The sequence below is a fragment of the Martes martes genome (genome assembly GCF_963455335.1).
Source record: "Martes martes genome assembly, chromosome: 6".
Classification (NCBI taxonomy): Eukaryota; Metazoa; Chordata; class Mammalia; order Carnivora; family Mustelidae; genus Martes; species Martes martes.
This window is the reverse complement of record NC_137893.1, coordinates 90,584,366-90,656,454: the sequence shown is the minus strand read 5'-3', so window position 1 is coordinate 90,656,454 and position 72,089 is coordinate 90,584,366.

Here is a 72,089-nt window from a genome sequence, read left to right as displayed (position 1 = left end):
ATCATTGCCAGCTCTTGTCCAATGTAAAATTTGACCTCAAGGCGCCTGGTTGGCTCAGTCAGTTGAGTGTCTGACTTCTGATTTTGGCTCAGGTCATGATCTCAAGGTCGTAAGATCAAGCCCTATGTTGGACTCACCCTCAATGGGGAGTCTGCTTGGGATTCTCTCTCTCCCCTCACACCCCGTCACTTGTGTGTGTGTGCATACTCTTTTTCTCTCTCAAATAAATCTCTTAATTAAAATAAAATAAAATTCTTCCTCAGTGGGGTTCCATCATCTTTCTGTGAGTCTACGGCTGGATATCTCCAACCAGAACTTTCTTTCTTTCACAAGTATTCCCTGGGAGGGGAGCTCCAGCCTGCAGTCTGGCTTCATTGGCTGGAGTGTGATGCTCTAGCTGCCAGAATCAGGTGTTTGGCCTACTGTGTGCACTTAAACCCTCAGCCCCCTTCCTGCTCACTTGGCCCAAGTCAGCCTCATCAGAGGACAAGGTGAAGTTGGAAGGGCCCATCTGGTACCCATGGCAGGAAAGTGTTTCGTGGGCTTCGGCACCAGACCCAACTGGTACAATCCTGGCTCTAGCACTTTCTAAGTGTGTGACTGTGGTCAATTCACTTACTTTCCCTGAGACTCAGTCTCTTCTGTAAAATGAAGAAAACCAAAGAATGCTAAAAGAATCGGAAATGAGTATACAAAATGTGTATTGCAGTGACTGGTAGCTGTTGATTGGAGGAAAATCTTTTAAGGATGTGCTTCTCTCACCATGGGTGAGTCACACCGTCTTTACCCAGGTCAGCATTCTGCGTTTCAGAGTCTGAGGCCAAGGAGACACTGAAGAATTTGAGGTCAAGTCTAGTTTGTGGCAAGAAGGTCCTGCCCCAAGGAGGAGTCAGAAAATAATAGCAGTAGCAGTAAATACGAAGTGTGCACTCACTTTGAACCCAGCACTATGCAGAGCGTTTTACATGGAACATTGGATTTAGCCCTCACAGCTCTCTTTTTGGTCAGGTTTATTGAGGTTTAACTGACAAATAATATTGTAAGCTATTTATGATGTACATCACGGTAACTTAATATATGCGTACGTTGTGAAAGGGTTCCTCCCGTCTAGTTAATTAGTACACCCATCACCTTATATATATATGTGTGTGTGTGTGTATATCTACATATATTTTGTGAGAACATTTAGGTTCTACTCCCTCAGCAAATTTCAAGTCTACAACGCAGCAGCATCAACTATCGTCACCACGTTATTCATTAGCTCCTCAGAGCTTACTTGTCTTACAGCTGGGAGTTTGTCCCTGTTTACCAACCTCTCTCTATCTCCCCCAGCCCTTGCTCCTAGTGACCACTTTTTTATTCTCCATTTCTGGAAGTTTGACCTCTTCTTTTGTTACTATTCCACGTGTAAGGGGTACCATGCAGTATTTGTCTTTGTCTAGCTTATCTACCTAGCACAACGTCTACCACAAGCTCAGTAACAAGTCCAAGTTCATCCGGCTAGCTGAAGCCAGGCCAGCTCCAGAGAAGTGGATTTCTGCAACTTTCAGCCTCATAGCCTCAGCAGGAAGCTTGGTCTTTTGAGGTCCCCCCTTGCCTGGGCCCCATAGCTGCAGACCAGCCCAAGGGATGGATACACAGGTAAAGGGAAGCACAGGCTGACAGAGGTGGTGGTGACACCTCCAGTGAGGAGACAGAGGCCTAGAGAGGTGAAAGACAATTTTATCCCTTCATGTGACTGGTTAGGGCAGAGCTGGGGCCAATCCAGCCCTTCCAAGTGGGGATCCACTAAACCAGAGGGAACCAGCCACTTCCCTAGATCCTCGGCATCCTCTTCCTGACTCATGCCTAACAAGCCTGCCGGGTGGGGAAAGGAGGAGGAAAACTGACAAAACCAGTGATAGAAAAAACCCAGATTGGAACATTTAGCTTCATTCAGGACCAACTCTAAACCGCACCTCTGCCTGCCAAGCCCTAATCGTCATCCCATGGTGGAGTCCCTTCTTAGTCACTGTCTGCCCCTCCAGAGGGGCTTGTAAGACAATTACAAGAATTCAGCGATAATCTCTCCCTATTTACATCTTTCAGTTTTTATTTCCCGGGTTTTCCAGAATTTGCTCTCATTAAACATCCAAGCCCAAAGCCAGCCGAAAAGGCTTTGCAGCATATGCTGCTGTCTCTCCCTCTGCCTGATTCCATTACTCGGATCAAAGTCCTATTGCAGTCCTGGGGTTTTGTGTCAGCTTCCGTATGATCAAAAGAGACAAAGACGAGGCCCTTGGAAATGAACAGCTATGAGCAACTGTGCGTGAGACAAGCTACTAGCTCCTTGCACTTTCTGTAGTCAGAGATGGAAGGCTTGGGCTGAGGCGGGGCTGTTCCCTGGGCTGGGGGACCCACACCCCACAGGGTGTAAGCCACCGATGGTTGTACCTTAAGGTCTAGAGAAAAGGCTAAGCCTGGCATGAGAGTCACAATCCATCCCAGTTGGACAGCTGGCACAACACACAGGACAGAAGTTAGAGCGTGCTTTCTAGATGGGGACCTTATTTAAATTCTCAGCTCCAACACTCTCTAGCCCTCACGATACACACGCATGTGTACATGCGTGTGCACACACACAGACTCCACATAAAAAGGGAAAAGTGGGTCAGATAGGAGCCCTGAGATGATAAGGACTTAAAGATTGCTTCTTTGAAAGGCTGTTCTTACTCTTCTGAGGTCAAAACTTGGTTGGGACTGAAGAGGAGTGGTCAGAGCTAGAGAGTATGGAAGACTGCCTTGGTGTCTTGCCTCAACATCTCTAAGAACCTCTCCCTCTTTTGCTGCTGTCTCGCCACATTGGTCCCTTTACACATGTCCCTGAAGAGGCGAGTGCTGGGGGAGAGGATTCTCATACATACAACATGCTGACCTTGGACCTTTTATAGTTTCAGCCAAATACACTCTCTGCAAAAAGTGATTATAATTGAGGATTAAATCCCAGACTGGTGTAGTGGTTAGGATGTAGACTGTATAAGCAGCTGGAATGGAGACCCCAATCAGGCTGAAGGATATTTCTCTATCACGTGATAGCCTGGAGGTAAGTGCCCCAGTCTGCAGGGAAGTTCTGCTTCACTTGGTCACTTGGCACCTGGGATCCTTCCATTTTGTTTCTCTGTTGGCCTCTAGAGAATTGTGCTCTCTAGAGAGCTGGGTCACTACCATATCAGCATCCCTACTTATAGGTAGCAAGGTAGAGGAGAAATGGAGGCAGTCTATTTTCATGTATTTTCTGTAAGTGATGCAGAAATCACAGACTTTGGCTCTGCTTACATTCCACCAGTGAGAACTTAATTATGTAGCCATCCCCACCTGCTATGGGAGGCTGAGCAGTGTGGTTATTAGCAAGGTGAATGTCTGCCATCACAGGAATTAAGGTTTTTGTATGAAAATATATATGTGGGGAGTGCCTGAGTGGCTCAGTTGGTTAAGTATCCCACTCTTGATCTCAGTTCAGGTCTTGATATCAGGGTTGTAAGTTCAAGCCCATGTTGGGCTCCATGCTGGACATGGAGCCTACTTTTTAAAAAAGATAGATACAGATATAGGTATAAGTATATAGTCTGTCCATCCAGAGAACTGTACAATGAGAATTCATTCTTCTTATGATGACTATGAGACACTCCTAGATCCCCATCTATCTACCTATCCATCCATCCATCCATCCATCCATCTTCATTGAGAATATGGTAGAAGGTTGGCAGGAAGACAGACTCAAGATTAAAATATCAAGTAAACTGACCATTTGTTCATTTATTCAACAAACACTTTTCAAGTTCTTATTATGAGCCAAAGGTTGTGCCGGGCACTGAGATACACAGATGCGGAAGCCATGTTCCGTGACACTGACTAACCGTGTCTGTGGTTTCTAAACTTACTAATGCACCCTAACTCCCAGAGAAAGGGGCAGGTGAGCTTGTTTTTAAACAGACCTCAAATGATGTTTCTTAGCCATCTCTATTTAATTAAAGCATTTCCCAAGATTGCAAGCTAGTTAAAAAGGATTACCATTTGCAGCTATTCATTTTCTTAATGACCCACAACAGCAACAAAAGCAGAAATAAATTGCCGATGTTAATGTGATTATAACTGTCACTCCTAATTCTGAATTTTCCAGTTTTGAGGTCCATCTAAACTAGCATCTCTGTGCTCATTTATTGGCTCTATCATAAGACAATGTTTTAAAACTGAAAACTTTAGGGACACCTGGGTGGCTCAGTGGGTTAAGCCTCTGTCTTCGGCTCCAGTCATGATCTCAGGGTCCTGGGATGGAGCCCCGCATCAGGCTTTCTGCTCAACAGGGAGCCTGCTTCCCCCCCACCCACTCTCTCTCTGCCTGCCTCTCTGCCTACTTGTGATCTGTGTCTGATAAATAAATAAATAAAACCTTAAAAAAAAAAACTGACCTTTAAAAAGCACCACTTGGGGTGATTTCATTTTCTCTTGACAAAACTACTGAAAAGATTTGAGGACCATCAAGTGGTGTCAAGTTTTCTTGAAATTCTTCCAATACAGAGGTTCTGTGGCTCCCCGTTTCTTCCCCACGGGGTTGGAATATTATGTGGGACTACTGAGAGGAGAGACAAAACAGCACAAAACAGTGGGAAGAGGTCTGAAAGATGCGCTCAGCTTGGCTGTGTGTCAAGGGCCCTGTTAGAGAAATGCTGGGCCTGGGAGTAGATCAATCCAGAGGTTTCCCTCCCTGCATCTTTCAGGTGAAAGCCCACTTGGTGGGAGTCAGAAGTCTGACAGGGCTTGGAAAACCCCAGCGCTGGGGAGCCACACCTCCTGCAGCTGCCCAATTTATTGTTGAGGGAAAATTATTTTCCTCTCAAATATGTGCTTGCAACCTCACAGCTGCCTTACACGTGGGCTGTGGCGATGGTCTGGGCTGCCCTGTACTGCTTCCCAGGATGACCGCCAAGAGAGTCTGGCCTCAAGCAGCCAACTAGTGCATTGTCAACAGATCGTCACTTTCCAAAGCACGGAGAGCTGGAGGGGGCTCGCTACTTTTCAAAGTCATTAGTGCCTGTTCATGGTATTCAACCTTCAAATCCTGGAGGGATGTAACAGATGACCTCACACAGACTCGGGATGTGCCAAGTGGGCAACGAGATGCTCAAGGTCACACAACAAGTTAGCAGCTAAGTCCAAATTTAAAACCTAAATTCCAACAATCCCATCACCTGTTCTTTCCAGCATGACAGTAATTTCACTTAGCACAAAAGTATATGTGGTTTAATGAGCAGCAACAGTGAGAGCTCCGATTGCCCAATTTCTGTTCATCCTCCATATCCTTTTAATCATGCCTATGTGAGGCCCTACTCCCTGCCAGCAACCTTACAGAGTAGATGGGGCAGGGATGAGCCACATGACTTCGGAGGAGGCAGAGTTGAACATTACGAACGTAAAAGCCTTAACAGCAGCATACATGTGGTTCATGACATAGCTCTGATTTGAACCAGATCTCTTGGCCCCATCCAGCATGCTCCCCCACTCCACTGCTCAGCTTCCCTATTGGCAAGGTGCCACCTCTCACGTCTTCGTTCACTCATTTCCTAACAAAAGAGAGAAAAAAAATAAATGAAACCGTCGGGATAGGAATAGTGTCTCTAAGACAACTACAGCCATAAGGCTTGTAAACCAGAGCTGAAGGGCACAGCAGGATCGTCCAGCGTGAGGCACATGGACGATTCTCCTGTCCCGGCTTACCCCCAGACAACACGTGGAGTCTCCCAACCAATCTTTCTGGAGTGCTCACTGTGTGCTAGGTGCTACTGGGCATTTGGGGAAGTACCAAGCAAGACCTCTACCTTCAAGGAAGGGAAGCAGAGCTAAGAAGAAGAGTTAGGATACTTGCTACTGTGCTCAGCACCTTACAGGTATCATCTCATTTAATTCTGGTCAATTGCATTCTAAGGCATGTGAAATTGTCCCCCTTTTACAAGATCTGAGGCTCAGGAAGTTTAAGTGACACCTGAGGTCATGCAACTAGTAAGCGGCCAAACTGGAATTCGGACCTACATCTTTCTGAATTCATGAGCTGTCCAGGTTTAGCACTGGGGGTGGTATATAGTGGAAGCTCGTAAAGGTATTGAGTAAATAGAATGAGCAGAGTGAGAGCAGACCGGGCAGAGGAGAAAAACACAAACTGGTGGTTCACGGTGTGGTTGGTGGAAATTGTGATCATCACTAAGATGGTGCATTATACTGTGGGAAAGGATGTGACGGTCCTGGGGAGAACATACAGATGACTTATCACAGCCACCAGGAGGAAGGCCAGCCTTCCTGGCTGGTGAGGACACCGCCAGAGAAGGTATTTCTATTGCTCCAGGCTTGTCCTCTACATGCACTAGACAAGGCAGCTGTGTTCATTTTCCTCGTTGTCCCCCAGAAGCGGAGGTGGCTGTCTGCCTCGCCCACCACCCAGCTCCCTGCCCTGAGGAGGTGGAGTCCCCGGGCGGCCAGGGGAGTCACACCCAGGAAGCTGGAGCTTGCACCTCGGGCTGCCCCCACCTAACTCTCTTTCCAGAGATTAGCAACCTGAGAAGAGCATCCCAAGCGGCCCCGGTCCCACATTCGAGGCGGTTTGAGGCTCAGGGCCGGGTGCCGACAGCTGGCTTCGCTGAGACACATCTCCAAACCTCGGGCTTCAGCCGCCATGGTGTGAACTGTCTCAGAGCCTCCTCTTGGGGCAGCCACAGCCTGACACTCTGCTTCCTAAATGGCTGACAGATTCTTCTGTGCACTCTGGAGAGTCACAGGAGGATTATAACCGTCTGCCCCGTCCTATTACCCCCTCCCGCTGCCTCTGCCCCTGGAGAATCCCTTCCCAGTGTGTAAGGATGTCATCATCGCAGCCACATTAAAAAAATTGTGACATTTTCAAAACTGGAGCGTGACTGATGCATGTGTGTGTGCATGTGTGTGTGTGACTCTAAGCCAAGAATATACAAAATATATCCCTCCTGCCTCCCAGAGTGGGTTTTCGGGGAGTGGGAGAAAGGATTGAGGCAATGAGTGCAATCTCCTTAGGCTCCTGCCCACTTCTTGGGCCTGGCCGGGGTGTACTTTTTCTCTCCCTCGAAATATCCTGTCCGTGATCCCCTAGCATGAAGGAATCCATAGTCCAATAGAGACCATTAGCAAAGGCACATCTGGAGACAAGCCTCGCAGGCCCACCACGGCCTGAAGGCCTGCACAGCTGGGAAAAGCTGGCAGGGGTGTGCCCACCTCCCCTCTTAGCCCGCTGGCCCAGAATCCCCCTTTCCTGCCCTCGTCCTCCCACCCCTCACCTCCACCCCCGGTGCGCTCCTACCACGCTGGACACGTGTCAGGAGCTTCCAGGTGTCAGAACCCCTCTCTTGCTCAGGAACTTTCTTGGCTCCAGCAGGTGTAGCCAAGCCTCATGAGATCACTGCAGACAAGCCTCTAGCATGCCCTGTCTCCAGGGAGTGGGGTGCAGACCCACGTTCCTGCTGGCCTCACTCCAGGCTGACAAGGCCCCCTGGTAAGTCTGATGGGGCTGCGGACAAGAGCTCAGGAGCTGGAGACAAACAGCTGCCTCCAGAGAGCCGGCCACCTCCCCACAGCTGGAGGACGGCCTGCCTCTGACAGAGCACAGCCTCCGTCCCCAGAGACAGGACCCCTCAGGAAAAGCCTGCACTCCCAGCCCTGCAGCCTGAGTTTCTTGGGGGAAGTGAGGTGGGGAGGCAGATTCATACTGATTGTGGAGCAGTTTCCTCTCCCAGAGGCCCAGGGAACAGGACGTAAGTGCTCTCCCCGGGGTCGTCTCTCTGCCACCCAGGGACACCTGCTGTCGTTACAGCAGTGCACAGCACCCTACACCGGAAGTCAGGGTCTGCCTCCGCTCCCGGCTGAGGTGTGTAGCCCAGTTCGGTCTCCCCTGGCCTCTGCCCAGGAAAGTTGGCAAAAAATCAGGGGTCCTGTTCCTTCGACTCTTTTCTAAGTTTTATGAAAAACTGTGGTTATGATTCAATCTCAAACAATGACCAAAAGAAATCTGAGTGTTGCTTTGTTAAAAAAAAATTATAATAAAGTCTGGATTGTGTTATTTTAATTTAAGTTCTCCTTAGTTTAATGGGTTTCTACCATCTATTGTTCATTATTCACATTAGGAGCACCCTCTGTTATGCTAGAGGTCATGGCCACCATTAAAAATACGCACCCGTTTGTTATATATTACAAATTAAAATACTGCCTTTTATATATCCCACATCTCCATCATTGAAGAAGTCATACAAAATCATTTGTTTGGAATGTCATATTTAATTAATTGGCCCAACTTTATTAATTTTGTTTACCTTTAATCCAAATGTTTGTCCTACTAAAGGATTCAATAAATTAAAAGAACATAAACATTTATTATATTTTTCATTTTACCATTGTCAATAAACACTTTTTGTTTAATGCTAGTAGGGTTTGTTTTTTTTTTTTTTTTAGTAGATCCTATTTTTTGTTCTTTCAAATGGTATATGAATCAGTCAAGGTCTCAGCAGGAGATAGATGGCACACTCAAATTGGGTAATTTGACTAGAGGAAGGTTGGCCAGCGACAGCGCAGCACCCAAGGGCTAGGAATAGTAGGGAGTCCGCACTCAGCCCAGGCCAAGAAGTAGCAGGTTCTACCAAGTCTGGAGAGAGAGCTGTGGGCAGGCAGCCTCGCAGGCCCTGGGTCACGAGGCAGGTGGGCAGTAACTCCCAGCAGAGAGTTATAGCGTGGCTGTAATCACTTTGACCTCAGAGTCCTTCCTTTCTGGGACATTTTGCTGATCCTCCAAGTTGCTAAAACCCCTTGGCAGGCCAAGTACACAGAGGCCTTTGATGAGCCCACACAAGCCAACCTCGACAGGACAGAAAGCAGAACAGAGAAGAGGACAGAGGGTCCACAGGGGCCAACAGAAGATACATTCCATTTCTTTGTCTCTATAACATCTCCTGCTTCTCTTCCGTAGTTTCCCAGACTTAGTCTTGTACGTCGTCCCCCAAATTAACTCTCATGAAATGTTTTTTCTTACAAGAAAAAATTGACATTTTTGTTAGGATATCATTTATTAAAGCCGAATCTCTAAAAAAAAAAGTTATTTTTCAAAATGTTCCACTATTACTATTCATTATTTCTTTTAAAACAAATATCCAAACCTTGACACAATTTCCAGCCTGCTTTTGTAGCTGTTACACTGAAGGGGGCTTCATGAAGTCTCAATATTCTTCGAGGTGTTATTTAAATTCTGATCTCTTCAAATGTATTATTTAATCCCCAAGAGTATTTTATTTGAAGAATGGTGGTAAATACAAAATTTTTGGAAGAAAGATTTAAAGTGATTTTCTTTGTTTACATTTTCCATTGCATCTTTCAAAGACAACTGAGCACAATGGCTTAGACTACGTCAAATTAAAACAGCTGGAGGGTTTTCTAAAATTTTGGTTGAAATCTCAGATATTGTCCATAGCATTATCCTCTGTATCCATTGTACTCTGTACAATGAGGTTTTCATGTAAACATTTCTCAGTGAAAAATTATTTTTCTTAAGCATTGATGATAAACTAAAATAGATTACATCAAATGTTACTACTTCATTCCACAAGGTAAACAAAAATCTATTAAATTATCTTCAAAGTCTTAAATTTTACATACAGGTAAATTATTAACAATACTTCAATATGAAATAGCTGAAGCTTTGTTATTAATGGTTCATATTTTATAGCCCAGATGTATGTTTTCCAAAAAGCAATTTTCACATTGTAGTAGATAAACACTTTATAACAAAATCTAGACTATAATAATACGCCCATATTGAAATTATTGTTTTTTGAAGTTTACTAAATATTTCATATCTGAAAATACTGTTATTTTTTAAACTAACCACTTGATATTGTTACAAGTCTAATAGTACTTTGATTGTTTTTTAATTTCTTTATTGACATTAATAAACTATATTTTCAGAAATTCTGATGATTTCATCTTTTTAAAAAGATTTTATTTATTTATTTGACAAAGAGAGACACAGTGAGAGCTGGAACACAAGCAGGAGGAGTGGGAGAGGGAGAAGCAGGCTTCCCGCTGAGCAAGGGCCCTGATACGGGGCTCGATCCCAGAACCCTGGGATCATGACCTGAGCTGAAGGCAGACGCTTCACGACTGAGCCACCCAGGTGCCCCATAAATTCCAATGATTTCAAATGCTGGTTTATATATAAACTTAACTCCTGATAATCTTTTAGTCACTGACGATAGCAAACTTTCTTTATCTGGACCACGAACGTCACCAAAACAGGCTTGCCTTTTGGATAACGTACTTAAGTATTTGGCACTTCAAATTTCAATGACAGAGTTTTTGAACACTGTTGGCATCCCACACGTCCATGTTTTTGTTAAAATTATCAATCTGTAAATTGTTTTCCATTCCAGAAATAGACATTTGGGGCTTTGTTTTGTACCATTACTTCCCCCGAGTCATAAGACATTCTGTCTGGGTTTGTTGCATATGGTGTTGGAAGATGTTGCATGCTACGGTTGATGATTAATATCATATCTCTTCTTTGTTTTCCTGCAAAGTCAGAAGATTAACATTCATGATATTTTAAAAGGAACATTAAGAAACTGATCTCAACGATGATGTTCTTTTCATTCTGAGTGTTCAGGGCTTTGTTTGTTTTTAAGTGAGCACGAATCAGTGGTGGAAGGAGCATAATGATAAGACTGATTCAAAGGAACTTGCAATGAGCCAACTATACTGATTAAATAAATGGTGAACTATTTATAGGATTGCTAATTTAGATATAGAACCAGTTAATATCCCAGAGAGCGATAACACTGTAACCTTTGGAGTTATCTTTTCTATTAGACAAATATAGTTAACCCTTGAACAACATGGGTTAGAATGGCACCGATCCACTTAGACGCAGACTTTTTTCAATAAATCCAGGAGAATACTGTAAAAGTATTTTCTTAGGGTGCCTGGGTGGCTCAGTGGTTTAAAGCCTCTGCCTTTGGCTCAGGTCATGATCCCAGGGTCCTGGGATCAAGCCCCGCATCGGGCTCTCTGCTCAGCAGGGAGCCTGCTTCCTCCTCTCTCTCTCTCTCTGCCTGCCTCTCTGCCTACTTGTGATCTCTGTCTGTCAAATAAATAAATAAAATCTTTTTTTAAAAAAGTATTTTCTTTACGATTTTCTTAATATTTTCTCCTCGCAGTCCTACTTTATTGTCAGAATACAGTATATAACACACATAACATTCAAAAGTGTATATCCATGTACACTGTTTATATTATCAGTGAGGATTCCCATTAACAGTAGGCTATGAGTAGTTAAGTTTGGGGGGAGTCACAAGTTATATGCAGATTTTCAACTATATAGTGTGGGGATAGGGAGGTCAGCACCCCAAAACCCCTTGTTCAAGGGTCAACGGTAATTTTATCGCCTCTGAACAAAATGTATTTACATTGTTACTGGACAAAAGTCATTACCATGTTTTCTACATGTTATGCATATCTTTATGTATCCATAAAATATCTTAAATTTATAATAATAATCCTTTTCCTGCTGTCTTGCTCTATACTCTTTTTCTGGTATAAATCTTGGCTGCAATTACAACCCACTTTCGGTTTTGTTACAAATTCAAAGATGGTCTCGAGACCGTGGAAAAAACTCTCTTACAGAATCTCAGCCTTTTTAAAAGTAAGAAAGTTTTGTAGTTTTCTATGTTAAAAATAATTTTTTGAAAAATGACACAAAGCACAGAACGACATTCTGAAATACAGAATCTCTGTGATCTAATAAAGAAAAATCTTTTACTACCACTTGTTAAGAGCAGACTGAATAATTTGTTCCTTCAGTAGAAAGAAAACAAAATTCTGACTTTTGCATTAACATAATATTTGGCAGTAAATGTTAAATAGGTTTCTTTTTTTTAAAATCTTATTAATAAACCCATAAAACCTTAGCCAGCTTTGGGAAAATTTTACATCTGACATTTCACTGCCTTTTTTGAGACTCATTATTTGTGAGTGTTATAATTCAAGGCAAATAAAAGTCTTTCCACAAAGCTTCTACTGCTTCCTATCTTCATGGAGATTGTAGCCTTCACTGTCTTCTTTCAAGATCCTAAACAATCAAACTCTTTATTTTAGGACAGAATTCGCTTTTTTTTTCTCCTTAAAAAGCAAAAACACCACCCACTAACTTCACCTAAGCAGACGCCCTTCTCTGTCACTGTTACTCCTGGCATGGCCTCAGTCGTTTACAACTTTTTCCAAAGTAGCCCAGTTGTGAGACCTGAGAGGTTTTTTTGTTTTTTTGTTTTTTGTTTTTTGAGGGAACGGGGCCTATTTGTGTGAATTTGTGACCCTCATTACATATAACGTTGTGATTGCTAGGGAGGCTTTATAGAGATGAGAGAGGTAATTTATGTTTTAGAACAGAGTTTGTTTGATTAAGAGATTCTAAATAAATTCCATACATGCTTTAATGCTGGAAAGTTTGCCTAAGATGTTTAAATCTTATTGGAATCTTATGGATGCAGACATGCCTGGACATGTTTGGGAGCTATTGAAGCAGCTGGAGTGGACTGTATTCTCATGAGAGGCCAAGGAGCCTCGGGAGGGAATCCTTAATGCAGAAGTCTGCAACCAGTTTTCTATCTTAACACACCTGAAGTAATGTGGCTCAGTACGACAAGTGATTCCCCAAAGAGGTGAGGCATATGGGCACCTATACTGAATTAGTTAGAACTGTTCCTGGCTGAAAGTAACATAAATCATGACTAACATAAATTAAGAATTTTTTCCCTTATAAAGGAAAAAGTCCAGGAGAGGAAGTTCCTATTATTTCTTCAGGTGTTTAAGAATTCCAAGTTTCTGCAATTTCCTTGGCCTTTCCCTCATGGTCACAATATGACTGCTGCATTTCCAGCCACTACGTCCAAATTCCAGCCAGAAAGTAGAAAAGAGGAATTAAGAGCAAGAAAGAAGGGGCCATGCTGCTATCAGAAAAGCAAAATGTTTCCTCCAAGTCCCTGGTAGACTTCTACTGTGGTTTGTCAGTCCCTGTGACAACATCTGGACATTTTAGCTGGGCCAATGGCTGGCCTTCTGAAACCAAGATTCTATTCATAAGGAAGAAAGAATGAAGGGTAGCCCGTGTGTATCTGTCAAAAAACAGAACCCAATTCATGTAGTTTCAGTAGGAAGGGTCTCGGAGGAGGGACTTGAGTCTTGCTAGACTGTAGAAAGCGCTAAAGGAGGCAACAGAAGGGAAGGCTGGTGCTAGCTCTGAGATTCACTGCGAGATTTCAGGGCATCGGGAACTCACTACTGCAGGAAACCACCACTGATTCCAGAACTGCTAGTCCTAGAACCACTGATAGTCCTGAGGCAGGTTAGTCACAGAGGGAAAAACCAGAGGTGCTGCAAAATCCCACATCGGCCAAAAGCAACGTGTCTGCCCACATGGCTGGAGGAAAGATATGGCCTGTGGTTCCCTTCTCCCTCCCAGTTCTCACTGGGGAGTCTAAACCAGAGCCTGCTGGCAGTGGATTCTGGGAAATGTAGTTCCCAGGCTTTCATCCCCTGTATTACAGAAGAGATGTGGGCCTGACTTGGGGCCAGAAGCTACTGTCAGTACGGCACAGGAGGCAACCAGCAGTGTTTACTCCACCCATGCAGAGTGGAGGCGTCAGAATCTCTGTGTGTGTAGAAGGGTTGGAAATCCCCCCAGGTGCTCCTACTACCTGACCACCTTTGAGAGCCACCTCTTGAAAGCAAGAGAGGTTAAAGATGCTTCTGCTTGATGAAGGACAACGAGTTATTTCCAGATGGGCAGGTATTGTCTCCAAATAACTTGAATGTGTACAACACAGATCACCCTCTCCTTCTGCACAGTCCTTTAGCCAAAGCGCTCTGACCCAGGTTACCTGGGCCTGGGCTAGAGTTCCAAAGAAGGGAGACTGGGAGAGAAAGATGACTGTGTCATGGGATCAAGGCTGGTCACCTTGGGGTGGTCAAAGGGGGATGGTGAGGGTGTTTCACTGGCTCTGGGCCATGTGCACTCAGAGACAGGGCTGGCAGTGTGCTGGAAACTGAGGCAATCTGGGAGTGACTGGCCAATGTCAGGAGGAGAAGCCTTAGGGAAAGTACCACTGAGTCACCACCAGTCTCCCTCTGGAGCAGCAGTCTCGGAGCCAGAGACCCACGTGGCCAAGACACAAGAAGATGTCACAGAGTGTCCAGGATGACTGTGATGCAGAAGCTGGGAGAGGGGCCTGGGGCAGCGTTGTCCCAGTTCTGAGCTGCAGGAATGCTGTTTCGTTCCTATTCCAGTGGCCTTACTGGCCCTTTCCCTGAAGACAAGTATCAAACTTCAGCATCCAAGAATCCGATGGCATGAACCTTCTTACTTAAAGAATGATGAGCTTCTCCTGGCAGAAAACCAGGTCCCATTGACAGGAGGGATGTAAGTTGCACGGCGTGAGTTCTGCCTCTTTCCTCCCAATGTGGCCCAAGAGCAGCCGAAGGTCACTGTTGCTTTCTATGTTTTGAAAATACGAACATGTTTAGAAGGGATTTGAGAAACACTCGGTCAGGGGCTGCAGGGATTTCCGCAGAGGGGTGCTAAGGAGCCAAAAGCATCACGAGCCCCTGTTCTTTCCCCCAAAACAGTGGGATGGTCGTGGTACCCAAACCCCCATCAACCTCAGCAGCTGGGGAGCACTGGGGAGCATGAACGGGTCTTCTTCGGTAATACGGAGTAAGGGAGACTGGTGGCTTTGGAGCCAAACATTGAAGTGGATGTGAACTTGTCAGAGGAGCCAAGGAGAGGTTTTTAGAACAAGGGTGGTGTCACAACTGCCCGGAGTTGACCTCAGTTATGTGATCATTGGGTCCCCACGCAGACATATGGCTGCAGGACAGCCTCGAAGCCAGAGAGCAGGAAGGAGTGAGGGAGGCAGGAGAGAGAAAGGGAAGGAACAACAAAAAAGCAAAGGAGGTGTCAGCAGTGACACACGGGAACCTCGGTGGAGCCTGGGATCGGTGCCCTGCCTTCTCTCCCTGGAGCCAGCTGTTTAGGGCCAGAGAAGGGTAACTGCTGTCCCGTGGACAGGGAAGCCGACGAGATCCACAGTGAATCCTGAGGCTGGGGATGGGAGGTCATTGGCTTCTGGCCAAGGAGCTCCTGGCAGGCACATCCTCGGGGTGGACAGAGCTGTGATCACCACCGAGGACGTTGTCACAGAGTTTGTGAGGAAGGGATCCACCTCTGCTAACAGCTCCCCTTTCCCTTCTGGGGAAACGAGGGGTGCAAATGGATCCAGGTCTGCTGGCCCAAACTGGCCTTCCCCAATCTAGATACCGGCTGATACACACCTGAGCTGAAGCAAAAAATAAAAGGAGAGGGGGCTCCCTCAACCCTACGTGCCTACGAGTACGTCTGTGGGGTGGGGGTGAGCCCCAGCTGGAGCAAGGATCCAGAGCTCTGAGTGCCATCCACCGGCCACTGTCTTCATGAGTCCCCTCAGCTGATGACTTTTGGGTTCCACTTGAGAAAATCTAGAGTCATTAGGGTTGACCCTCAGCAAACCATAGGGTGACTCTGCAGGCACAGGGCTGGGTTAGAGAGCAGGGTCGAGAATCTGCATAGCCTTAGAAGAATGGCCTGTCACTGTGGGGTTGCGCAAGGAGTCAGCGGGGCTGGGGTGTAATTGCACTCTTGGCTAGCAGGAAGACAGAGCGAACGGGGAGGATGGATGATGGGACCCAGCTGGATAGGCTACCGCAGGCAGAGGGAGGGCATGGGGACAGCTACCAGAAAACCTCCCTGGACGTGTGAAAATAGATAACAGATCCCCGACAGCTACTGGGGATACGCCACGACTGGCCTCTCTATTTAACAGATATTGTGAGCAAACGTGTGGAGCCTGGTCTAGAGGTTGGGAAAATAACAATGAGCAAAACAGATGGAAGGCTAAGAATAAACAACCAGGCATTCTATGGGTTCAAAGAAACAGAGTCCTTCTGACCCATCTATCAGGGACAAAGTCACAGCCAGTCGGCCACGCTGTGTGCCTGGCCATGTGCGGCTCCCGTGTGCTTCCTGATTGAACTGTCACACCCCGCCCAGAGGTGGGCACGCTGTCCTCGGTTTGGGGATGAAGAAAGCAAGGCTCAGAGGGAGATCGAAATATGCCCAAGGTCACACAGCTGTCATTGGAGGTGCTGGAAAGCCTGTGCTTGACCTTAGTTTAACAGCCCTGCCCCCGGTGTCCTGTCTCACTCTGGACAGGGTAAAAAGCAAGCTCTCACCACTCGCCCTCCTACGTCCTTTCTAGAACTCACTGTTACCTCTTTACAGTAATTGATCTGCCAGTTGGGTCATTTCTCCAAGGTCCCAGCCTCTTTTTAGTCTTTTTTAGGAGTTACAAATAAAATAATAATAATAATAATAATAATAATAATAACAGCAACACTGAGACCTACTCTCTGACCTTGATGAGTTTATTCTCTATTGGCAAGTCTGATGGCACACCTACGAATCAGCTAGAGGCTGGTTACAGAGCAAACAACTCCACAGATGGAAAATGAAAGCCCAGCTGCTAAGGTACGCCAAACAATAGGGCATCCAGATGGAGCTGGGGCAATCAGGGAAGGCTTCCCAGAGGAGGTAGGTTTTCAAGGAAGTATTAGAGGATGCAATATACCCAGTTGTTGGAGACGTGAGAAGTCTATATTCTGGGAAGATGTGAACCAGTCTCAAAAGGAGGAAGGATCTGGGCAGCAGGGGAACAGGAATGGGGGTGAGGGTCGAGTAGGGAAGGAATTGGGTTTGCTTTACTTTGAGCAGATGGTCTAAAGAAAAGAGGGCCTGAGATGTGCTTGGAGAGACTATGTGATGGAATTTGGAGGAGAGTTGTGGGGAGACCAGCAAGGTGCCTTGTGGGTCCAAGACCCTCCTGCGAGGGTTGTTACCATCATCATGCCGATCAGTATTAAAGGCTGGCTCACTCCTTCTCAGCCCCACAGCCCTAACTGTGGAGGCACCTAGAATGGTTCAGTGGTGCATCCACTAGGAGAGAATGTGTACCTTGCTGGCACGAGCATGCGGGAGTGTGTGAAAAATGGCTCTAGATAATGACTGTGGGCACCTGATCTTTGCGGATTCTCAGAAGTCACCCTTCTTCCCAGTGGCATGCTGGCAAATGTCCCTGGCTCTCCAGGGAAGGAAGCCCTAATTTGTAGTGCTTGCCAATTTCGACAGTGTAAATATACCCACTATGGCTTGTTTAAAGCCACCGATATGCAACCACTGAGCAGAGTTGGAACAAGATGAGCACAAGAGGCTCTAGTGAGTCAGATGTAGCACGCCGCTGCCTGTGATCTTCCCATATGCCTGGCTCACCCCTATCTCTGTTCCAACCCTGGCCTGTTTCCACCACTCCACCGCCCCATCCCAGACCAGGTTAGAGGCTCTCAGAGCCCCCGCAACACTGGGACTGTCCTGCAGAGCATCTATCGCGAAGCGGGATGATACACTGGTGGTGTTTTGTTACCGTCGGCCTCCCTGCCAGATGATAAGCTTCGGGAAGACAGGATTGTGTCTGTTCCAAAGGCAGTGCCACTGTGTAACTACTGAATAAAGGCACAAGTGAATGAAGAAACAGAGGAACCACAAATATCCTTTTTATATTTAACAGGGTCACTTTGACTCCCACCTCTACCCTGTGTGGCTCTGGGACTGCTGACCCATTGCCTGACATTAGTAGAATTTCAGGAGTGCCAAATAGAGATGTGGGCAGAGAGGAATCATGGGAATAGGCATGTGAGAAGCAAAGGGACAGGAGTGGCTGATGAGAACAGATAGGAAAGAGAACACTGATGCTCCTTGGCAGTTAAGTTGGGCTTATCCAAACTTGGCTCTGAACTTCTTTACATAGGAACAGAGAGCCCAAGGAATCATAGGCTGTGTACTGTAGCAAACAGTTTTGGTTGTTTGGGCTTGATAAGAGATCTTAGACTGAAGTATACTCAGAACTGAAACAGAATCCATGTGAAAAGAAGGTCCATATATCACACCCTCCTATCTGGCTTGAATGCTTTGTGTGAGGATGTGATGTCTGGAGCTATGGCTGCCATCCTGTGACAAGGTGGAGGAAACCCAGTGCAGTCAGGGTCAGAAGGGCAGAATGGGATGCTGGGAAAAGCAGGAGTCTCAAGGACATCACTGGGCCACTACGCCCTGGGACTGCCTATCTGGGCTTCTTGTTCTGTAAGATAATTGTCTTTATGAGTTGAGCTTTTTAAAATTCAGATGAACTATAATGTATAGCCATGACCATTCAGCACATCCCATTAAGTGGAATCAAATGACTTCATCACTTAGAAGAGCCTTCATCTTGATGCCTGGTTTGCATGAAGGGCCACTCTGGATAGGCAGGGGCTGGAACAGGATGGAGCCTTCACCTCTGCTTAGGGGAATGGAGGCAAGAGGAGAAGCCAGGAGGAGGCTGGGCCAGGGGAACTCTGCCAGCTCACAGGAGACTAAGGGCATCTGTCTTACCCCATCTCTCCGAAACAGTGAGTCATGTGTAGTACAGACCAGGGGTGGCTGGCCCAATGAAAAAATGGACAAGAAAGAAGAGAGGGGAGTAGGGTCGGCTCTGGTTTGTTACAGCAGCAATGGGAACTGATGCATTCTCCCTCTTGGCTTTGCAGGGCCCTGCGTGGCATCCTGCGTCCCGGCTCATTCCTTATCCTCTCCCGCTTAGGAAGAAAATCCTATCTGATCTCTGTTCTATTCCTCTTGGTCCTTGGCTTGGAAACCAAGGAACTAATCCCCACTCCTGTATGAGTGGCAATGATGGGGATGTCTTCTAGCTGAGGTCCTGGAGAGGATTGAATAGGAGACCCCAGACACTCACAGTATCCTGGGGTGACAGTGCAGGCCAGGCCAAGAGACCTGACTCCTGTCCCTTCCTCTGCCTCTGCTTGCACCTCTCACACATGATGTCACTTCTGAGGGTTCCAGTCCCAGGAAATTGCCAGCAGCCTGAGTGAGGGACCCCTTTGGGCTGACTCAGCCAGGGGCTTATGGGATTTGAACCCAAGGCTCCAGGGTGTGTAGAACTGGGACAGAAGACCACAAACCAACATCTCCACCCGATCCAGCCTGGGCTGTCCTGCCAGCAAGCTCCTCCTTCTGCTAAGTGGTGATTGCTTTTGTTTCCTAGAAGTCATCCCATCAGAGCCTCTAACTACCTCCTCTCCTCCTTCTCCAGGGAGACCACCGCCTTAAAAGACAGAGCTCTGCACGCTCCCGCTGGCCTGCCAACCCACCTCTGCCAGCAAGCTGCTCACCATCCATCCAAGTGACCCACAAAAACGCTCAACAGGACAAGCTCGAGGGCAGCTTTGCCAGAATGTTTGATTCCAACATTCTGAAAATGTGGTTCTCCTCTAGAAAGTTCCCTCCAGGATGACACCCACCCAGCCAGTCACAGCACCCCTCGGATACAGTTGTTCGTTCAGTCTCCTGCCCGATTGTGTCGGCCCGTGGGCAGAGAGAGTCCTCAGTCTTGGCCAAACAGTTTCCCTGTCTTTCCTTCGTGTGCCCATCCTGGAACCCCTTCAGGGAAGGTAACATGGACAGACTGACATACTTGCTCCGAGTGAACCAGGCTCCTCTCCAGGAGGCACTCCCTGGAGAGGACTTGTGGTGTGGGGGGTTAGGGCACGGACTCTGAAGCTGGGCCCTCAGGAACCACTGGCTGTGTGGCTCTCAGGAGGCAAGCCACCCGTTTTCTGTCTCAACACCCTCATCTGTAGAGGAGTTGTAGAGTAGGACTCATCATGGCGCCCATTTCGTGCAATGGTTATGAGACTGAAGGAAGCAGTGAAGCTTGGCTGCTGGCTATTTTCATTATGACTTGCTTTCCCAGGCATTGGCAAAGCCCTCACCTTAAGAATCCTTCTAGAATCCTGGCCATGGGAGCTTGAGATCATAGTTGTTCTCTTCTTTACCTGGTATGATGAGAATATCCCATGTTCCTGCTGGGTGGTTGTCATTATTATCCCATGTTCCTGCTGGGTGGCTGGTTATTTAAAACAGAAAAATACACTTTTTCTCATGGGTGGGAACAGCATCAGGGACATAGCCAGACAGCGGGCACATGTTCTCAGACCTCGGTCAGAGACGGACTGCTTGGTTCCAGCGTACTAGACCGTAAACTCCCTGTGGGTGGCGCTGGTGCTCTTAGACCACCCCCCTCCGCCCCCGCACACCTCTCTTCCTCCCCCAGGTCCAATACAGCGCCTGGCACACACAGCTCACACTTTCTGGATGAACATGTTGCGAAGCTGCACACAGTGAAAGACAAGTCCTTTGGAATCTTTAAGTGGAAAGCCTCCATATCACTGTCATTCTTTCTTAGAATGTTTCTTGATCAAACTGGCTTTGACCTATTGGAGCTGTATGGAGTTTGTTTTTCCAGAGGTGTCAGAGGGCAGGCCCTTTTGGAAATATCATTCTTTGGGTTATCTAGCCCTCAGTGTGTCCCCCACCCCTGAGCCCAACTCTTAGGCTTGGGTCTAGGTTTTCTTAATGAAACTTTGGAAAGACAGGGGCTCTGAGGCCCAGAAGTCCTCCAGAAGATGGAGGCCCAGGGCAGTGGCCACCGTCAAATCTTGTGGTAAAGAAGCAAAACAGTTGGAGCTGTGTGGGACCTTTGCTCATGGAGGTGCCAAGCCCGCCCTGGTAATTTCCGTGCAGCAGACTACAACTGGGAGCCAGGAGACACAAGTGACTAAGGGTGGAAAGAAGATTCACATACAGGTAGGGCACACCTCTGTGGGTTGGATTAAGGCAGTTGAGAAGTCTAATAATAGGTGTTCCAACAGGTACACTTTTGAGGCTGGTTCAATCCGTCCAGACTTCTGGTGCCTGAGATTGACTCATCATTCCAGTGTCTCTGGCAGGTTTCCATAAAGGCTCCTTCCTTTGGGGAATTCAAATGCTGGGTTTGCTCTCCCCTGCGGGTGAGGCTCACTGCTCTGTTTTGAGGCTCCCAGCACAGCTCCCGACAAAAACATGGCTCTCATCTCACTGAGATTATAGCATCTTTCCGAGCAGGACTGTTGAGTTGGGGTTCTGCACCCGAACCTCTTTCTCCACCTCGACTTGTCTGCTTGCCCTTTAGAGCTCAGCTCTTGGGGCTGCTGTGGAAACTCTAAGAGTCCAAATGCATGGAAATGGAAGAATCACCACAAAGGCCTTCACAGATTTTGTTACGAAGTCTGAGCAAACAGGAGCTTCCTCCCTCCAAAAACTCACCAGTGGCCATTCAGTCCGTCCTCTCCTCACCTCAGCACTTGTTAACTCTTGAATTTGTTCCTTCTTTGGTTTTTCCTGCCACCCTAGTCTAAGCCATGACCATTCCTTTCCCATAAAAGCCACATGGAGGATGCCCTCCTTCCACACTCCCCCCTATAATCTATTCTCTACAGAGAAGCCAGAGGATATATTTTTAAAATGCAAACCTGACCGTGTTGCTCCCCTTTGAAAGTCCTCCAATGGCTTCTCATTGCTTCAGGAACAAAAATCCAAATCTTCAACCCAGCCAAGAAGGTCCTGCATGGTTTGGCCCTTGCTTCAGCCTCTCCTTTGATAAAAATCTCACCATACTACATTCTACATTACACAAATCCAAGTTTTCAATTACATAACAGTGGGGTGGTTTGAGTAGAGAGCAGATAGAGCACTTTGTGTGGTCATGCAGGAGGTGCACTGTATGATTCCAGGGCATGGGGTTCATTTTCAAAAGTTAGGATGTTACGGGACACCTGGAATTGTGCAGCTCACAACCTGTACAATCACACACCACAGCCCATTTGCAGCTCCTGGCACTTAAGTGCTCAGTAAATATTGGCTGAAGTAGGTTGATGCAACTTTAACTGAGAGGATACATATGAGCATCCTAATCTTAGTGAATTCCTGCACCAATCAAAGGATCCTAGAATATCAGAAATGAAATAAAAAGATTCTTCAAATACAAATATTTTGTTGGCATTTGATCATAATGGCAATAACATTGATTGATAAGCCTCTATTCCCTGACACAGTCTTAGGTTGAGTACAGGGTTTGTTATACTCAATCCTCACAACAAACTCTTGAAGTTAGTCCCATTATCATTTTCTTATTACCAGTGAGGAAATCATTCCTCAGAGGGGCAAACCACAAAGCTCCTAAGTGGGAGCACTCCAAACCAGAGCTGTCTGACTTCTCACCCCCTAAACCGATGACCAGGGTCAGTCAACACTGTCGTACTGTCCCCAGAATCTTGCTTGGTACTCTGGAAGAAAACAAGGTTTTCAAAGCCTGGTGCCTGCCAGTCCTTAGTACGTCATCTGGAATAATCTCTCCCTGGGGCAGTGGATGAGGCGATAAGCAGCATCTCCATGGCCCCTGACTCACCTAGTGCCATGGAGTCCGGGAAGAGGCTCCTCCGGTCACATGAGACCTTTATATTGTCCTCTGGCTCAGATTCAGTGCAAAGGGTTTCCTCCTCCCAGTAGGGGGCACCGGTGGGTGGACAGGGGACAGAGAGCCTGCTCCTGCGCTGGCGGGTTAAAACTTCTCACATCACAGCTCTTGCTACCATCCATCAGTTGTCTGCGGTGTCCAGACATCATGCAGACTCTTCTGCATATATTACTCCTCTGGAAGACCCGTAGAATTATGCTCAGTTTACAGCTGAGAAAACTGAGCCTCATTGAGGTTAAGTAATCTGTTACAGCTTCCGACCTGAGAGTGGCTAACCACAGGTCCAAACTGGGTCTGTCAGGACCTGAAGCCCATCCTCCTGCTAAGATGACCCAGGGCTCAGACTGTATGCAAGACCAAAGACCGGCTCCCTGGGGAAGCGGACTACGCGACAGCCTTCCAGCCTCCCTTCCAGTCCCGTCCCACAGTGGGGCACCAGTGCTGGTTTAGGGAAATTAATCCCTCCCCCAGATCCCATCAACACAGTCTCCTCCTCGTCACAGGGATTTTTTCTGGGACGGGAATGAGCCCAGTCAGCCAATCAGTGAGCAGCCTTCTCCTGGCCGTGGTGATTGGCTCAGGCTAGCCCAATCAGAGTGAAGCAGAGTGTTCTGTAGAACACGGTCCTGGTGGGAGAGAGGCAGGAGAGCTCCCTCTCTCTTGCTCTCGGAGACGCGGTACGGGGATGTGAGGCCTGAAACTGTTGCTGCTGTTCTGCAGCAGATTACTCTCTGGGACTGCAGGCTGCAAGGAAGCCAGGCCACCAACCCAAACTGGCAGAGCTGAGAACATCACAAAGAAATGAAGATATAGCCCTGATCAAACCACTCCTGAAGGTTGAAGCAGTCCCAGATTTCCAATTCCATTTCCTAACGTAGTACTTCCTTAGTGCCCAGGTCATTTTTGAGCTGGATTTTCTATGAATTGCCGTAGAAGCTATCTTCACCCAGAATCTCCTAGGAAGTTGGCCTGGGTTTGTTTTCTCCAAATCCAACTATTTCTAATAGAAGATTGTAGCTGGAATAGAGAAGGAGCTGTATGGGGGCGAGGGGGGGGGGGGCAAAGTGCAGGGTAGCAGAGGGAGCAGGCTGTGAGCAGGTGAAGAGTGAGGGGTGAGGGGGCTGAATAAGTGAATGGTCCCAAGAGTGAGGGGATAGGAGACATAAGGAGAGTAGGGATGTGGAGGCGGGGGAGGAGGATGATGAACAAAGGGTAAAGCAATGAGGAAGGGGATGAGAGAGGGCAGGGTTAGGGAGGTGAGGGGGCAAGGGAGGGAAGGGGCTGAGGAACCAAAGCAGGTTAAGGAAGTGAGGGAGCGGAGGAATGAGGGAGGCACCCTCCCAAGGGCTGTCCGAGGCCAGCTGGCCACCGGAAGCGCCCCTCTGGCTGCTGGCCGACACCTTGCCTGCTCTGGGGCGGGGGTCTCTGGCTGAGAACATTGCTCCTGCTGACGTAAATCTTTGCCTTCCATGTTTTCACTTCCTTGTCGCTTAATTAGAGGAAGCAAGACCTGGGTTTTCTAGATCCTGGTTCCAGAGAACTACACTGCAGAATTCACCTGCTTCAAGGAGAAGGAAAATTGGAGGATTAAAATGCTCCCACTTCTCTTGCCTCAGCCTTTTGTCCAAAGAGTGCTGGGAAGAGCTTGGGTGAGAGTCCAGGGGAGGGAAGTGACCCCACCTTCCCCAAACTCCATCTATAAAAATCTGGAATTCCCAAGAGTGGGGGAATGGTGTAATTGCAAAAGGCTTTTTCTGTGACAAAAAGGAAGTTCCAAACCAGGGGTCAGTTGACAGGACTCTGGTCCCCACGTTACAAAAACCATCACTGCTGGAAAGCAAGGCACAGCCAAAGACAGGAACTCTTCAGAGGATTTCCCCGGGAGAATGAACTGAATCAGCCTGTCTCTGGTGCCTCTCTCAGTGCCTTGGCATCTAATCCTTCTAAAAGTTAGGGAGCCAGGGCCCCCCAAAATACCCCCAGACCAGCATGCCGAGCTTCCTCTCTCTAAAAGACACACATGCCTTTTGTCACTTCTCCAGGTCATCTTCCTTGCAGAAATGTCCTGAAAGTGTTAGGTCAGGGAGTGGTGGGAAAATTAAAAATGTTCCCCAATTCTAAATGTGTGGCCTGAGTTGTTTCTTAACCTCTCACTAAGTGGGTATAATTCTGTCACAAGGCAGTTGTCATAGGACATAAGAAAAATGCACATCACAGCACAAATTCTGACACGTTCTGACGCTGAATACATTGTTTGAAGAAAGTGTCCGTGCAACAGATGGGAGGAGAGTTGACCAGTTGGTCTTAGTTACAGACAACAGAATCCACTTTAACTAATTTACATGAAAAGGGATTATTAGAGACTACTGGGGAATTTGTAAAATTTCTTGGAAGGCCAGGGAACCAAGCCAGGAACAATGCAGCTTGGAGAAACTCCCATCCAAGCCACAAGACAATTTCAGCAGCAACTCCACAGCTGTGATCTTGGGGACCAGTCGGGATGGTTGCAGAGTCAACAAATGCCTCCCACAGGGGATCTGATGTCCCCCATACCTGGCCATCACCTCACATTGTTCACTCATATTCCACACATCACATGGCATCACCACTTGGTCTAGCCAGGCCATCATCAAGTTTCTGGCTGCCAGTGGTCAGCCCTCAGAAAGGGGGGTTGGCGCATGGGTTTAGCAAGCCATCCAGCAGCCGAGGTGCTGGTTCAGGTGACAGAGTGTGGCCAGTAACCCCAGCATCATCTCCTCCGTACTCCTTCATCTGTTCCAAAGGTGTCCCAGAAGCCAGCCCAACCTACTCACTCAGCCTGGTTTTCACCTCTCCTGTATAGGAATCCTCTCCTCCAGGCAGCCCAGTGACTGGCTTCTACCTCCAGAAATACTATGGGACATAGGAGGAGGAGAGTGGGCACTGTGCACACAGGGGTACAATGCCTTGACTTCAAGTCCTCACTCTGTTACCTATTTGCTAGCTGTGTGACAAGGACGTCATGATTTTCTCCTGGGCTTCAAATTCTATTGTGCCTGCCCTGTTGGGAGTCTCCAAAGACAAACTAGGTGGGAGAAGCCCTGGTCAGTGTGTAGGTTGTTCGATATCATGGCTCCAAGCTTTCCTGTCCTTCAAGGCTCCGCTCCACACACCTCACCCAGCAACCCCCCTGGATCTCAGTTCTTTTGGAATTGCTCCCAGAGCCTGCTCAGCATTCTTGGAAATGTTCTTCAGAGGTTTCTAGTTCTCATCATTGGAGGGTTGATCTGATATTTAGAAGCATTTGAAAGCCATTTGAGGCCAATCCCAGGGAATTAGGTGAGTAATCAAACTGGGTAATAGGATTTTTCGGTCAATAACGAGGTGGGGTGGAGTGGTTTATTTTGTTTCCATGTGGCCCACACAAACGGACTCTGAAGGCAATTCAAAAGAGAAGCCACAGGTCCTTGAGCAACAGCAGCTTCCCTGGAAGAGGACGGAGCTTTCCAGTGGAATGTCTTTGGAGTCCTAGTCTGTTTGCTGAAAAAATACAGTCATTATTTTATAATCACATCGTGCATAAACATCAGCTTTTCTCTCCTGGCTCTGAAACTTTCATATATAAACAGTGTTCCCTCAATTTATTTTGAGCAAATGACCATACTCAACAAGCAAAAACCTATAAAAACAGAACATATGTATGTAGAATTTTAGCGTTGTAATTAAATCAAACTTAGAGCGAAGTGAATCTGATACATATTTAATCATTTATATAGTTGTTGCCATGTGGCTTGGTAATAAGGCACGCGTGTTCCTCGCCTAATTTTGGCACGACAACGTCAAACATGTTGGACATCAGCTGGGATAGAGAGAGAGGGAGGAATGGGTGCGGGTTTGGGGCCCCAATCCTCCCCACTCCGACATCCCTCCCCAATAGGTCTGGGCACAGGAGGCTGCCCGGCCTTCAGCCAAGAGGCACTCCTGATGCCAAGCTGGGGATCTGAGGACAGTGGGCCGTGGACGCTGCCAGTTCTGTCCTCTGGCATAAGAAAAATGAGCCCAGGCTTGGGAAGATGCTTCTGGGGCCCCAGGAGGCAGGTGGCCTCTGCCCTGTAGGCTGACAAGTCGAGGTGCTGACCCGGCCTGGGGCCTTGGGCTGGTTATGAACCTCCCCCAATCTCAGCGGCCTCCATGAGGCTGTCACAGGGTCTGTGGGGCAGAGGTGTACCACTCCTGGCGCACGGTAGGTGCTCAGTGAGACAAGTCTGGGGTCCCCTGTCTCCTCTCTCCCCCCGGGAAGCTAGGAAGCCATCCAAGTCCATAAGCAAGGTCAGGGGCACCAGACAGGGTGGCAGGTACAGGCTATCATTTCTCCATCAGGCAGCAGTGACTGCCCAGGGCTTTGGGAAAGCTCCATTGGAGCATCCTCTGTGGAGTTGTTCAAACGTCAGACCCTCCTCCTTCCCCTCCTTCTGCTACCAGAGTAATTCCTCATAGCAGGACTAAGGGAAGAGGTGATTTGTCGGGCTAGAGGAAAGAAAGGGTTCCCTCAAGAAATATTATGGAATGTGGGCCACTTCTGGAATTCCTGGTGGCAAGGTGATGCCTGCGAGCCAGGGGTCAGACTTGGAGAGGAGACTAGACAATGACTCCAGATTGAGGGGGTCCATTGAGTACTGGAGGGAAGACACCAGAAACAAAATGGGGGTTTTCTATGCTTTCTGAAAGCGGAAGGATTATTCTTTTTTTTTTTTTAATTTATTTATTTGACAGATAGAGATCATAAGTAAGGAGAGAGGCAGGCAGAGAGAGAGGAGAAAGCAGGCTCCCTGATGAGAAGTGAGCCTGATGTGGGGCCCGATCCCAGGACCCTGGGATCATGACCTGAGCTGAAGGCAGAGGCTTTAACTCACTGAGCCACCAGGGCGCCCCGCGGAAGGATTATTCTTTAACCCTCTGATGGTTGGGCTCGTTCTCCTCGCACCGAGGGTGTGCCTGTGGGCTGGGAGCTGACCCAAAGCAGACTCTGGGGTCTGCATCTGAAATGAGAAGGCAGAGCCCCGACTTGACCTGCTCCAGGCCCTGCTGGAGAAGGTCTGGGGGAAACCGGCCTGCACATCCCCCTAATTTGGCTGGATTTTATTCAAGGTGGGCCGTCTCTGCCTTGGGGTGGGAGGAGGGAGGAAGGAAAAGGGGACTCAAGCCGCGTCCTTATTGATGCGAAAGAGCCTTTCTCTGGAGACAGAAAGAGGAAGAGAAAAACACCAACAAGTCTGAACAGTCCAAAAAGCCAGAGAAAATGAGATTGTCAGATTCCCCTGCCTTCCCTGCCTCCCCTTCTGGAGCACTTTACAGGCCTAAAGACGACCGTGACTCATTCATTAATTTGAAGAGAAAACAGGGGACGAAAACAACAGAATCGTCCAGACATGAACATTCTTCTAATGCCTTCCATTCCCCAAACACACATTTTCAACCAGATTCCTTTGGCTTCCCAGAATATCTTAATTTTATGCTTTCATGAGTCATTAGAGAGGAGAATTCTGAACCCTATGGAAGGGGCAGAGGTCAACACAGCTGTTGATACTTCGGGGCTGAGACCGGAGACCCACGAGAGAAAACACCAGTGGGGCCCTGAGCTCCACTGGCCAGAGCCGGAATGAGGAGCCCTGCCCCATGCTAGACTTCCCCCTCCTCCTTTGTCTTCCCCTCCCTCCCCTTCCTCCCCATACTTCCCTCACATCTTTTCTTGTCACTTCTGCTCTTCCCCTGGTGTCCCTTAAGGGACAGGTCGCTTTGGGTCACCGAACACAGCCCCTTCCCTCGCCTCACCAAGCTCTGTTCCCCCAAAATCCCACCTGCGCCAAGAACGACCTCTGCCCAGTCTCCTTTGCAATGCAGAACACACTTACCTGGCTTGACGCACGGGTTTTTAACCAATTATTTGAAAAAGAAACAGCCAACTTGGAATACCATGTGAAGGAACTTTTCTTACTGTTTCTGTTTTGCCTTTTTTAACCAGCATCTTCTCGGACCGTCCCTCGCCCCTTCTGGACCTCTCCTCCCCCTCCCCTTCCCCAAATGCTTGCTTTGGCTCCTGGGAGAGGTTTTCGATATCTGACACCTCTTGAAAGTGTAGCTTGGCAGAGGAGAATTGAAATCCACTCCAGCAGGCCAGGCCCTGCACTAGGGGCTACAGAAAAACACCTGGGTATCTCCTCACGTCTGACAAAAACCAGGCCTCCTGTCTACAAAAACAATACCCTGGTCTTTCCACCATTCCCTGCCCTGCCCCCTGCTCCATGGCAACGGGAAGGGATTGAAAGGCCTGGTACTCAAAACAGGTGGAAGAAGCAGGCAGGAGCAGGCCTGGGCAGACCACGGGCATCTTGCAAAAGGGAGCTTTGGAGCCGGGGCCCTGAGCCTTGTTCCCTACCCCCTCCCTCCTCGCCCCCTCCTTTACCTCCAACAGGCTCTCCTGGACCCTGCCTTGACTGTCCTCAGAGTCCGGCAGATGTTCAATCTGATGTAAGACATTCCTGGCAATGATGAGGGGGGGCGGGGGTGGACTATCTATAAAGGTGCTTCAGCCGGCCTCACAGGAGACCCCCCCTCTGCCCCAGCCGCTGGGAGAGCAATTGCAGTTGAACCACCTCCCTGTCCCCGGGAACCAAAATTATTTTCTGAGGCCTAGATGCAGGCTGGTGTCCATTGCCCCAAACAGAACAGCAAGCACCTTATCTAAAGAAAGCCGCTGTGCAATGTGGCGGGGCCTCACGACAGAGAGAGGACAGCCATGGATGGCAGGCCTTGGAGGGGCAGCTGGAGTGCTCCCAGTGTGGCTGTTGAACCAACGGAATGGTTAGCACATTGTTGCGCTGCGCCAGAGAGGGACACCTCCCCAACCCCAGAGCTGGTCCCCATCACACTCCCGTGTGAGCACACACACACACACACACACACACACACACAAGTGCATGCCCGCATGTGCACCCCCACACTGGCAACAAAGGAATTTTGCATCACACGATCTCTACTTCATTGCACACATTATAGACCTCATATTTTCAAAGGTGGTTTTTTTTCCCCCTCGAGGTATAAACTCCTAAGGAAAAAAAGAAAATGAATTCCAGTTTCTCTTTTAAAACTGTATTCTCAGAAGGGCGCCCGGCTGGCTCAGTGGGTTAATCCTCCGCCTTCGGCTCAGGTCATGATCAGAGGGTCCTGGGATCGAGCCCCGCATTGGGCTCTCTGCTCAGCGGGGAGCTTGCTTCCCCCCGCCCCTGCCTGCCTCTCTGTCTGCTTGTGTTCTCGGTCTGTCAAATAAATAAATAAAATGTTTAAACAAAAATAAAACTGTATTCTCAGAGAAGAGTCCTGTGGCCAAGAATCGTTTCCTTCGCCAGCCTGGTTACGAGGATAGCACTGGCCCTTCAGAGGGGCTTGTGCCAGGGGCTAGGGCACCTGGATTCTGTCTTAGCTTTCCCCACTAGCCAGCAGGGTGGCCTTAGCAAGTCCCTTCTCCCTGGGCCTCAGTTTCCTCCTCTGCTGTAAAATGAACCAGCCCTGTCAGCATTGGTGGGTGGTTTAGAATCATAAAATGCAAGCTTTGGTTCTTTGGTCGTTTCCCGTTGTGCCCTCTTGTCCTCCCTGCTCAGCCTCCTGCCTTGCTGATGAGGCTTGAAGCAGTTTGGGCCAACCTGTGAGCATTCTTCCAGAGAGCTCGATCCTTGCTGCTTTGGGAGGGAGGGAGCAGGATCGGGGTGGCCGCACACGCCCCAGGGGACGGCAGTCGGCACGAGGCCCACCCTTGCCCAACCAGGCAGAGCCCCCTCAGTGTCCCCTGGGTCACTGGGCAGGCAGAGATCCTAGATGGGCACGGTCCCAGTACCACGCCCTCCATCTGAACAGCTTCATAGCTGGACCATCTAGTCCATACCTGGGATTTCTTATTTATTTAACTCAAGGATCTCCACGCACAGGACTAGGGAAAAAAAAAAAAAAGAAAAAATCTGTGAGCTCAGTCCCTCTCTGGCGAAGTGCTTAACTTTTCTTTGGCTCCAGATGCATGTTCCAAATACAAGGGTTTACATATAGACATATCTGTTTGCAGATAATTTGTCTGAGCCCCTATTATCCTGTAATTGGGTTAAATACTGCTGTGTAGGCAGCAGCATACCGGAGCCGTGGCGGAATCCTTGCAAGGCATCCGAACTGCATCACCCCCCGCACACCCCCTCCCCCATTTCCTTCTGCAGGCTTATTGGAAGAAAAAGGTAGAAACATAAATTAAGGCAAGGAGAACATATTTCTTTCTTGGAATGAGCTATTTAAAGAACAAGCCAGATGGTGCAAATAGACATTTTTCCCCTCACTCTTTACATTTTAAAAAATTGTGTGTGTGAGTGCTAGCAAGAAAAAGGGAGAGAGAGAGAGAAAGAGAGGGGGAGTTGAAATATTCCATTCTTTTCTTCCCCTGGAGACTGTAGGTGGGTCTGATGTGAGTAGGTGCCCTTTGCCCAAGGGAGCAGTTCTGGGTCTGTGCTCTCCACAAAGGCCACCCACACTGTCCCCGCTCAAAGGCTCTTCACCTTTCTATGAGTCTCTAAGTCAGCCGTGACCTTGTGGGGGGCCACCCCACGGCCCTGGAGTTCCCCCAGGAAGGAGGGGGCCTCTCTGGGAGCCTATGTTCCCAGTGTCTAACACTGGGCTTTTTGCAGTCTCCACTTAGCATAGGAACACCGGCTTCTTGAGCTACTAGGTTCTCCCCAGACAACGCACTCTTTGATGTTTTAATTGTTCTATGGAAATCCTTCCAAATCCTATTGGGCTTTCCCGCCCTATTTCCTGCATTTTGTGTTGAATGTCATTTAACTTGAAGACAGAAACTGAAGGATGACTCTGGTGGCCTGGAACGGGCTGGGAGCTGGAAGTCAGAGCGGGGTTCAGATCCAGACACATTACTTACTATGACCTTGACAGTGCCAGGAGTCCGCAGCCTCGCAAAGAGAGATGATTCTGACCTCAGGGGGTGCGGGGAGGATTAAATGAGATAATCCTGTCATCCCCTTCTGTCTCCACTGCCTTTAGGCACACGCTCCCTCGCTTGCCTGGGTCAGTGCCAAACACTAAGGAAACCTGGTTTTGCCCCTCTTTTCCTCTTCCTGACATTTTTGGCCAGAGCAACCTTTCCAAAATTTACATCACACCATGTCTCTCCCCGGCTTGCTCTAGAACAGTTGTGAACACACAGAGCCTCTCAGCCAGCCCTGCCTCCCACGTCCACCCCCGACCTGCCCTGGGTTCCCTCATTCGTGGAATCCACCTCGCACCCCCAAACCCCGTCTGTGTGCCCCGTGAACCTCTGGAGCTCTGGGTACCTTTTTCCTCTTGCTCCCCGGCACCCAGAGCAGCCGCCAATGAGCAGCCAGCCACTGATCACGGAGGCTCCAGCTTCCTTCCTTTCTTGAAATGATGCCTTCCTATCCGCAAGACTGAGGATGGCAGTGGTAATTAAAACCCTAGAGCTACATGAGTAAAGCTGTTTCTCTCCACCCTATTTTAAACAGTTCTTCCTTCCGTTTGTTCTTCTGCTATCTAGCCTCACCTCTCGCTGTTGACTGTGTGTTTCAGTTTATGCACAATTATTGGGCAAGGGCTCACCTGTCCTACAAATTAAATTGCAGAGCCCTGAGCTGTTTTCCTCACCACGCAGGAGTCCTGTTCCCTACCTTTGCCTGTGGCTTCATCCTGAACCATTGGGGAGGCAGGAATCTGGCTTTTGGGCAAGTGATGGGGGACACTACGTGGAGTGTGTGTGAAATACCTCGTGCAGATTTGGGAATGTGGACGGACCACATGCCAGCTGCTCGAAACCAGAGCTTCCGGATCCTTTTAAGGGCTAATTTGATTAAGAATAACTTTAATTCCTGGAACCTGCTTTGAAAGCTCGCATCTGTGTAAATGTTGAGTTTCTTAGCGTCAGCTTCAAAACCACAGAAGGATAGCTATTTTTCCTGAGTTGGAGGATGCCTAGCCCCCTTGGGGGAAGGTTGCCCAGGGAGGCCAAATGGGGCCACCAGGAGAGTCCGTGCCTTCCAGAAACACCTCTCCTGTGACAGCAGGGCTCCCACTGCATTTCCCGCAGGCACACACTGTCTGCAAGGCAGGCGGGCCGGCGACACGAGGACCCAGCTAAAGGCAGAGGGTGTGCCCACTGAGGGAAATTCCCCGTACACGTGGGACAGCCAGGCATAGGAGAGATCTCGGGGAAACGTGGGCAAATGGAACCTTCACACTGCAGGAAGTCCAGCGTGCAGAGGGCCATGCTGAACACACCATAAAGGTACAAAGAGCAAGATCCAGAGCTGGGGGTTTCTGCAGTGGCATTGTCACTCTGATTTCCTCGACACAAAACATGCAAGAACAACAGAGAGGGGGGCACCTCCGGGTCTCGGTTTCTCAATGTCAATCTTCTTGATATTAAGGGTAGATTAGTCTTTGTCATGGGGACAGCCCTGGGCACTGTGGGATGTTCAGCAGTGTCCCTGGCCTCCGCCCCCTCGATGCCAGCAGCACCCACCCCCATGTGCAACAATCCCAAAAATGTCTCCAGACCTTGCCGAGTGCCCCTGGGGAGCAAAACTGCCCCATTGGGGTGCCTGGGTGGCTCAGTCTTTAAGCGTCAGACTTTGGCTCAGGTCATGATCCCAGAGTCCTGGGATCAAGCCCCACATTGGGCTCCTTGCTTAGCGAGAAGCCTGGTTCTCATTCTCCCACTCCCCCTGCTTGTGTTCCTGTCCTCACTGTCTTCTCTCAGTCAAATAAATAAATAAATTCTTAAAAAAAAAAAAAAAACTGCCCCATAGATGAGAATTTCCGCTAGAAATTAAAAGAGGCTTGGGAAGCAAGCAGGCACAACATTCGGTCTTTATTTGGCTACTGAATCAGACAAGTAAATTTGTAACCATTTAAAAACAAAAGAGGAACATGGATGAGATAGTTTCAGAGCTGTATATCAGATGTTATTAACGAGTTGTTCATTTTTAGACGTGTGATGGATTATGAGTATCTTTTGAAAAATTCCTTATCTTTGGGCCATACATGTTGTGACATATGAATGAAACATAGGATTCTGGGCTTCACTTCAAAGTAATCAGGGACAGGGAAGAAACAAAGATGGAACAAGACTGGGCCTGAGTTAAAGTAAGGGTCACAGAGTTCATTATGCCCTTCTGCCTATGTTTGAAATTTTTCGCATAAAAAAATATGTAAAAGGAAAGAAAAGGAGAAAATAGGGAAATAGTCGGTAAGATTCTGAAGCTGGAGATATTTTTTTCCTGCTGGGGGGACTGCTGTCATCTTCTCCCTAGCTCCCTCAAGCCTGCCCTTTCATCAGACCCTTTTGGAACCCTGTGTCAGTGTGTTCACCACCCTAGAAGGCATCAAGCTGTGCAAAGAAAACTCATATTGGGATGAGTCCTTGCTCCATGAGAGTTTTAACAGTCAAGACTGCATGACCCAGCTTGCCCAAGCAGTGCCTTCCATAATGAGTTCTGGGACGACAAATGGTTTTTGTGGGTGGGCATACAGGAATGAATGAACTAACGAGTAGGCCATGTTCAAGGTAGTCTGCTAGGCTGAAGGGGGGTGGGGTGCATGGTGATATTAAGTCATGGTCCCTGCCCTTGAGAAGTCCACTGTCTCCAAGGGCTAGAGACGTTCAACAACTGATGGGAAACTAATTCAGAATGAAGTCAATGCTAAGTCGACTCTAAGCGACGCGACAGGGCATGGCCAATTTTGAGGAATGAAGAGAGCAAAGTCCCCGCCGAAACCTTGGGGACTGATCTCAGAAAAAGCAGCACAAATTCTTATGACATCCAGTTGCTTTTTTCAGCTCTCTCCATCGTGAAGTCATAAAAGCCACCATACTCTAACAGATGCACCAGGGGGGACTTGGCTGGCTCCAGAGGGGAAAGTCTGTTTACATTAAAAAGAAAAAAAAATCAGTTCCACTACTGTAAGAAACCGAAAATCAGAAAAAGCTGTCGATGGCTTAATATGCTCTTTAGCGGCTTCAGAAGATCTGACTCATGCCTTTCCCTAATATGTCTTCCCGTGTCAAACTCCACCACCTCAAAGGAAGCGGAAGATGGTCTTATGGAGACCGTGTTCAAGACAGCCGCATGCTAACCGTGCCAACGTGTTAGCTCATCGCCCGGAGCGCAGAGTCCTTTTAGGAAATTGATTTTCCTTGGATACAGTCACTTCCCCTCTCCGCACCTCAGTCTCCTCCACTGTAAGACGAAGCAGTTGGAGGAGATCAAGCGTGGCAAATCTGTGGCCCACTTGCTACTCCTTGCCACTCTCTGCCCACGACAGACACTGCTAATTGATCCGAGCACCCTGCCCCTCCGAGCCCAGCCACTCCTGGTACACTCCGCAGGGGATCCCGGGCACCCACAGTCCATCAGAGGGAGCGGATGCTTGCCTCAAACATAGTTATCACCTCTCATCTTCCATTTCCCAGAATTCTGAGTTTTAAAAAAAAAAGACCTGATCAAGAATACATCAACAGAGAAAGATAAAGGTAAAGAAAGTACTTCGTACCATTGTTATTAGCAACCAAACGTTATGGAGACCCTGCTGATGGCTGAGGGCTGGTGGGGGCTGGGGTAAAGGCGGAAGGCGTGGGCCGTGAAACCCTCTCCTCCCATGGTTTAGGGGCTTATGGTTTGGTAGGAGGGGAAGTTACAGAGGAAGGACCAACCACAGAACAACACCAAGGGCCAGGTCGGTGATGGCAGACAGCGGGGCTTCGGGAGCTGGAGGTAGGGGTGACATGGAGGAAGGGGGCAGGTCAGAACAGGTTTCCACAGCAAGGGGAGACTTGAGTTGAACCTTGGAGGATGAGCAGAGTAAACAAAACAGCAAGAAAAGCCAAGGGTACCCAGAAATCAGGGCCCTGCTCTGGACTCTCTCTCTCTCTCTGCTCACGGAGGTGATAAGTGAGCCCCTTATTCCTCTCCACCATTTTCTTTGCCAAGCGTGTTCCCATTCCTAAACCAGCTCCCCAGTGATGGAATGTCCACAGGGAGGTTAGACAGCGAGGGTTCTCACAGTGTCCACGATGGGAAAGGAAATGAAGCTGGAGAAATCTATATTCAAAGACATCTTTTCTCCCCACCAAAGGGATATCTGGAAGTTTCCTGGTGAGGGAGCGGTTTGATCCATTCCCCCAGACAGGTTGTGCTTAACAGAGAGGATGGAAGTGAAAACATCAGGAATGCCCTGAGCTTAGCTGCGTGAAAGCAGGAGGTAAGATGTCTGGGTGCCCGCATGATTGCATTTCTTTTACCTGAATCTTTTGTTTTCAAAGTGGTCACCCCAGACTTTCATTCCAGAAATGCATGGGGGCCAACCAAGGCCAATTCTCCAGATGACGAAGCCTGCTTTGGCTATGTGAAAAGGGGGATAGACAGTGTAACAGGAAAAGGTACAATTCAACATTTGGAAGGGGAAATACATTTTAATGTGTTACTGATTTCTTAAGAGGCGTAATTGGAGAATTGGCCTCAGCCAAACCGTAAAGCAGTGTATTGGAGGTTTCCTGTATCTTTCTCCCAGGTCTGGCCCAGGTCAGTAGGACACTGGGGCTCAAGATGTGTCATCTCTCCACAGTGGCCAGATCTTGGGGGCAAGCTGGAGCTTACCAGGTTCCTGAACTGTGAGCCCTGGGCGAGCCTGGATTCCTAACAAACCGGCTGGGGCAGCCCCCAGATGGTCGACTCTCCAGATAGAACTTCTCCCTTTGTACAACACAAATTCCAGAGGAAGGGACAGTCAGGTTGGCCTTGAGGCATGTCCTTGTGGGCAGAGGAAGCAGCTCTTCCTCTGGGGTCCAACATGGGGAATGAAGAACAGGTGACTCTGAATCTTAAAAACTGACCAGAGCTTTTCTGAACCCGTGACCCTTCACCCCGAAAGGGCCCCACGTTATTCAGGAAGAATACATGCAGAGGTGGTTAGCTTCTGCTCTGCCTTCCTTCACTGTGCCTCAAGTCATAGGATGTCTGAGCCACGAAAACCTCAGGGGCTGTTCAGTCCGACCCCCCTCACCCAATAGGACTCATTTCTTCTATTTTGATGTTTTTAATCTGCTCTTGTCTAAGAAACCCACACAACACATGTGTTGAACTTGAATGCTCTTGTCTGAACTTGAATCTGCTCTTGTCTAAGAAACCCACACAACACGTGTGTAACTTGAATGTTAATTCAAACTACATAGCTTGGGAGCCAGCAACTTTTCAAACGTCCCTCAACAGCTGAAACGGACACATAAGTTGTGGTAGAGTCACACAATGGAATACTACATGGCAATGAATACGGACAAACTACAACCACACACAACAGGACTAAAACAAGTAAAAGGCATTCAGGACCCCAAAGTCAGGAGGGTGACTTTCTGTGAGGAGCCGGACTGGGAGGTGGTATGGGGGCTTCCAGGAGTCAACCATGTTCTGGGGCTTCATTTGGCCGGTGGTTACTGTGGTTACTGATATGGTCTATTTGTGAAAGTTGGTCAAGCTATACAGTTCAAATGCATATTGATATGAATGAAAGGTTTTAAAATCTCTATCTTACATAAAAAGCTGCTTAGTATATGATTCTGTTTGTATAAAACATCCAGAATGGGCACATCCAAAGAGATGGAAAACGGACTGGAAATTGCCAGGAGCTGGGGGGATGGGGCAGGGCTGGTGGGGTGCAGAGAGTGACCACTTAATAGGAAAGAAGGCTCCTTTCTGGATGATGAAAATGTTTTAGAACTAGACAGAGGTGGTGGTTGCCCAACATTGTGGATGTGTTAATTGCCTCTGAATCGTACACTTCAAAATGGTTAATGGTTCATTTTACTCTGTGTGAATTTTACTTCGAAAAGAAAAATTTATCGACGATGAGCCACTCCTCCTGGTTCTTGCTGTGGTCCCCGCTGGACAAGTTGAGGGGCTCTAGTCTGAGCTCCAGAGAGGTGGGGGTTTCGGGGTGAGGCCAGTCAGTGGTTCCAGCGAAGGGAGTCCTTCCGTGGCTCTGCCTCACTGCTGCATCCAAACTTCCTGAGCCTTCGGCTGCATCCGGGACCTGGGCAGAGCGGGATCTGGGGGAGACTCACCCGCAGCGGTGTGTGAGCCCGGGCTGGAGAGCCATGGCCGCTCGCACGATTATCCCCTCCTTAGCAATAATGTTTAGGTTCGGGAAAGGGTTCCAAGGTATATATAATTCCTCATGCTGAGTCAGGGCCCCAGCCTTGACTCTGCTGCTGCTCGGGCTACTGTCTCTCCAGGAATGTTATTACACCAGCGCTGGCCTGGCGCTATGGATGGGTGTCTCTCAATGTCCTCATTATGTACTCCGTATTTTTCAGGTCATGTAATTCAGCTGTAAAAATTTGCCCCTGGCTGCACCTGGCATAAGAGTGGCATGGAGGGGTGTGTTTATTTTTTTTAAGGTGCTGTTAAAAATAAATTTAATAAGAGAAAGAGAGAGGAAGAGAGAGAGCAAGAGACTGAGACTGTGTTTAATTTGAACTAAGGAGGAAAAGACACGAACAGAAGGTCTGAGATCCTGATGTTTTGGGTGCATGTGTGTGTGTAGGCGTACGTGTGTGTGTGCTCGTGCACGCCTGCAAGTGCGTGTGTGCACGGGCACACGCACTTTTGTGCACCGTGCGTGTGTCAGTGGGCACCGGCGGATGTACATTTCTCCTGAGTAACTCAAAGCCAGCTTTGTTTATTACACCAAGATTTTCCAGATCGTTAGGTTGGGATGTGGCTTAGTTTACACTGTGCAATATCCCATTTTAAACACAGCACAGGTACAAAAGGGCAAACCAACCGAGCTACTTCAATTAGGAAGACTCAGGGCCACAATTAACACTGAATGAACATTTTGTCAGCTTTTTCTTCCTTTCCTTCCTTTGGCACGTGATTAATGAATTGCTGAGTGAGCTCAGTCTCTATGGAACTAGCAGATTTGGACTTTGGAATCCACAACACAGAGATGGAGAAGAATACAGGGGTCTCCAGGCTGGAAGCCCGCCTGGCAGGGGGCCTGTCCTTGTGGGCACTCCAAGAGCAGAAGAGAACCATCTCCCCTTCCCAACAGCCGCCCAGCCCTTAGGGAGATAAGATGCACATGGGTGACCTTATCATCCAAACCAATCCCCAAAACAGTTAGCCTGACAGAGTTCTGACCCACAACTGGCTTAGACAAGCTATTTGGGTAATACCATGTTGAATATTGGGTTTTCTAGACCATTTTCAATGATTTATGAGAAAACTGGGATGTCTGGAAGGACTGAGAGTGTCCCAGTAGCTTTGGGAAGGTTTGTGGAGTGACATTGACATACCAAGTCATCCTTCGTCCACTTGGCCACGCTGCTAAGGTTTCTGGCTTATTCATGTTCCCTGGACACCGAATGTCCATATTTTTACTCTAATACTGTACCACCCTGAAATCAAATATCAAGGCTCTGTGGGCAATGGGAGAAGGGACAAGGTCATGGATAGAAGGGCCTGTTGTTTTTTTTTAAAGATTTTATTTATTTACGTGACAGAGAAAGAGAGGGAACACAAGCAGGGGGAGCAGCCAGCAGAGGGAGAGGGAGAAGCAGGCTCCCCGCTGAGCAGGGAGCCCTTAGTGGGGCTCAATCCCAGGACCCCAAGATCATGACCCTAGCCGAAGGCAGATGCCTAACAAACTGAGCCACCCAGGTGCCCCAGAAGCGCCTCGTATCTGAGGAGAAGCTGCTGCCTCAGAGAGTTCTTCTTTCCTCTCTCAACGGCGATTAGAAGCTTGGGGTCTGTGGAGGACTTCTCCGATGCAACTACTGACATCAGCTGTTGTCCACCTAGGGTACCCACGGTGGGCCCCCCAGAGCTGGGGAGGGGCAGGGGACACCTCTTTGAGAGAACGCAGGGAGGAGGACCTCTCAGGTAAACAGGAGTCCTCCCACCCACACCTTCCAAGTCCTGTCCCTCTAGCCTTCCTGGCGGGCCCCGCAGCCAGACTCTGCTCATCACTCTGCCTGGACCACAGCAGGAGCTCGGCCAGGGTGGCTCAGCGTTGAGACAGGGCGTCCTCATGTAGTCTCTCACCAGAATGCTACCCTGCCAGAGCTGGAGCCGGGACACCCCTCTTTTCTCTGGCAGTCCCCTTTAGCTCCTCTATTTGACAGTTTGTGGACTCCGTTCCCCTCCGAAATCCGCCCAGCCTGACACTCCATTTGGCCTTACTCGGGCGCCACCTGGTGTCCAAGAGGGTCACTGCCAGTGGAAGAGGGTCCGGCCTAATGGGAAGAGCGCAGGTTTTCTTTCACTTTTGCCTTTGTTTTTCCTGCTCTTTTTTAGGCCCAGAAAGGCTCAGTGGTGAAAGGTGGGGTCTGTGTCCATTACAGCAACTGGGCGGGCACAAGCTAACTTGGGACATTCCCTGGTCTGAGGGACATGCTGTGCTCTGGGCTGGTTTTCACACGTCCCAAGGAGCACTCAGAGACCCTCAGTCGGTATTTTGTTTTGTTTTCAATAGAGAGAGAGAGAGAGAGAAAGAAAGATGTGGAGATAATGGATAGTTTAGGAGTCTTAGCTACTTACTAGCTGTGTGATCATGAGCAACTTACTGTCATCTCTCTGAACCTCAGTTTATCTGTAAAAGAGAGAACAACCCCCACCGCAGAAGGTGGTGTGAGATGAGCAGGGAGAGACGTCCTGCCACGACCTTGACAACTCAAGGTGTTCAATACCTGTTAGTGCCTTGTTTTCTTAGCAGACTAGGGAGACGTACATAATGATACAGGTAGCAATTAAGGTGTAATGACACAGGGAAAATGGTATTTGTTTTTCCTGGCATGTGTAAGGATGGGCAGAGCAGTTGAGGGGCGGAGGGACCTCCTGTGTTCTCACTTTCCTCCCAACCCCTCCGGAGTCTTTGTGTGGCTGGGAGGAGGCGCGCAGAGACCCGGGTCACACCACCCTTGAAGAGACCAGGGACAGACTTCCCTCCAAACTTTCCGCCAAATGGGTTCATATGTAATAAGGCTAGTCACTGTTGACTAAACTTCCTCTGGAAAGTTCTCCAGATCCCAGCGTGCCCCCGAACCGATCTGTTTATACATCATAATCCCTATCCCCGAGGCACAGCCAGGTACAGTGACAAATGTTACTTCATGCACTCTTGAACCAACACTCTGAGGTCAATATTACTGTCCCCATTGCGTAGATGAGGAAACTGGGGCTCAGGGAGATCAATCACTTGCCTAAGGTGACGCATCTAGAAAGTGGAGCCCTCAATCCACTGTATCTTCCTCCTGCTTCTTCCAACTGCCCCTCACAGCCTAGTTGGCCTCTTGGGGCTCGTTGGGAGCAACAGCCCATCCCCGAACCAATCAGCAGGGCTTTTCTCCACCAGCCCCAGTCCCCAGCATAAATCAAGTCTCAGCTCCTGCCCATGGGTCATTGGTTGGGCTCCCAGCTGTCCTCCGCGTCGTTCCTGGCGTGTGGCTATATTAAGAATGTGAACCATAACATTAACACTTTTTTTTAAAAAATCCCAAAAAGAAAGGAAGAAAGAAAGAAATACCCCTAAAGAGTTTAAAGTCGGGTCCAGCCAAGGGTCATAAATCAACGTCGGTAAATTTATAAACAGTTCATAAATGTAAGTGCTTTTTACAGGGCTGTTTGTTATTGTGTCGGCTGAGATGGGGGCGGGGCTGGGGGCAGAGAGGAGCACGGCATCCATCTGTCTTCTGTCAGGAGCTGCTCAGATGGCTCCTGCCGTAACAGCAACACAAGGAACAAGGACAGGACCAAAGCGGCCTCACTATTGACATGCAGGTGGTCTGGCACGCTGGAACCTTGTGAGAGGATATGAGAACCAGCCCTGAACTTGACCTGAGCCTTGAGGACATTTATAGCAGCAACATCTACAAGGATGGATTTTTCTCCAGGTTCTCTTTGTGGATTTTCTCGGTGTTCTCTTGGGACCTCTTCTGTGCCCGGCTGAGGTCAGTGGCTGAAAGGGAATACTAGAAAGCCAAGAACAGAACTGTGCAAACACAGTGCCCCCTGCTGGCACACCAGCCCGTCCACACGCCCACGGGGTCCCTTCCAGGACCTCAAACCCCGAGGCTGGGTGTAAAGACAGTCTGTGCCTTAACATACTTTCTGCAACAGCAGGATGATAACTGGCAGGAAGGTCGGGTTTTGTAAATGAAAGGGGAGAACGGCTGACCCTGCCCCCACCATCCTGTCCCCGTGTTGAAAAGCAGCAGTGCTTGGACCCTGAAAGCTCCCAGAACAGGTCTTGAACAGAGCTTCTCATCTTCTCTCCACCAAGACTAGGAAACACACAACATCCCCTTCATTCTCTTATTTTTCTCTCCACTTAGATAACCCTTGACTGGTACACATGCCACTTTCACCATCAGCCCCTAACCAAGAGACCCCATGCAAATGAACTCTTGCCACGGGGTCTTTACAGTGGGGGCAGGGGATGGGGTTGCCTTACTCTTCTCCCCAGAAACTCCAGTTTCTGGAGCACCAGCGTGGGCCCAGCCCAGATCCCCTGTGGTATGTCAGCTTCGACGCCCGCTGGCCAGGCAGCCAGCTGGTAAGGGCGGAGTGTAGATGGGCATTGACCGCTAGCCTCGGCTGCCCACTTCCCAGTCCCCTGACCTAAGTCACTCATGGTCAGCTCAGAACATTCGTGAGCACCAAAAGAGCAGTCAAAACCGGGCCAACTTGGGACCCCACTATCACACTTCACAAACTCAGGACCCGTGCACCTGGAGTGGCACATAATAAAAGTAGGTACATAGATCTGGTGCCTTTTGGAGGCTTCTCTCATCCCAGTTCTGAGGCAAGTGTAAATGATTGTAAGTGTAAATGATTGTAATTCTGACATAAAGCAGCTCTTTTTTTAGAGAGACTTGTAAAAAACACATTTGCCTATCTCTTACAAATGTTGTTTCATTATTTTATAACTCTATCCTCCAATTTCTGGGAGACCCTGGGCACGCTCTTCAAGAGGCTGCTGGGTCCGATGGAACCACCTCATACAGACAGAACTGCCCCTGAGAAACCCCTTAGCCAGCTAATCCTTTCCCAGCCAGCACTAAATAGGAATTTCATTTATTTGAAAAGTAGGTATTAAATATGTCAGATATAGGAAGTTAAATGTAATGGGCCCAATTCCACACTCGGTTCCATATGCGTAAATCCCACTGATGGAGAACAGAGTGCAGCTAGAACAGCAAAAAGCAAGGTCCCTGGTCTGTGGGAGGAAATTGCACTTCTGATGGATCTTAGCTGACATTCTAATGGACACTGCGCCGGGACTGTTAAAGCGGGAGGAGGCACGAAGTTCCTGGTGGAGCTTCTCTTGTTTGGGTTGGGGTTTTTTGTTTGTTTTTGTTTTTGTTTTTTTAAGCTTTGGAAGTTGCCACATTCCCACTTACTCGCTTTTATTTTCTAACTCCCGGTAAACATTTGCCATTCCTCCTCAGAGTTTTTGTTTCCATTCAACTGTGCGTGAGGTGAGTTTTCCGAAAGGGCGACTGGGTGATTGGCCCAGGAACAAGAAAAGATTTCAGAGCCTAAGTCTGGGGCGGGGAGGGGGGGGCGGCAGGGGGAGAGTCGGGCAGCCTGAAGACCCCTAGCTGCTGAAACTACGTGTGAAGGCTCACTACTCCAAGTGTGGTCCCTGGATTAGCGGCATCAGCATCCCCTGGGAACTTGCTAGAAACGTACCCCAGACCTACAGAATCCAAGGCTGCCCTTCACATGATCCCAGGTGATTCATGGGCACAAAACAGTTTGCAAAGCCCTGGATTAGAGAACAGAAACTTGACGTGACCCCTTCTTTGACACGAATTTATCACCAGGCGTTATCTTAAGGACTGCAAGAAGCCGGCTCAGATGTTGGTGATAAGTCAGTCTGCAGGGCTCCCTCTCTGGCCCAGGGGCTCTCTTCCCAGGCTGTGCATTAGAATCGCTGAGGAAACTTTTTAAAAATGCAGATGTGGGGGGACCATCCCAAGACACTGTGATTCAGCTGGCATCTGGGAAGGGGCTCAAACATTAGTATTGACTTAGAGCTCCCAGCTAGTTCCACCATGTCGTCGGGGCTGGGAGGTCGTGGGACGAGATATTGCCTTGAAGAGTTAGACTTCCCTAGGAACGGGAGAGACACAATTGTCTGACTCTCCTTTCCAGACGTTGAGCGCAGGGCCCCACGGACCCCGTTACTGCTCTGTCAGAGCGGGCAATTCCGTGGAGGAAAAAGTGAGGTGTCTCGTGGGAGCAGCCACACAGTGTAGTTTGAGGACATGTCCACGTTCTGAGAGGAGAGCCGAGGGGGGACCCCAGGCAGGAAGGGACAGTCCAGGAGCGAGCAGAGAGAGCTGGGAAGTGCCGGACTGGACAGCCGTTCCATCTGTTGGGCATATGGGAGCTGGGGGCCCCTTAGGATCTTCTGGCTTTGCCGCAGAATACCATACAACCCGGTTTGTCAACCTCAGTACCTTGGTATTTGGAACCAGACAATTCTGGGCCGGAATAATTATAATTTGGGGGCTGTCTTACGAAATGCAGGATATTTAGCGGCCTCCCTGGCCTCCACCCACTATTGGCCAGCAGCACCCACGTCCATTTGCGACAACTTGCAATGTCTGCAGACTTTGCCAGATGCCCCCCGGGGACAAAACTGCCCCGATTGAAAACCAGGAGCACAGAGCAATTAGGGAAGGGGGTGATGGGCCCACAACTGACTCGGAAGCCACACTGAGGTTGTGTAGAATAAAAAGTAAGTTGCCGACAACATGGGTATTAGTCCCAACAAACAGGGGTGTGCGTGTGTGTGTGCGCACATATGAGGGTTGTGTGCGAACAGTGGGAGTGACGCCACCTTTCTAAGTGGCTGCAGCGTGGATGCTGGTACTGGCTTACCTGGCTCCAAACCTTCCCCTACCCTGGCCCAGCAACTTTCATTTCCATGTGCCTCAGTTTCTCTGTCTTTAAAGCAGGACTAGCAGGACCTGACTCAATGGATCGCTAGGGAGATTAAGTTCAATGGCTCAGTAGAGAGAGTGGATTTGGGCAGGGGCTGGCCCCAGGTAAGCATTTCCCAGTTTTGAGCCATCGCTTGACACTATGGGCTGGGAGCGGGTGATTGAAGCCTGCGATAGGGGCCAGAACAGAGACTTTCAGGTTTTGTTTTGTAAGCTTCTGCCTGTAAGAATTCTGTATAATGACATTGTATTTATATATTATTTGTGAATTAAAACACAAAGATACAAAGAAAGAACCCTCTGGTTTAGCCCACCTCCTCTTTTTAAAGAAGCTTTTTCTTTTGAAATAATTATAGATTCACCCGAAAAAGTTACAAAACAGTCCAGAGTGTTCCCTTACACCTCCGACCCAGTATATTTCCCCAAATGTTATCATCTTACATTTCCATGGGATGATGGTCAAGACCAAGAAACACCGGTACATTCAGATTAACTAAACCCCAGACTTCATGGAGATTTCACCAGATTTTTTTTTCCCTAATGTCCTTTATTCTGTTCCAAGATCCCAGCCAAGATACTACAGCACATTTACTTAGTCCTCCTGTCTCCGTAGACTCCTCCTGGCTGTGACAGTCCCTCAGTCCTTTGTTCTCTATGACCTTCACACTTGTGAAGGGTGCTGGCCAGGTATTTTGCAAAATGCCGCTTAATTTGAGTCTGACATTTTCGCATGACTAGACTGGGGCTCTGGGTTTGGAAGGAATCCACAAAGGTCAAGTCCTCCGTGTGCCATACTGGGGGCACGTGCTTCCAACACGAGCCATCACTAGTGGTCAACCTTGATCACCTGGCCAAGGTTCTCCATGGTCAAGTGCTGCCCTGTTCCATGCCCCACTCCCTGGAAGCAAGTTGCCGTGTGTAGTCCTGACCCATGGAGGGGAGAGCCTGAGCTCCTTCTCCCGGAGGACTGAGTACCTACATATAATTTGGAGTCTTTCCGTAGGAATATTTGTCTCTTCTCCTTCTTGGATTTATTTATTCGGTCATTTATTTATACAAGTATGGACTCATGGATATTTATTTTAGAGTTTGGTTTATAATCTAATACCATGTTATTTACTTTGTTGCTCAAATACTCGGTTCATTTTCATCAGTGGAGACGCCCTGGACTGGGGGGGTGGGGGGTGCTGATTGTGGATCCTGGGCATCAACAGGGAGGTGAACCATGAGTTACAGATCCAGCTCGGGGTCTTGGTTTTGGTTGGTCTGCACGAAGGCCATGGCCCATGGGAAGCAGAAAGAACAGAGGCCTTGTGATTGCATCAAAGGCTGCTGCCCATGCAGAAGGTGGGAGTAGGGGGTGTACTTCTAGGGTGAAGGAGGCAGACAAGGAGACCTAGATGCATGTATCTTGGGGAGACCAAAACTGTGATGTGGTTGAAAGAATGACGCTGTGGAGACCCAGGACTTTCTCAAGGGTAGTTGAACGAAGACTGTTGGGACTATAGACTTTGTGTAGTATGGGGAGAAGGGGACACAGGCATGCTGAAATCCCCCGTGTGAGGGGTAGAGAACAAAATGTGGTGTGAGAAGATATAATCACAGGCTCTGACGTAAAGTAGGGGTGTATCAGCCTTGTTCCTGTCAGTCAAGCTTGAGCAGGGAGCTCCAAAATGTACCCAAGTCTTGACATCAAGCTTGAGCCTTATCCTCTTTCCCAGGAGTCCACAGGGCTGTGGGAGGCCCTCTTTTCTCCCTCTGCGGCTTCCTGCTGCCATTAGCCTTTAGCTCTCTCACCCAGGGTCCCGGACACCTCTTTCTTCTCTTGGCCTCCTACACGGGGTGTCAGGCCCTCCTCTGCTCATTCTGACCCTATTAGTCCCAGAATGGGAGAGGGGAAAGGAGGCTAACAGGCCTCAGAGCCTATGAGCTGACCTCCTGGGACAGCCAGACTTTTCGCCATCTAGCTGGCCTCTCCCCGCATACCTCCTGGAGGCATAGGCTTCTGAGGCTCTTCTCTGCCCAGAGTCACATTTCCCAGTTCCCTTCCATTCCCCTGGCCTCCTTCTGCGTATTTCTTCAGGAAGCTGGGCTCCAGGGGGAGGGAGGGGCTGCTGTCCTTTCATCCATACTCATTAGATACCTTATTGGAAGAATGAAACATTATCTATTGTTTTCACAAATTAGGGGACAGAAAGACCAGCTCTCCAAAATCTTCTTGGCGAGTGGTCCTGTGCCTAGATAGACCCTACCTACAGAGTTAAACGAATGTAAGATAAGTATCATTCTTAAGTGAAGCCATTCAGAGCATTCTTTGATGGCAGAAGTCGTGGGATTTCAATACTTATCAGAAGGCAAAATGGTTTACAAACCCAACGTGGAAACTCAGACCTCGTCCAACCCTCAGGTTTGGGCAGGTGAGGGGACAGACCTGGTATGGAGGGAGTCTTAGCCAAGGTCATGCCCAAGTCCTCTTGAGGAGCCATTCCAGCCAAATGGAGGCTGTGGCCTTCTCCAGGACTTCTACCCATGTGATCTGGCTGGTCCAGGCAAGAATCAGTCACAATGGAAGAAGAGGTGAGTCAAAGAGAAACAGCCTCCAGGAGGAGGGAGTGCAGACAGCCTGACCACAGCCAGGCCCCCTGGGTCAGCTTCCGACTCCCACACACTATGGGAGAGCCTTCCTGGAAGCCAGAACCCTCCGGCCAGGAAATTTTTTTGAAATACCAAAATGAACCATATGTGGATCCTGGGACTCAGACCATCAAAGAGGAAGACGAGGAGGGATGAGAAAGGCCAAGAAGAGGCCACGATGCAAACACACTGTCCATAGATCAGCTCCTGGAAACCACCAAGGTGCTGACATGGAAATAGGAAGATGCTTCTGAGTGCAGGGGGGCCCTGAGCTTGACTCAGCCAGGTGTGGCTCCCTTTCTTGAGTAGTGCCCCACAGAGGGAACCTGACCTGGCCACCCCCAGCCCAAGGGGCTTCCTCTGCCCAGCAGCCTTATTGTGAGAAGGGGCAGGAGGAGTCTTGGGTTTCAATGAAGGTGGGAAGGGCCGAATGCTGTCTTGGCATCCTGCCAAGAGTAGGCTCCTAGGAAATATCTGTGGCTGATTCTGTTTCCAACAGGAGGCTGTCCCAGAGCTGCACAGGATACGGGCGACAGTCTCTGCCATCAAGGATCTGGCTGTCTTTTTGAAGAGACAGGTCTGGCCTGGGTAGAACACAGTCGCAGGGTCCATCGGTGTGGACTGGAGCCCCAGCTGGGCCATTAATGGGGTGTGCGTTAGCATCCGCATAGGGGTGGACTTCCTCCCATTATAGATTAAGCAACAGACCAAGGGATAGACAAAGGATGTATCAGGAGGATAACTGAGGGTCTTGGAGATTGGAGGGACATGAGGGATGGAAAAAGGACAAAGACAACCCATGAATAACTTTCTCAATGGGCTGCACTGAAACCAATCTGATTGTGATGGGGGAGAGTCCTTCTGCAGACATCGCTCTCTTGGGACACAACACTCTAGTCCCTTCAGGCTCAGGCCAGGTGTCCTGGTGTTCACGCTCACCTCTACTTTTCAGGCTATAGTCACCCTGAGGACACTTCCGGTCAGTGTCAGGGTGGGAGACCTGCTTGCCGGGGAAGTCTGCAGGCCCTCTGTTGTCATTCCTCAGGAAGCCACCCTGAGGCTCAGTCCGTCAGCAGGCCAGCAGCAGGGGCTCTGCTGTGTCTCTTTCCTTCTGTCATGTCCTGGGGAAGAGAAGCAGGCCCTGTCCAAGGTCTGCAGCTCCTGCCCAGTTTTTCATGCATTCTCTCCTGACCCCGAGAAGCCCGGCCTCGAAGACCCAAGGCGACTCTGGAACAGGCCCATAGTCCCCAGACTCAGCCCAGAGATTCCTCCAGTGTCTTGGAAACAGGAACATGCAGGAATCTTGGAGGCCCCAGGAAGAGCGGAGAGAGCAGGTGTGGGCAGAAATGTTTCCACCAACACTTCCCAGTGGGTTTGATTGGATGTTGCTGCATTAGTCTTAGAGACCACAAAGGCCCTCAAGAGAGACACATGAGACAATCTACGACTGAGACCTTAGGGGACCATATCCCATGTTTCTGCTCAATTCCAACTTTTTCTCTTTCTGTCTTAATTTTTTGGCTCTGGGCCTGGGGGCTATTTGGGCAGAACTCTCTAACAAGGGTAACCGCATCAATGATCATGGCCATTACTTATTAAGCACCTGCCTGTAGAAACTGACTCCGGGTCTAAGTGCTTTACAGGCATTATTTCTAATCCACATAAGAACCAGGGAAAGTAGTTGGTATTTCCACTTTACACATGTGAAAAGTGAAGTCAAAAGAGGCTGAATAACTTGTTGAGGCTCACACAGTAAGTCCGTGGCCGAGCCAGGATACGAACCTCAGTTTATCTGACCCTGAATACTTGATTTTTTTTTTTTTTTAACTAAATCACACTGCCAATCCCCTCCAAATCCTATGGTGCAGATATTCCACTTCAGGATCTCCCACTCTTTCCCACATTATGGTACACATGGGAAGTAGCACGTTCGTATGGCCCAGGCAGCAGACAGACGAGGCTGCTTGTCAGGGTGGGTACAGGCCCCAGCAGCCTGCCTGCCTCCCACACCTGTGCAGCAGGGAGCGGTGGGTGGACCAAGACCTCTGCACTGTGCGACCCAGCCTGAGAACACCTTTTTGGAAATTCCATCCCAAATTATTGATTAGAGCAGTAGTTTCCCACTTCGGCTGGTCATTAGAATCACCTGGGAGCTTTAAAAGAAAAACAGACATGGGGCACCCAAGTGACTCAGTCCATTAAGCATCTGCCTTAGGCTCAGGTCATGATCCCCACATTGGGCTCCCATAGAAAGGATGGGATTTGGATTCTCTGCCTGCTTGTGCTCACCCCTCTACCCTATCAAATAAATAAATAAAATCTAAAAAAATAAAAAATGAAACAAACCAACCAACCAACCAGACAACCTCTTCCCAGGCCATCCAACCTATCTGAGCGTGGGGCTTGGTGTAGGTTTCTTTCTTTCTTTTTTTTTTTTTAAAGATTTTATTTATTTATTTGACAGACAGATCACAAGTAGGCAGAGAGGCAGGCAGAGAGAGAGAGGGAGAAGCAGGCTCCCTGTGGAGCAGAGAGCCCGACAACGCAGGGCTCAATTCCAGGACCCTGGGATCATGACCTGAGCCGGAGGCAGAGGCTTTAACCCACTGAGCCACCCAGGTGTCCCTTGGTATAGGTTTCTGAGAAAACATTAACTGCCCACTTCTCTTGCTGATAGCTCAGCCACAGTGCACTCCACCTCACCGCCTGCCCAACTGTCCAGGTCCAGCTTTATGCTCCAACTCCCATGCTCTGAGTACCCTACAAATGTGAAGACCTTGCCTGTCCCGCTCACCACTGGACGCCGTGTCTCACATAGGGTCTGGCCTGTAGTAGCTGTGTGATGGATTTTTTTTAATGAATAAATGTTAACCATCTTGAAAAGATCTCAGGCAAGGCTATTACATTTTCCTAATCCAATGACAACTTTTTACATAGACAGTGATTCACATCACATAGACTAATATTTGTCAAAGTAACTATTCTTTCTTTGCATTTACAACTTGAAACATCCATTGTACTTTAACGCAGAGGTCTCCACACTGACCTTGTTATAATCGTGTGAGTATCTAAATATACTACCCCAGACTGTTCCCTGCAGTTAAGAAAAATGAGCTTTTGCTCTCCTCAGGCTCATATTTCATTGAGACCCAAATAGAATAGAGGGGTTGATGCTAGCCTGGTGACAGTCATTGTGTCGGTCACTCACTTAAGAGGAAAGCAAAGAGGGAAGAACCACAGGGGCAGGGAATTGTAAAATATAGCACACGGAAAACAAAAAGGAGAGCGAGAGGCCTCCCATCGCATTCAACTTGTCCCCTCCGAGTTGCCAATGAGCTGGAAAGTGGAAAGAATCCAAACTCTGATGGGCTTCCGGTTTTTGATGGGGAGCCATCAAAATGTCTCCAATGCCAAATGACTAACTTGGTTACATTGTATTGAGGCTCTGAGGAGGAAGAAGCTCTGTCAGCTGCAGAGGCTGTGGAAAAGTTAGGATTTAAACTGAGGTGTCTACTTCTAGCAATGTGGTAAACTAGGTGTCCACACCTGCCAGCCTGCTCAAACCAACTAAAAATGCAGGGGAAATATTTTTATCATCTTTAAATACCTCCATGAGTTAGCAAGAAAAGTAGGGAATATACTGGCCAAAAAAATAAATGAAAGCAGAACTCAAGTGAGAAGAGAACTCAAGCTGGCATTTGAAGGAATTCCTTGAAGGAATTTTCTGGATCTTGTGAACTTGAGAACGGACATGTTTGGAGCCTTATGAGGGTTTGTGGGCAGCAGACCGAACCCAGGTCTGTCCAAGGTGCACAGTCCCCCAGGAGATGTCCCATAAAATTAGAACCTCCAAGGGTCACACCCTCAGTGTAAGGAAGGACTGAAAATAAAGCCAACCCTCCTTCCCAGATTTGGGGAGCCAGTAACACTTGCAAGGAAAATTGCTTACTTTGAATCTTGGCACTGGAGACAAGAGGGGAATATCTCTCCTAAGAATTGTAAGCCTGACCTCTTGTGTGTTTATAGCCTAAATTCAGTCTATGTGGGTCATCTGAAAAAACCAGACAGGAACATTAAAGTGATCCCAGACTAGAGGACTTAACGGGGACCCAAAGAAGCAAAAATTCTCTGAAAGAATTCACCTTTCCCAAGGTCTTGAAGAATTTCCAGCAATTTCTAAGAAAAATGAGAAGCTCACAGCTGGAAATCCCCACAGATCTAAGGAAACAAGGCACCAAGAGTAAGAGCCAGCAGAAATGACAGCAGAATCAATGAACGGAAGAGGATCTTTAAAATATGAGTAGAGGATAAGCAGGGTTGTAAAAGAATAAAACAGAACTTCTAGAAAATAAGGAAATAAAACAGAAATTTAAAAACTCAGTGGATACATTTGACAGAAGCCCACAGACCACGCAAAGAGATACTTTGGGAACTGAAGGCTAGAACTGGAGAAATTATCCAGGATGTAGCCCTGAGAGATAAAAAGGTAGAAAATATAAAATAGATGAAAAGTCATACAGGATAGAATGAAAGGGTCCAAGAGCCATCTAATCTGAGTTTCAAAAGCTGAGGGAAGAGGAAATGGGGCAGAGGCAATCTTAAGGTATCATAGCTGAGAATAACCCAGAAACTTTTGACTGACGCCAAGCCACGGATTTGAGCTGAGCCATGACCATAGAAAAGATGGAATTTGGATGCTCAGAGATGAGGCATATGAGAAGCACTGAGCTATGCCTGTCCTCCTGGTCAAGATCAAAGGGAACACATGCCTTGTTCATGGATGAAGTAACAAGAACAGCAGGATAGTTCTGCTTTGACATTTGGGAGCAATATCCTTCTGAGAAAGGGAGAGAAGAGATAGTATGTACCCATTGTATGGATTAGAGAATCAAAGCACAGAGAACAGTTCTAAAAGAAGTTAAGCGGCAGCACTGGGATCGGAGCTCTTGCTGTTGATCCCGTGGGGTGGAGGGAGGGAGCAGGTGTCTCTGGGTAACTGACACAGATACTCTGGTTCTCCTGGTGTTTCGCATATCAGCCTTGGCAATGGTTGCAGCCATGGGCATCACTGTCAGCCGTGAGGAGACTTTCAAAAGTAAAAGCAAACAACAGAAGGACATTGTTGTGCAATAGCCTCTCCTGGGCCTCAATGCCTTGCCCTCAAGCAAGGTCCTTATCACCCATGACCATCTATACCTGATGACTTAGACCCGGCTGAGGCTGCGTCATGACGTCGGTAGGAGTGAGGCACAGAGGAGTGGAAAGGGACATAACGGCTGTCACTGGGAACTGCAAATGGGTCTGACTCATCATGTTCTACGTGGGATGAGGAAGAGCAGACAGAAGTCTTCATTGCCAAATGGGGGGTGTGTGTGTCCGGTTCCCACCCCCTCCATCTCTGCCTCCTCCTCGGTCCTTCCAAGATGAGTGCGTTTGGCAAGCGGAAGGCAGTGTGGAAAGTGGGTCTGTCATCCCGCTCCTCTGAGCTCCGATTCCAGGCCTGTGGCTGACACAAGTTAATTAAAATCTCTATGCCTCTGTTTTCTCACCCCAAAGATGGGCTCTGTGCCACCTCGTGGACTGCAAGGAGAAGGTCTCTGTTTGGGTACACTTATCAATAATGGTGACTATTATTACCAGACTTATTTCTGGTATTCCCATATTATGACTGAATCAAACAGCCAAGAGGATTCTATTTGCCTGTAATTAGACATGGCTGCTTTTGGCTTAACGCTTTGAAAAGGGATTTTGGAAACTGTAGAAATTCACATTAAAGTAGCAAGAATGTCATAAGAAAGAGTAAAAATGCCTAAGGCAGAAAGGAAAGTGGGTTAGAGTTTCATTTTCTTTAGATTTCTATTTGACAGGGATCCTCAGCTGGGGCAGGCTAACCTTCTTCTGGGTCTCAAAGATACTTTTCCTCTTTTGCCACATCCTGGATTTTCTTGCTGCCCTGTGCTAAATTTGACTCAGGAGGTTGAGCGCAGGGATGATAGGACCCTGGCACAAAGAGATGATGCTTGTATGTGTACAAAAGAGAGAATCAACAGTGTGGTTAGCCAGGAGGCTAGACCCACAGCATGTCTGAATCTAAGGGACGGGACCCCAGTGCCACAGCCGTGACCGCTGACAATTCAAAAATGTGTCATAGAGCAAATAATGATGGGAAATTCCAGTCCACATGTTTGAAGAGCAGGCACCATGGGTGGTCCAAAGGGATCCAGCAAGAACATGACAGTAGGAAAACAAGGGAAGGAAAAATTAGAGCCAATAAAAGGGGAAAAATTCCAAACGGTGAATTCGTTCTATTTGGCTGCAGTATCACCCCTCCAGGGAACATGGTGGAACTTGAGTCATTGAAGCCTTGGCTGGGAAAAGTCGTGGAGGACGTACAAGAGACAAAGCTGGAATTTGGATTAGTCTGGTGGTGGGAGTGGGAGACCCAGTAGGTGATTTCAATTGGCATTTCTCTGATTCACCGGACATGCCCCCTGCTGTCCCAGCCTGCTGAGAGGTTGTGTGTAAAGGAAGGTGTCTTCCAAGTCACTGCTGCCTTGTTTCCTTGGACTGACTGGGGTGTTTGGAAAGTGAGCATGTTCCCTCTCATAATAAATTGCACATTGCTCGCAGAGAGTTTGTTTTATAGGAAAAAAATAGAAGCAGGGGAAGGTTATTCCATCTGAGTTTGCAGGAAATAATCTTTTTAATTAGAAGGCTGCCACACATCTCAAATTTTCCAATAGTGCTTAAGTTCTCTGCCGTCATATGTATGTGTGTTTTTTTTTAAAGAAAATCACACTACTATTAATTATTTGTTTTTCCTAGAAAGTACAGGTTAAGGTGCGATTTCTGTGAATTCATACTTTTTTGTGTTGTCTAGGTGATCAATACTTGGTTAAATAACATGTTCTGTGGGGGTTTGGCTCATAAAGTTATTTGATGCCAGGAACCACCCCTGTAAACTTGGTAAACAAGCACTGAGATTTTACATTGAGTGACATCCCAGCACAATGCTGGGTAAACAGAGTCCTTGATAATTGCACATTGAATCGATAAGCTTCCTGAAGTATCTGGGTATCTGTAAGGAGCACACCAATGGGTAATTAATCCCAAGCAACTTTTTCAAAACCAGTTTTCTTTTCATTTCAGAAACACACAGGAACCCAAGGTTGGGGGGGCGGGTGGGAACAAACTCGATTTTACATTAAGAGACCTGGACGTAAATGGCGGCCTTTTCTGGAGTCGTCAAAGGACCCAAGCAATATCCCAGCCACCTGCCCGTGTCAGTTTCTGGGTCTGTGAGATCAGGGACTATCCCCACAGCCCTCTGCACTTTGGCTAACTGTGCAAAGCCTTGCCCTGCCTAGTGACAGCCAGAGCCACACTGCCCCGTGGTTAGCCTGTCCACGAGTCAGTGATGGATACCGTCGCTGCTACTTTGAGGAGAGATGAAATGAGGATATTCTCCTAAAGTGGTAGACAGGTTATCCAGGGAGTTCTGCTAATGAGGCAGAGCAAAGGGAAAACGAGAATACAGACACCTGGGTTCTGCTTCTGCTTCTGATCTCACCTGTTACCTGATCTTCGACAAGTCATTCAGTGTGGATCTGGACCAAGTATTGTGCAAACAGGAGGGGTGTCATGAGTTATTACTAGTAGTGATTCAGTAAGGGTGGGTTTGTCTGTCTGCTTGTTTCTTTGTTTAGCTACTCTCAGGTATCTCGTTTCCCCAAGGATTTACAACAGCTTAAAACTGAGGTAGCACCCTGAGGAAAACCCCCCCAAATCAGACCCCCTAAACTGGCTCTTCCTTAATATCTGAGTGCTGGTCGTTAAGAAGACAATGAGTTATTGGATCTCTTCTTCCAGTCCTGGTCCTGCTAAGCCATTAACCATATAACTTGGGGCATTTTTAAAGTATGTGTGCAAATTCTTTACACTCTTCCCACGAAGAGGCGATGCCCAGTTCCGCTCCATTTGAACACAGCCAGCTCAATGACCCACTTCTAACTCACTGGGGCACAAAGCGTGGTGGAGGTGATGTTGCATGGCTTCTGAGGCTAAGCCTGCTTCTCTCTCAGGACACACACTTTGGGAGCCCTGAGCTACCCTGAGGCCACCTTACTGGAGAGACCACAAAGAGACAGAGAAATAGAGAGCTGCCTGTCATTCCAGTTTCCCAGCCCAGTACCAGACAGGTCAGTGAAGGAGGCTTCAAGAGGACCCTGGTCACAGACATCCCATGATGGCCACCTCATGGGGGGCATGGAGCCACAACCGCCCAGCTGAGCCCCTCCCACATTCCTGATGCACAGAAACTGTGATAGATAATAAATGACCAGTATCATTTTAAGCCACTACGATTTGGGTCAAAATGTTAAGAGCAATAGATACCTCACACAGGCACTTTCCATCCTCTCCTCCCCAAGGAACCCCTGAAGACTCAGCACCAGTCAGGGGGCAGCCCCAAATGCATTTTGGGAAGTGGTTCCATTGCCAGAACCCACGTGCTATGGTTTTCCTGAAAACAGAAAAACAGACTCCGGAATCCAAGGAGCCTGAGGCTCCAAACTTGGATGCTGATCCTGGGCAAGTCTCTTCAGCTCCTCGCGACCTCAGTATCGCCTCCTGTAAATAGAAGAGCCTTCCTTCTATCTGTGGACTTCCGAGTACAAATGATACAAGATAGAGGTTGGTGAAGGATTTTTTTTTAAGATTTTATTTATTTATTAGAGAGAGAGAGAGAATGAGACAGAATGAGGATGAGGGGGGGAGGTCAGTGGGAGAAACCTACCCCCCAATGAGCAGGGAGCCTGATGTGGGACTCGATCCAGGCACTCCAGTATCATGGCCCAAGCCAAAGGCAGCTGCGCAACCAACTGAGCCATCCAGGCACCCTGGTGAAGCCTTTTGAACTCCTCAGAAGGCCCTATTTAAGTAAATTCACTGCTGTCCTGATGCATGTTCCACATAAACAGCCCACGTGGTGGGAGGTGACGTGGGTCTCTTGCTCCTGCCCTCTCCAGTACTTGGGCGGTCACATGACAAGCCACTGACATGAGCACCACCTTACGTGGAAAATGGGTGGTTTGGCCAAGATGCTCCCTATCCTTTTCCAGCTGTGGGATGCAGCAAGCAAGACAAAAAGAAGAAAAGGTAGGCTCACTGCCTACTGATGTTTCCAACCCAGTGAGGAAGCAGACCCCACCACGGCAAATGCTAGAGGACAACAGGCAATTCAGGGTTAAAGGGGGTGATGCAATAAAGACAGGCACAGAATCTAAGAGCCCAGAGAGGGTGGTAGAGAAGTCATTTCTTCAGCTGCTCTTGAAGGACAATGCTATGGACTGAATGCTTGTGTCCCCCACAAAGTTGTATGTTGAAGCCTAATCCCCATTGTGATGGTGTTAGGAGGTGGGGCCGCTGGCGGGCGATTATGTCATAGGGATGGAACCATCACGAATGGCATTGGTGCTGTGGTAAGAACAGAGGTAATCTCTCTCCACCATGGGAGGATATAAGAAGATGGCCATCTGCAAACCAGAAAGAGGGTGCTTCCCAAGACTGGACCTGCAGGCACCCACTCTTAGACTTCCCAGCCTCCAGAACTGAGAAGTAAGGGCCTGTTGGTTAAGCCACTCAGCTGATAGTATCCTGTTAGAGCAGCCCCAGACGATGAAGATAGTGTGACAGTCACAATTCTTCTTTTTTATTATTTAAATTCAATTAGCCAACATATAGTAGTACATCATTGGTTCTTGATGTAGTGTTCCATGATTCATTAGTTACATGTAACACCCAGTGCTCATCACATCACGTGCCCTCCTTAATCCCCATCACCTAGTTGCGATTCTTAGTTGCAAACAACAGAACCCATTCTTGTTCATTTAAGGCGGGGGAAGGGAGTTTAGTCAAGACTCTTGGAGAGTACACAAATGTCCAGGAGAGCCAGACTCTGAAGCCATTAGCCATAAAGGGCCCAACCACACAAAGGAGTTTCCTAGAGAACACCCACAGCCACTAGGCGCATAGGACCATTTGCACTGGAAGGCAGAAGATCCACCCCTTCTATAACCTGGGGAATCAAGTCTCTGTGACTCCCTTGTTGTTCCGCCGATGGGTGTGCTGCCTCCAACCACGTCTTCTGCGGACACTTCACATACAGAACACCCCATGGGAACTGGAGATGCGAGCTTCCTAGCATCACCCTTCATGAAGCAGATTTTCTCATTCAGGACTCATCGGGGACATAGGGAGAGGGTGCGGAGATGTGCCCCGAGGTGACAACTGCCCCCCACCCCTGCCAAAGATGGGAAGACTGTGAATAAGCAGAAGATGGAGGAAGGAGCAGTCTGAAGGAGGGACCAAGGCAAGAAAGAATGTGGGGATGGGGTGCTTCCCCGCTGGTGCTGAAAGGCAGGCTGAGTGGCCCAGGGCATTGCTCGGGGGGAGCCAGGCTGACGAGCCACGAGCCCTGCTTCTCCAGATGCCTGTCGCCTGGCTGTCTGCGCCCCTTCCCCCTGGCTTGCTCCAATCCTGCTCGGTCGTTTGGAAGCCGCCGTTCTTCCCCGAGCTGGCGTTTTGCAGTTGGCAAGGAGCACCTGCTTTCTCTCAACGGCCGTCCGTCTTCTTGTCTTCCCCTTTCCAACAGAGTGAATACATTTCTTTTCTGCTGCGCGTGCCAACATACCTCGAATTTGCTGGCAGCGGGGGCTTCTCGTGTGTTGGTTTTGGCACCTTTTGCAGTTTGTCATATTTCTCTTCCATCTGGGCTAGAAACATGCCAACCAGGATTTCTCCAGATTTTTTTAACCCTGGGCTGTGACCCAAGGGAGTATGTACCCAGATCCCCTGGGTCTCAAATCCCATCACCACCTCATGCCTGCCTCCCCATCCCCCAACACGCACATACCTCTCACTGGGCAGCATTGGTCCCTGAGGCATAGTCCCAGCTTGTATGACCCTCAAACTTAGTGCTCAGAGACCAGGTTATTACAAAGGGACGTTTGAGCTTCCATTGAAAAATTGGTAATATATATTCTAGGCAGCAATAAGGACAGGCTGTGAAAATTCTTTCAGTCGGACTTTTTCTTTTAAGAAGTTTCGGGTTTAGCACACTCGCGGACAGTGGAAGTCGGGAGAGGGGGATGCTGTGAAATGGGAAAGCCAGGCTGGAGAGGTGGGAGGGTGGCATGTGGAACCCACAGCCATGCGTCCAGAGGACATCAGTGACCAGTTCCTGGTAGGTGCTCCCGGATTCCCTGTTGCGTAGGCGACTGGACAATTGTAGGAGCAAGCAATATCTAGCACCATTCCACTTCCTTCTCTTAGAGGGATTCTTTAGCAAATGTGAATCCTGAGTCCCACTAAGTCTACCCCATTAAACTTCAAGGGCCTTAACCACCCCCTTCACCTGCCACAGCTGGAATTCCTGACCTCAGCACCTACCACCGGGCTCCCTCAGATCCCCTGGGCTCCAGACCCTGCCTCTCCAGTCCACTCTGCATACCACAGCCATAGTCTAGCCTTCTCAACACAAAGCTGCTAAATGTGGGATCCCAGATAGACCCTGGGACAGAGGAAGGATATGAATAGGAAACCTGCGGAAATCCGAAGAGAGTCTTAAATCCAGTGAATAGTAATGTATCAATGTTAATCTCGCAGTGTTGACAAATGTTACCATATGTATGTAAAGATGTTCGCAACAAGGGAAGCTGGGTGAAAGGTATACTGCACTCACTCTATGATTTCAACAATTTTTCTCTGAATCTGAAATTATTCTTACAACAAAAAAGATATAAATATTTTTCAAAGCAAATCTGACCATGTCACCCTCCTGCTCAAAACTAGGGTGACCAGCTATCCCAGTCTGCCCAGGATGGGGCAGTTTCTGGAATGCAGGATTTCACTGTTGCGAGAAAGACCCCAGGCAAGCCAGGACTGTTGGTCACCCTGAACCCTCCAATGCCTCCTCATGGGGTAAAGATAGAGTCCAAATCCCTTACTGGTCACCTTCCATGGCCTGCGACCCACCTGCACCTCTAACGATAGAGCTCCCTGTAACCCTGCACTCCGCTGTGCGCGCTGGTCACAGGTGCCCAGCTGCCTGCCACCGTGCCTTGGTTCACACTGTCTCCTTGGCCTGTAGGGCTTTCCCATCCCCCTCATCCCGGTGGCCAACACACAGTGCTCCTTTCAGGTGCAGCTCCTGATAAAACCTTTTTCTCTATCCAAAGGACTTGAACACTTTTGTCCACACACAAAACACGCCAAAAAAGCTACTTACAGCAACTTTATTCATAATTGCTAAAACTTGGAAGCAAGCAAGCTGTCCTTCAAGAGATGAATGAATAAATAAATTGTGATACATCCAGACAATGGAAAATATTACTCAGTACTTTAAAAATGAGCTATCAAGGGATGCATGGGTTGCTCAGTTGGTTAAGCATCTGCCTTTGGCTCAGGTCATAATCCCAGGGTCCTGGGATGAGCCCCGCGTCCGTGGTCGGGCTCCCCGCTCAGTGAGGAGCCTGCTTTTCCCTCTCCCTCTGCCCCTCCTCCTGCTCATGCTCTCTCTCTGGTGCTCGCTCTCTCTCATAAAAATAAATAAATAAACAAATAAAGCTTTAAATATAAATAAATAAGTAATCTTAAAAAAAAACAAAATAAAATAAATTAAATAAAAATGACCTATCAAGCCGTGAAAAGATAGGGAGGAAACCTAACTGCATGTTCCTAAGTGAATGAAACCAATCTGGAAAAGGCCACAGACTGTACGATTCCAACTGTTATGACATTCTGGAAAAGGCAAAACAGTGGAGCCAGTAAGAAGATCAGTGGTTGTCAGGGGTTGTAGGGAGGAGAGGGCTGAACAGGTGGAGCTCAGAGGGGTTTCAGGGCAGCCACGCTATCGTGCATGGCGCACTGTAATGGCAGAAATATGTCATTGCATATTTTCAAAACCTGTAGAAAGTACAACACCGAGTGTGACCCACCCCCTCATGTGAACTCAGGTCTCTGGGTGCTACTTGATGTGTCAGTGCAGCTTCATTCATCGTAACCACCGTGTCCCTCTGGTACAGGAAGATTGAAGAGGTTGTGCGTGCGTGGGGCTAGGGATCTATGGAAAAGCTCTGTACCTTCCTTTCGGTTTTGTTGTGAACTAAACACTGTGGTCTAGAAGAGTCTATTAAAAAAAGAGAGAAAGAAAGAAAGAAAGAAAGAAAGAAAGAAAGAAAGAAAGAAGAAAAACAACAAGGCTTTCTCCACACATCTGTGCCACTTCCTCCCAGAGAGCTTGCCCTGCGCTTATCTGCTTCCCCAGCCCCTCCCTTTGTCTATGGAGCCTCTGGTTCCTGTGCTCAGCTGCTCCCACTCCACGAGAGGCCCAGACACCAGGGGTCACATCTCATTCATTCCTATGTTCACGGAGCCCAGCACACTTTTGGCTCCTTGTACCTTCATATGTTAGTTTGATGAGTCAATATTATTGATGATCTCCCTCCTCGAAGTTTCTGTTCTCCATCTCTGATGCTCTGGTCCCTTCAGCCCATACACAAGTCAAAAGAGATCTCTTGCTCTGGTGTCCTATATATTTATTGCTGTATTTCCTTGCCATCACACAGGTGACGATCTCATGGGGATACCCCCTGTATTGTGTGCTTTCCCTCATGATCCATTCTTGACTGTCTGCCCTCTGTCTTGTGTTCAGCTGAAGCGCTGTTGGGCATGGCTTACACTGTCCTCCCTTGGTCCCCAGCCTCAGTCCTGACATCCTAGTTTACTTCCCATCTCCTCGGCTTCACTGGCTGAGCTTTCTTGCCACTTGGGACCTCACCTTACTCTTGAACCTGGGCAAGAATTCCTGATACAGTCCTCCTCTGCCTTCCAGGGCCCTGTAGCAAACACCACCACCGCCACCACCCTTCCTGGGAGGCTGACAGTTAGTGCAGCCCTAGAAGCAGGCTCCTCCGGGCTGCTCAACCCTGAGCAACCTGTGACTTCTCCCACCAAGGACTCCTCAGATCCCAATTTAGCAAAGCAGGCCCATTTCCAGGCTTCTTACTCATCTCCATAGGACTAGATGCTGTGGTCGCTCTTCTGGCTTGGCTCTGTGATAAGGGAACCATGGAGCAATATGTGAGAAGGACTTCTTTGAGTGGTATTTAGGGGTATCTGGGACAGAGTAAGGATTACTTCCTTCTCACAAGGCAGCCCAGCTCTATGGACAGAGAGTAGACTAAGAAAAAAGGTCCCAGCCTGCCCCAGAAACCCTCCCTCCTTATTCAATTGCCTTGTCAGAATGCATCAACATTTAAAGAGCGCATAGCCTTGAGCCCTTTCACCCAGCAATTCCAATTCTCGAATTCTACTCCCTAGAAATACTCATGCATGTGCCTCAAGATTTACGTACAAGAATATTCTGTGATATGTATATTATTATATTGGGAATAATCTACAAGTCCATCAGTAAAGAAATAGTTCTATAAGTTGAGGTAAATTCATGCAGTAGAATACTGAGCAGCCATTAAAACAATGAGGTAGACCTCATGTCTTAACAGGAAGAGATCTCCAACATATAATCTACGTCAGGCTTTGGCAAACTGAATCCCATAAGCCAAAACAACCTCCTGTCTGTGTTTGTCATGCCTCCAAGCTAAGAATGGTTTTTAGATTTTTAAATGGTTGAAATAAAATTAAAAAAAGAGTAATATTTGGGGATGCATGAAAATTAGAGAAAATTCAAATTTCAGTGTTTACAAATAAAGTTTGATTGGAACACAGCCACGCCCACTCATTTATATATTGCTTGTGGCTTCTTTCTTGATACAATGGTCGCAGAGACCATATGGTTCATTGAGCCAAAACTATTATCTGGCCTTTGACAGACAAATTTTGCTGACCCTAAGCAAGAGGAGCAGGATTGGAGAAAGAAGGATGGATAAAGAGAGATTATATGATTTATTACTCATCCTGTATTTAATTTTTTACTGAATATATGTGTATATCCATATAAGGCATATTCTTGTTATTTGCAGCAGTTATGTTCTATAAAGTGACCACAAACACTGAATTAGCCAACACTGTACCATTGCTTCTAGTGGAAACACAAAGCTAGGTTCCTTCGAGCCTTTGGTCATATTTTCATCAAGCCATCGATATCTAGCCTTGGTTTATAAGTGTTTCTGTTTAAAGACACCTCATTTAATACGTATCATTGATTCATAACATTGGCCTCACAGCCAACAGCCCCACAACTCGTACCCAGTGAATCTCATCTAACACACATACTTTTTCTGCAAGGCACAGCACAGCCTTCTTTGGCTTGGGCACACACACGGCTTTTCAGCACTATACCTGGGGAACATTTTAAACAATAAAATCACCACCAACAACAAAAAAAGCAAAACATGGTGCTAAATAGATCGGGACAAGGATTCTTGTTTATAGTCTGAGAGCTGAAACAAGCATTGACCTTGAGGGGGAATATGCGCTTTGGGTGATCCCAAATTTTTGCCCTCCTGCCCATGTCCACAAATGGCTGTGAAAGCACCAGCTGTATTGATTTGGGGGCTACAAATAAATGTTCGTGAGCGGACAAATTCACAACTATGGAATTGGTGAATAATGATGATCAAAGATATATACACAAATACATTATTTTGGTACTTAATAAAAAACATGTTTGATAATGATGTACTGTATAGTGACTAACATAACATTAAAAAAATACATATGTTTGATGTTTGCCCTTGACCACAGAGTTGCCCCCAAGTCTACCTTTAAGACAGCAAGCAGACAGTCTCTAACCATGTCTGTGATGGGTAGAGATGCTCGTTTTTACATAAATAAGCCAAGCTTTCACCAGGACCCCCAACTGAGCAGAGGCAGCACAAAGCAGAGAATAGGTTTGTTGTTTTATAGTTATTTCCTTTTGTTAAAGAACTGACTTCTTAGGGATCCACGAACAGCTTTCTGGGGACCACAAGGCCATCATCAATGCTCAGGAACAGTGGCAGCACAGTCAGGCTGCCAGAGGCCTGTGGTAAAGAGTTTGCCTCTCCTCACCTTGACTTCCATTTCACCATTCACTCATTTACTCACCCCATTCTTGCATACAGTAGACACATTTCTGCCCTCCTAGCATTCACTCCATGCACCTTTATCCAGGGCAGAGCTGAAAGGCACAGCTTCTTGCTGTGTTTTGTTCTTTCCTCCCTTGGCATCCCAGCCTTCCAGGACCCAGCTGGGGTGTTCAAAACCACTATTTAACCAGCATGTCAGGAATTTGCTCCTCCACAGACATCCTGGTTGGCTACCTCATGAGAGTCCCCTGGCAGTGAAGGGAGCATGAACAGGATCCTGGGTGGGGGTGTTGTGAGCTCCCCACTCTCCCACACCAGCTTCCCAACCTCCTCCCAGAGTGGCCACCCCAGCGGACCCACTGCAGCCAGACACAGCCCCACGGGAAGGAGCACTAAGGAGCACAGAGGCAAAAGGGAGTCTGCAGGCGCTACTGGAAAGTGGGTGCATGATTCAAACATCATTGCTTCCAGGTGGAAGAGCCACTTGAAACTCTTCTCCTAGAATGAAAAAATGTAAATTCAGCCCTACACATGGCACTGAATGATGCATATTTGCCTATTGTTTAATGGGTTTTCTATCTTTGACTGGTCCTCCCACTAGCCTCAGAGTCCTGTGAGTAGAACTGTGTCCTTCCCCCCCCACACTGCCACAGAGCTTACAGAAGGGCTGAAAGGGACAGGGGATCAGAGCTCGTCAAAGGATGCCAGCCAGAACGGAGTTCTGGGCAACAAAACAGGAAGGCTCACGTTAAACGAATTCTCAGCCTGCCCTGAAGATACTGAAGGAATACTCAGACAATCCGGGTTAGAAATGAGAGGTCCAGTCCTCAGAGAGTGCTGGACACCCCAATGCTAGGGCTGGCACAAAGCTCTGTTGCCATCTTGTGGTGAGCAGAGGTGGGCCTCGGAGCCTCCCTGACTTCGCCAGGCGTTTCACAACTTAACAAGCTCCCAGGGGAACTCCCACATGTTTCTGGAAAGGCAGTCCCTCCCTCAGGCTTCAGCTGCCCAACACAGCCTGCGGAGTGAGGGCCCTGGACCAGGTTCCCCTGGAGACCGGCAGTGCAGCTGGAGGAATCTCCTCTCTGGGCCCGAGACTCCCCTCCGTGAGACCTCAGCTTGTCCTGGAGCACAAGCCCCTGTGCTACCACTGAGGCAGTCGCTGTTTGCGCAAGGCACCGTGGGAAACCCGGAAAGCTACGCGAGCGGCTTCTCCCCTCATATCACCACATGAGGGCTGCTGAGACTGCACCCCTCAGGGGCCTGAGGCTGTCAGGGCCCCGCTGCTCTTCCTTTGAGATGTTCCCACAGGCAGTGCCTCTCCGTAGGGAAGGGTCTTTCCTGCGCTTGCCCTCCAGGCCCAAAGGTGGAATACAATATCTCAGTTACAGTGGCCTAAGAGAACAGAAGAGGCCAGAGAGGCCATGGAGGGAATGTGCGCATGCGTGCATGTCCGTGCATGTATGTGCGCGCGTGCGTGCATGTGTGCGTCCATGCCTACATGTCTACTTAGGCGTGTGATACATGTTTCAGTGTCTGTCTCCTGTGAGAAGACACGACCTGGAGGAAGAGGGAGAGGCACAGAGGAGTATCCTGATCTGCTGGCATATGGGAGGAGAGAAATGCTGGCTTCTGTTCCATGAAAATCAAGGCTGCGCCCGCAGGAAGTATCAAATCCAACTTCCCAGGGGCTGCCCTAAGACTAGGCGTCACAGCCTTCGCTCCCGTGACTTCAGCTCTCGGTGAGACTTGAACCACCTATGACAGCGGTGGCAGAGGGTCCTACTCTGGGCATGGAAGACCACCTGTGTCTTCAGGGACCCCACAACAGACCCCGCTCCTCACTCCCTGGAATACCCCTCTTCAATCCCTGTCTCCAGTGTCGCTGTATGTGGGACCCAGCCAGCAGGCTCCATCCCCATCCCTGTCCACACCGACAGGCTCACAGTGAGCCTTAATCCCTGGGACTGGCTCTAACCAGCCATGCCTAGGTTCCTAGAAAGAGGTGGGCTCCCACTTGCGATCAGATACCATCAAACTTTTGATCCAGGAGGGCCAGTCGCCAGTGTGGTAAGCAGGGCAGTGACTGACAACTCTGGGGAAGTTTGTTTTTTACGCTCTCCAGAGGGAATGTTGCCAAGACCAGCCAGGACTGGGGTGGATGGGGTAACAGGGAGAGAGTACCAGGGGGCTGGGTTGTCACCATTCCACTCTGGGGGAAATCAAGCCCCAATCTGGGCCACCGAGCAGATCTCTAAGAGCACTGGAGTTCATACTTGAAACTTAGGTACACTTTGCAAAGGATGATAAGGCAGTATTACTGTGTCCATTTTACATGAGAGGAAACTGAGCCATAAGGTTGTTAATCTGTGAAGTTTGTGGTTCCAGTAGGAATAGCACTCATATACATATATTTTATACTTTACATTGTATACTATATAAAGTATATAGATATACTTTTGATACGTACTTCACAATTTTACTTTCCTGTTATTTTTCTTGACCCCAGAAGGGTCTTTGAGGCAGAAAGACCAGACTGATGGTTTCTCAGCCCACAGCAGAGCTCTGCTAAAACAGGGCTCCTGCATTTCTGTCTGGGAACACTGTTGGTTGCTGAACTGCTTTCATTTCTAACCCTCCCTTGCCTTCCTTGCAAAGTCTGCCCCCCACTCTATAATACCTGTGTCTCAGGGGAACCTGATCCCGACAGTTAGGGTGACTCAAATCTCCTTGTTTTTGTTGAGTTCAGAACTCTGGTGTAGACCAGTCAGCCCAGGATGTCAGCCTCGTGACTGCTATTAATCCAGGCGGTGGCTTAAATTGACCTGTTCAGACCAAAGGGGAAAACATCCCCTCACTTTCTCTCTGGACATGACCATAGAAGCAAGTGACAGAGATGCTGGTGGCAGCCATCTTTTAGCCACAAAGAAATCAGCCTAAGGAAAAGAATTAGAAGAGGGCAGAGAGACAGAATTACAGGAAAACAAAGTTATCACCCTGATCATATCCTACCTGAATCCCCTGATTCTCGACTCTTGTTAGCTCATATAGTAAACTTCCTATTGTTTTAGTCAGTTTGCATTACCTTTCTCTTCCTTATATACAGAAGCATCCTAATGGGCAGGTCTGGACAGACACACTTTCCCCGACTTTAGCTGTTAGACTTCTCCTTGCCTTCCTCTTGTCCCTGTCAAAGCCAAGTCAGCACACACTGAAAGGGCCAGGGCAGACTAAATGCGTCTTCTGGACACCACAAATGTCTTTGTGGTATCTTGAGACTCTAAAAACTGTGCCGGGTGCGGTGGCCTAGCTCAGTCCTGCTTCCCATTAGGATAAACACATCCCTCATTGTAACAACTCATGCACAGCTCCAGAAATAGCCTTCCCACCAGAGAAAATACACTTTATTTGACAGGCTTCCACAGCCATATCATTATCATCTAATCTCTTTTATCCACCCCTTTCCCCCGCCTGGAACTCAAATTGCATCTTTAAAATGTCTAAACAGCAGTTTGGTGATCTTCAGTGATGCTATACTTGATACTGAGCTGGGAAAATCAATGTCCAAGGCCCAACTTCAGAGAAGTCTGGGTGAAGGGTGGGACAGATGATTTATATTCAATTATTTTTCAGTGGAAAAAGATGAATTTTTTAAAACTGACAACAGATTAAATGTCTGTGTCTCAAAGTCCAGTTTTCTGCTTCCGAATCAATGACCTCAACCCCACAGACCTCACCTGAATACCTGTGTGTAATTTTCCTCCCTGGTTACGGGGCGGTGACTCTTACTGCTGGCTTCCATCTCACAGGGCTGCCACAACCGTGTATGCGTGTGGATGCCCCAGGAGCTCCAGGAGAAGTCAGGCAAGATGCTAAGAGACCCCGGCAACAAACAAATGACCCCATCTGAAAATGCCAACTGGTGGGGCACCTGGGTGGTTCCGGCAGTTAAGTGTCTGACTCTTGATTTCGGCTCAGGGCATGATCTCAGGGTCGTAGGGTCAAGCCCCATGTCAGGTTCCACACTTAGTGAGGAGTCTGCTTGAGACTCTCTCGCCTTCTCCTTCTGCCCCTCCTCGCTGTGTGTGTTCTCTCTCTCTCAAAATAAATAAATAAATCTTTAAAAAAGCCAACTGGTAAGGGAGAGCATCAGAACCATTCCCATGGCGACTGCTTGGTGTTGTCAAAGATAGTCTCAGAGTTAACCAGAGGAAGCTTTCCAGAAGAATGTGGAGACATCTGGGCCAGCTGTTTTGGAGACGGGCAGAAGTGGGAGCAGGCGAGAGTTTGTCTCCTGAGCCAGGCCCACCTCCTCCGGTCTCCGTGCCCTGCCTGGATGGAGCTATCACTCCTCCTCCTTCCCCTTTCAGAAAACCTTCTCCAGATCCTCCCTGGACCCGAGTGACAGGCTCCAGCTCCAAGTGCTGAGGGGAAGGCCAGGGAGGCAGTCAGGGTGTAGGAGTGGGGGCAGCTTCCTAAAAGGAAGTACAGCCTTCTTTCGGCCAAGTCCATTACAAGAGCAGCCTGGAGGACTCGGTGGGAGAGGGCAGCGTGGGCCTCTCAGCCCTGAACACCTACCTCTGACCAGCCACTGTGCTCACGTAATCTCACAGCCTCACAAGAACTGCACATCACGGAGACCATCGGCCCCAATGTGTAGATGTGGAAACTGAGAGAGGTCAAGGAACGGTCTTAGAATCACACTGCTCGTAAACTGGCCAGTAGAACTTAAGTCTAGGTCTTCTTGCCACTCAAGACCTGGCTTGTTTCCTACCCCGCTTGGCTGCTTATGTGAGGGGGGCTCTGACTTCCTTCACTGCCTCTTAAACTGACCTGGGGAAGCACAGAACCACTCCCTTTGCTGGAGCCCACACTCTGCAGGCTTGGGCAGGGGCTGGTAGTTGCAGGACTAAACATCAGTCTTTTCTCTTCCTGCACGTTGCCCCCAATCAGTGCTGGGCAGCATTGGCCATCCCAGAAGATAGGCAATATGGAACTTTCAGGAAGTTCACAAAGTGGTCAGTTCACAGGGCCCGCCAGATTCTCACATTTCTCCTGCCATTGCTCCTTCAGGGGTGGCAACCAGCACTTCCTCATACCTTCTGCCAGACCCTCCATGCTTCTCCTTGTCTCTGCAAATTTCTTCCTGCCCTCTTCTTCCCTGGACCCCCACCCTCCCAAGACAGACACATGCACACATACACACATGTACACACTTATGCACACATACAACAACCACTTTCTCTCAAGATCAAAATATATGCATTTATATAATCATGTTATCTTCTAGATTTCTGGAGTATTGCAAAAAAAAGTTGGGGCACTTGGGGGGCTCAGTTAAGCATCGACTCTTGGTTTCGGCTCAAGTCATGATCTCAGGGTGGTGAGATCAAGCCCTAGGCTCTGCTCAGCAGGGAGTCTGTTTGGGACTTTCTCTCTCTCTCTCTCTTTCTCTCTCTCTCTGCCCCTCCCCTGCTCGCGCGCTCTCTCTCTCTCTCTCTCAAATAAATAAGTAATCTTTCTTTTTTAAAAGGGTCATTATCCCTACACTTTTGAGGAAAATGCCAATTATCAAGATGAAGCAACGGAAAGCGAGCAGATCTGTTTCTAATGAAGAAGGTTTGGGGAAAGGCAGCTTTTCCCCGGGCAAGTGTGTGTCGGGGCGGCTTCCGTTTGTGCGAGTAGAGGGTGGGGCGCTGTCCTGCTTGAGAGTGTGCCCTCATGCAGCTCCGTGTGCCTGAGCGTGTGTGCTGAGATCCAGAAGCATCAGAGCCCCTTGGCCGGTCAGATTCAGGCAGCAGGAAATCTGCACTTAATTGCAGATGTTGTAAAAATCATCACACAGAAGAGCAGGCTAGCGTGGCATCCATGTGCCCTTGACTTAGTGCTTGAGTGTGAGACATCTTTTTACCGAAATACTTACAAAGCTGTAAAATGTAAGTTAAAATTTCTTCAAGAACGTGTCTTCTCTCGTTAGGATGATTTTTTTTTTCCTCTGAGGGTGTTCCCAGGCTTTTCCGGGAAAAGGAGATGGTGGGGGTGGACATGGGGGATTTGTAGGGTGAAGAGCCGGCCAGGGAGGCCGACTTAGATCTGTCTTAAGGATGTCTTTGTTTTTAATTATGCGTGTCTTGAGCTGCAGTGAAATCAGCTTCTCTCCTTTTCTCTACCTCCCCGACGGTGGCCTTTCCTCATTTGAAGATTATTTATTGCTTCTCAACCACCTTTCATGCTGTTAAATGATTCTCCATGCTCTGTGAGGAACACAGCCCAGCGGGGTTTTATTTTATGTCCCTGAATGCCGACCTGTCCTCCCACCTCGTCCCAGAGAGCATTTTGGGCTGGATGTCTGCACCGTTCTTTCCTCTCCTGGGACAGCTCCGTGTCTCAGCCTGGCCGGGGACAGGCCCCCGAGTCCACTAGTCACAGGGCTGCCTCTGGGCCTGCCCGGCTATATTTTCAAAAGACGGAAGAAAGCTAACTGCTTCTAGAAGCTTGCCGAGAAGGAGCTCAGTCTGAAATGCTTTTCGTCCAACTCCTCCACCCCCTCCCCCCAGGACATCCAGTATGTGGGCACCTCTCCTGGATTTTAAAATGCAGATTTAGCCTAAGTGGGTTAATGCCAACCCCCCTGGCTCCCCACCTGGGTCCAAAATAAATTCACACCTCCTCATTTCTGTCCTATTAATCAGTCAGTCTGAGGGAAAACAAGCCAGCCAAGCTCAGCCAGTTGGACGAGTCACAGAATACATGTTTTCAGATATTTTTAAATTAATTTTATTTCCTGCTCATATTTTTAATTTCACTTCCGTTACCAGAATGCAACTGCGTTGTAGCCCTTGTAAGGAAAACTGCAGATTCTATAGTTAGACTCTCCCCACTCCCCCCCAGACTCCAGACTCTATCTGCAGACTCTGCATTGCCCTCCCTCCAAGGCTGTGGCCCTGGGGAGGGCAAACCCCAGTCCCTCTCCTCCTTTAGGTTCTGACTTTCAGCTCCTGCTGTGTCCCTTGCTGGGCCCTAACTCTCACTTCCTGGCCCAGTTTGAGCAATACCCCAGGGGCTCTGAGACCAGGGCATACTCCCCAGCTTTAGGGGCAGAGGCACCCAGATGTCAGCCTTGTTCCCCTGTACCCCAGGCCTCCTCCTCCTCCTTGCTCTTCCTCTCTCCACACGCTGCCCTCCAATCTGCCTCCTCCTTCCACTCCTAAACTTCTTTAGAAAAACAAAAAGCCTCCCTGCTTAAGTGAAATCATATGATACTTGTCTTTGTCGAACTCTTTTCATTTAGTATAATACCCTCCAGGTCCATCCATGTTATGGCAAAAAAAAAAAAAAAAAAAAAAGATCTCGTTCTTTTTATGGCTGTGTAATAGTCCACAGCGTACATGTCTCACATCTTCTTTATCCATTCATCACAAACAAACAAACAGAAACAGACTCTTACATACATAGAGCAAATTGACGGTTGCCAGAGGGAAGATGGGTGAGGGGATGGATGAAATAGGTGAAAGGGATTAAAAGGTACAAACTTCCAGTTTAAAATAAATAAAGCACAGAGATGGAAAGTACAGCATAGAGAATATAGTCAGTAATATTCTAACAGTAGATGGTGACAGGCGGTAACTACATCATGATGAACATTGAGTAACGTGTAGAATTGTCAAATCAGTGTGTTGTACTCCTGAAACTAATCTAACATTTTATGTTGTGATTCAGTTGGGGAAAAAAACGCCTAGGGTGCCTGAGCGGCTCAGTCAGTTAAGTTAAGTGGCTCAGTCAGTTAAGCTTCCATCTTCCCCTCAGGTCATGATCCCAAGCATCCTGGGATCGAGTCCCACATTGGGCTCCCTGCTCGGGGGAGTCTGCTTCTCCCTCTCCCTCTGCCATTCCCCTCATTTGTGTTTTCTGGCTCTCTCTACCTCTCTGTCAAATAGATAAATTTTAAAAATCTAAAAAAAATAAATAAATAAAAACCTAAAGAGTAGTCAAAATGTTTAAGAGAAATTTTTAAATGCTCTGTACATACATAGACCACAACAACAGCAAACAACAGCAAACTCTCACTAGAGCTTACCATCCTATCCTTACTATCCTAAGCCCCTTACATGGATTCATTCATTTACTGTTCACAACAACCCTGTGAGGTGGGTACCATCATCACCCCATTATGTGGGGGACTGAAGCACAGAGAGACTGCCTGGTGTCACCCGGCCAGGATGGGGGAGGGCTGGGATTCGAACACAGGCAGCTCCTAACAATTGCATTATTCTACCTTTTTAATATGAAATTGTCTCCAATGGGCGAAGAGTAGATTTTGTCACTTTTACTAGTACATTAGTATTTCATTTATATAAAAGTCAGGGGTACCTGAGTGGCTTAGTCAGTTAAGCATCCCAACTCTTGATTTTTGGCTCAGGTCATGATCTCAGGGTCCTGGGATCAAACCCAGCATCAGGCTCCAGGCTGCTTAAGATTCCCTCTCTGTCCCTCTCCCTTTCCTACCCACGCACATGCTCCCTCCTTCTGTCTCTCAAAATGATAATAATAAATAAAAATGAAGAGGTCAATCTCAACCATTCAGGCCTCAATCGAGAACTGAAAACGTTAAGTAAAGGAGGTCTTTGAGGGACTAAAGAATATGTTACAAAATTCAAACCCAAAGTCTCCTGAGGAAAGCCCCTCATGCCTTCCTGTAAGATCACAGGACCAAGTAACTTCTACTTTACTCACAGT